We start from the raw sequence: 60,349 nt of genomic DNA on the forward strand, positions 1-60,349 counted from the left end.
GCTCCTGGCCTTTCTCCATAGCCTTCCGACATAGAGTTTTCGAACTTCCAAACTAGGGAAGCAGCCACGACGAAGCAAGCTGTCTTCCATACGCACGGCGACGAATTGGAAAAAGTGCAAGCTGCCACTGATTATATACAATTAAGGTCACCGTAGTCTTAGGGACTACGGTAACCTTAATTGTATATAATTACGTCGCCTCTTACGACACCCGCGGGAAGAGTAGGGGTTTATGACAAATTTATTCTACTCGTCGTAAGAGGCGACTTAGGGACTACATATCAAACAGAGAACGGGCAGCAGCGCTCTCTGATAAACATCAATCTTTCAAACTGCGATCTCCAACCCGCCTGCCAAGCGTGGAGATTATGGCAAAACCCTCCACTATAGTGGAGGAGGCTCATAACCTAGCAGTGGACTGTAAAGGGCTGTTGATGGAGGTCACCGTATTTGCGCTCACTACTTGGCGCCACTGGTGATTAACAGGACCTTACTCTTAGATATTTGATCTGTGCCTTAGCTTTGACAGTGATGTGGGCGTCAGGTGAAGGTATCAGAGATGCTTTTAAATATATGTGGTCCCTGGCCTGGGGCGAGCATAATGCCATCTGTGGCGCCCAGGCAAGCCGCCTCGCTGTTGGAGGGGAGGCTCTGAAAGTCATCAGGATATTCTTGTAATGATGAAACTATCTGCATGGCAGATGATACCTTGAAATGTCCATGCCCTTGAAAAGGGTTCCATTTAGTACCCAGTCGTATCCAATGTTCCACAAGATCGAACTCAAAAAAGACCCATGTGGATCTTCGGGCTCGATGCCATGGTGTCAAACCTGGCCGGCACTATTGAAAAAGAAAATTTACCGGTTCTACAGGAATTCTTCAGTCAAAAGACCCCTTAGATAAGGAAGAATCTTAAGGTATTGAAGTGCCTCCAATATGCAACTATCTGGGAAACGAGGCGGGACGCTGTTAAGCCTCGTCGAGGAGGACTATGGGCCTAGAATGAGAGTTACGGTCAGTAGTAGCTGAACTTTGTTCCCATGTACAATTACTCATGTGGCAGTTAATGATTTAAACAAATCTATTAATCCAACGTAAAAGTCAGTAAGTACCACTTACGTCATTTGTAATTAGAAACTTTCCGTTGTATAAGTGAGTAAATGACAAATAATACACTAATTGTGATTATTTTTTGATAATTCTTCATGATTTATAAAATATACCTCATATAAAACTATTATACCAAATTTCATCAATGTATGATAAATAGAACGCGAGCTACACATGTTTAAACCTTCAAACCGCTCTCCTGTAAAATTGGCCGTTTTCAGATACGTTAATATACGTAGGGACCGTATTCTCATTAAGTTCACTTTACGACACGTTCACAAGGGCGCTGTTGTAGTTTTCTTACTAAATCTTTTGATGGCGATTTGAGTACGCAAACGATTTGAACTCGAAAGTTTTTCGTGCTAGCCGTACAGTGGTTTAAGCGTGAAAGCGAGACAGACAGACGGACAGACCGAGTTACTTTCGCATTTATAATATTAGTATAGATGAATTGTTTATTAATTAAATTAAGAGCGATATAGGTACTAGATCACTAGAGTTTACATTTACATAATCATGGTCTTTTTTAACGTAAACTACTACTTTAACTAGGTTAAAACCTGTGTCTCAGGCGAGAAAAGCTCATCTAGGTATTACTAATTCATCTTACATTGAAATTGTTACCACTGGAACATAACATAAGCATTTCTTTCTAATTTCCAGGCAAATCATAACACTCAAGTGCACAGATGAAGCGAAGTTGTACAAAAACCGTCAGCGAGGCAAGCGGGGACGGGCTTCGGGCGCCGACCAGGAGAACGTGCCCCCAAACCAGAACTCCGACCAGACTACCACTGAGTCCTCCAGTACGTAGTTCACTGTGAAGGGTGTATTCCAATAATTCCATGGAAATATAAAATGTAATTGTGGGACAAGCGCTTTACCCAGTTAAAGAATCGTCGCTGTCAGTTCAAAACAATGTATCTATGTTATACCAGTAGGTTTTCAGGAGACACAAAAAACTTCATTTTTTTTTAATTTGGGATGACATATGTCCTTTTGAACTGACAGCAACGATATGTTGCAGTCAAAACCACTTTTGACCGCAAAAATTGTTTGATGCCCTTGGTCAATAACACTTTTGACTTATTTGTCCAGCCAAAAGTGGTTTTGACCAAGGGCGTTAGTCAATTATGAGTTTTGACTGTAACATATAATACTTCATTAATTAGATAATGACAAATCGCAATGGTAAGAGTATTTTCACAATACATAGATGGTTGTATGTGCTAAAGGTGGAACCAGTGGCGTAAGCATAACTATACCATCCGAGGCCTGTGGCAAATTCTGTGCATGGGGCCCTTGGCGTATCTAGGATTCTTTTTCAGGGGGGGCCCGGGACCATTGCCCTGAAGCAGCGCGTTTGCGATTAGGGTCTTGGGCCGGGGTCCCCTTGGGTCGGGGGCCCGTGGCATTTGCCAGCCCTGCCACCCTATAATTACGCCACTGGGTGGAACAAGCGTTTCTTTATCACGCTTTATAGCACACAAGAAGTGACTACCTAAAGCGCGACAGTCGCCTTGCTGAACCGCAATGGAAATACTTAGTGGGACAAACGATCCTAGTTTTCCCATCAATGGAAATAGTGGGATACACCCCTGTGTAGGTTGGGTATAGGCCCACGGTCGGCCGAACCACTTTGAAATATCCGAGCATACTGGACGTATAAATAAAAATGACTTTATAAAATACTTACTTAAAGCTATGTAACTTAATGTATGAGTATTATTATTTTACAATACTAGAGATTTTGTTTATACGTCTTTTTGGCCTGAACTCTAATATTTTCTACGCGTTCACAAGTGTGGAGGTGCTCTAAAACTTGTAATACTTGCAGTAAGAACGATTTCATATTAAGTCGCTTATCACAGCACTGCAAGCACTTAGGTGCGGCTTACACGGCCTGTAGTTTCAGCAAAACTTGCAGTTATAAGTAGCCCAATGTGAAAGCGTTTTTAAGACTTGAATTGCATGTCCTTTCCTTTTGAAACACATCGATAGGATCGGACATTGCAATTTCATATTAAAAAGACAAGTTTTGAGTTATCGGCCGGACCTGCCCTTAAGTTTTGATATCTAGCCAATTGTAGTGTAGTTTTTGGACAGTCGGTGAAAGTGTGAATGGAGGTATCGTTGTCCTAGGATATATAAATCTATACTTTTAACTTTCAAAGCTAGAAATTTGCCCCTTGTATGTTTTTGCCGACGTGGTATGCTTCGCTTCCTACGATGCTTGCCTTTTCCTTCCACAAACGATGCTTGCTTAAGTGAAGCAGCAAATCGAACGCACAGCGTTGAATAGAGCTCTGTGATTGGTTCATAATGTCACCCTCACCTTGTGCGTCCACGCGCACTGAGTCCTCATAGTAATGTTTGTGAATACGCGTAAGTGTAGCTACCGAAATTGTACATACGTTGTTAATGTTATCTTTTAAACTATAGTGTACTAGTTAAGATAGAAAAAAATTAAGAGCTTTGTAAATGTCTTTAAGTTCTTATAGTTGTAAGATATTCAATACTACTAAAAGATAGGTGATTGCCTATATTATTTTATTAATGACTACAGTTAAATTGTTGGCCGTGTTTTTACTTGAATTTGTAATACAATTTATTGTTTCTTATTATTATTAGTGTGTCAAATAAAATTTTACTATGTACTTTTTCATAGTCAAGTGTTATAATTTTATAAAATTAAATAGAATATAGAATGACGATATTAAATTATATTTGAATTTAGTACATTTATTTTATTTGTTCAGCGAAAGTAAAATACCTACTAAAAATAAAAAGATATTGCATTTTTGGTAACATATTTGGTAACATGGATACATACTTAACAGAAACCAAATATGGGCATGTCAATACATTATTACATAATAAAAATTTAAGGGCAATAATAAATAAAATACAATTTTACATAATAGACTTAACTTTATTTTCACTTATTACTTAAAAATGTCTTCACAACAAGTCACCATAACAGCATGGTAAAGATTTATGATTTTTATACATAAATTGCTATGTAACTACAACTTACAGTCCAGTTTTTAATTAAAGAGAGTAAAGCACCATTACAAATTGTAGTTTTTAGTTTTGTCACTAGCAAAAGGCCTGCTCTGCCACTAGCTTTTAAATGTTTTAAGATAGGTGTTACTACAATATTAAATTAAAATAAGATATTAACCCCCATTCCCACACACTTGTGCTTTGAAAGTCATGTATGTAATTTTGGTAAATTTTATTATGCTGTCTAAGCACAAAATTTTATATTATGGACTGTAATAAACAATAATATTATCCATGTTTCGGAAAAGATATTTGCATGTTCCAATCACTAATATTATACATACATACTTAATACTACATTATACTGTAATACTTAATCTTGTGCTAAGAATTAGTACTATTCAGTGTTAAGTTGAACCCTCTAGTTGCTTTTAAACTGAAAAACCATTGTCAGGACAGACTTGCTGTGTAAAAAATATGCTAAGAATTAAAGTCCAACTCTGACAGGTGGTGACACTAAAATTACACCGTCACCTCTCACAAACAACATGGGAATGTTTCTCTTAGTAGTCCTGTATACTTCTTCGTAGGTCTCCTCATCGATTTCCACCGTTGTTATGGTTTCTTCTGCATCACCGAGAACCATGTTCAAATGTTGATCATATGCCTGGAAAGATATACATAATCGATAAAATTTAATTTTAGATATTATCAGACATGTAGGGTTATGAAAAAGTTTTAAGGATGTATAGAAGATAAATCTTTTTCATTCTATTACATTCAAAAGTGAGTACTCATTCAATGCTGTGAAATGATAGCATAATTTTGCTGTAATTATAATAATAATGGAAAAGCTTACAGTCAAGCAAGGCAAAACTTATCATCAATCAATTTATATAATTCTGATTTGTATACTTACATGAAGCTTGCCTCTAAGTTCACGTTCATTTCTCATTTTCACATAGATCCGTTCATCTAAACTGAGTCGAATTAAATCTAGGGGCTCCTTCACTGTCATAACAGAAACCTGTAAATAAAGATAATTTTAATTTGATAAACAATATACTATTTTAAGTAATAAATACCATGCTGAATAGAAATAATATCTTTTGGCTTACAATAATACACAAAAAGTTATTTTACAAAAATCGGTATGTGGCTGGTTTATCCAACCTGGATAAAAGCAAGTAAGTAAGCCAAAAACCAAAGCATTAAATTAAAAATAAATATGCAAAACCGGTGAACTATAAACAATGGTATCATTTTATTCCATACAGAAATTTTATTTCATTCCTTTTTAATTACTTACATTTTCTCCATCATCTGCCATTGTTATAGTGTATTATTCACAGAAAATAAGTTAAGAAATTATGTTATTTTTAGTATTTATTTGTTATTTGCGCTAACAAATTTTTAGGTTATATTTACTGGCGTTCAGTTCTGACGTTTTGTTTTTTTATTCGATTCTCGATTAGAAAATAAAGCTTAGCATTGGTAGACAGTTGAATGAGCCACTTATGCAGAGCTCAATTTACTATAGCTCATTTGAATAGATATGTCAACTAGTACATCACTAGTCATCTATAATCTGTGGTGAATGACGTTTGTCAATAAAAAAAAATTCCGGCAGTCAACAAAATGTCAGCACGCGTGTCGTGTTTGATTTCATGAAATATTTACGATATTGATAGTAAAACCAGCATATTTTGATTAAATCATGGTTAGGAGTGGGTGAGTAAAATCGCTTTTGTTTGTGATGCAATTTAATTTATCAATCTTGTATTAAAAATCATTACTTTCCCGTTTGTTTAGGCGTGACCGCGACCGAGATCGCGAACGTAGTAGACGCTCTCATAGCAGATCAGCAACTCCAGAGCGAAAACGGAGACGATCCCGCTCCAGGAGTCGTGACAGGAGCTCCAAGTCTTCTAAGAGGAAGCGTAGTCGCAGCAGAGACCGTGAATCTAAGAGAGATAGAGACAGTCACAGGGATCGTAAGAGGTATTTTGTCATGTTTTATTGCTTTATTTAATGATTAGAAAGTTGGTTTGTATATTTAGAGACCTGTATACAGACATTCTCAGTCTGGTCTGTGTATTTCTATCATGTTGCTTGACTATGACAAAGTATTATGTTTTATACCATGAGGATAATGTTCTGACCTCTATGTGCCTTCTCTTACTATTTATTTTATATTTATACTCATCCAGTGACAAGCGGGATGACAAACGGAATGGAACCAGTAGTAAGTCGTCCAGGAAAAAGTCCCCAGACAAAGACAGGTCTAAGTCGAGAGAGAAGGCAGTCAAAAATGAACCTGTGGAATATGACATTGGTTCTGCTGATAAGGTTTGTACTTTTTTCATGTTTATGTAATTAGTTTAAGGAATAATTATTATTTTAAAATTCTATGGAATTATATTTAAAGCCAGTCTCATATTCAATTAAAATTAAAACAAAAAAAGAATTTCAAGCTCTGTAAAGTCTCCTCCTTCAAAGTTCAACATCATTCCTTGATCACTAAGATATTTATTAGGATTTGCACAGACAGTAAGAAGTCTTAAAATCTTTTCAGCTTTTTAAGTTAATACTGGTAAGCCTGGTTATTTATAGTTATTATATCTTTTTATTTTATTTTATTCAATAAGTACACCTGTATGGTTACAGTCATTTACATAACGAAACAAAATGAACAGTGTCTAGACTCCAACCTACAAGTAGTGTATTAACACTTAAGATAATTTTATTTACGTTGCACAATTATTAAATACATGCCAAATGCTCAAAAAACAACCCTATAAACTGTTAAAAATGAAAAGAAAGGAAAAAGTTATCAATTATTTTTTGTATTATTAATATTTTTTTAAGTTAAAAGTTTTTTTGAATTCATAACCGTTGCAATAGGGATGATGACTGCTTTCTTGATGAATGACTAAATTCTACTCAAGCGTGACGTATCGCGCCATTTCAACTCGATGTAGCACTGTTATTATTTAATTATGACAGAAAATAAAAAATATGAGTCTAATATTTTCTAGTTATCTGTCTGACAGACAAATAATTGAAATCTTGTCATCTAGCCTATTGTCAGAGCTTTGGTTCTTCTAAATCTCTGACAATGAAATATGAAGATGTTTATTTATGTTTAACCCATGGTCCTAACATTGAGCTAAGTATTTTAAGATAGTTATTTATAATGTCTGTGCAATAAATAAATTTTAGGAAGAAGAACAGAGCAGACTGGAACAGGAGATGCAAAAGCGTCGCGACCGCATCGAGAGATGGCGCGCTGAGCGCAAACGCAAAGAACTGGAGTCCGCTAAAAAGGAGGTGCAGAAAGGCAGCATCGTTTCAAACATTCAAGTGCCCGCTGTTAAGAAATGGTCTTTAGAGGATGACTCTGGGGACGAAGGTACAGAAATCCATAACCTTTTTTAAGTTATTGTTATAGTCTGGTCTACGAGCACGTAGAATTTTGTCCAATGACCCCATGTTACCCATCCTTATCGCTCGCGCGTAATTATATTGCTGTCTCGACTGTGCGACGGGCGCCCGCATTGAGTGTGCGAGCGCGACAGCAATATAATTACGCGCGAGCGATAAGGTTGGCTAGCTTGGGGTCATTGGACAAAATTCTACGTGCTCGCAGACCAGGCTTTAGAAATATAGTTGTGTGTATGTCAGTATTTTCTATTGTAATCAATTATGTTGAAATTAGAATGATAATTTATATGGTCACAAAAGCACAATAATTGATGCTATTTTAGGTGAAGATGGTGAATCCAAAGAGAAACAAGCTGCTGAAGAAAAGAAAGAGATAGAAGACGAAATTGATCCTCTAGATGCGTATATGCAAGAAGTGCAACAGGTAATGAGACTTCATTACTTACTTAATGAGGGTTTTCGCGTATGAAAGATCCGCTAGATGTCGGGACGTGGATGTGGGGTCTGACTGCTGCGTGATTGGTGGATTTTGACATATCTGTCAATGTCATGTCAAAAATAACCAATCATGCAGCATTTGGACCTCGCGTCTACGATTTTTCATACGCGAAAACCCTCATTTAACACATGATGCGCGCCATGATAAAATCATTTGTATGTTCAATGTATTATGCTTATCGCGGTGCGCATCTTAAGCCTACAGATTTTTAGGAAAATACATTATTTCTAAAAACATTTTTTTTTTTCAATAAAGGGCTCATTGTTATTGCTATTATTTTATAATTATTTATTAAATTGATTGCTTTATTCGATTTTGCTAGGAGGTGCGTAAAGTTAACCAGATGGATCAAGCGAAAGGTATAATCAGTGTACCTACAACAGGTGGCACTGGAATTGTCATTCTCACTGGAACTGCTAAGAAAAAGGTCACAGAACAGAAGAACAAAGGTATGCAACTTGTTTTATTATTTTTTTAAATGTCCTACAAAGTAACTACTACAAACTACCTAAAATATGTGGCATCTGAATCATCATCATCTTATTGCAATGAAATTCATTTGACTCACAGATTGGAATTGAATCTGAGTTAGTGTTTTCATCCATTTTAGAATAAACATTTTACAATATGACTACCAGAGACAATTAAACACCATCAAAAGTGTTCTCAAAATGGTTCCATTATCATGTACTAGCTTTTGCCCGCGGCTTCACCCGCGTGAAATTTAGTTTGTCACAGATCGTCATAAATTATAGCCTATATGTTATTATGGGTCATAAACTATAATACTGCAAAGTTTCATCAAAATCCGTTCAGTAGTTTCTGTGTGAAAGAGTAACAAACATGTTGACATCCAGACATGCATACAAACTTTCGCATTTATAATAGTAGTAGGATTTCATTAAGTCTGTCTATCCAACAATATGGTAACATATTTAATATTTCCACAGGGGAGCTGATAGAACAGAACCAAGACGGTCTGGAGTATTCCTCAGAGGAAGAAACGGAGGATATAAAGGATGCAGCAGCGAACCTCGCATCCAAACAGAGGAAGGAGCTGGCTAAGGTGGACCATGCCAGTCTGCAATACATGCCTTTTAGGAAGGCATTCTACACAGAGGTAAGTATAGGTCGTTTTTTCCACGAAGACGCGACTCACATCTAGAGAATACAATCCCGAGCATGTTTTTCAATCCCGGGATTACGGGATTTTTTATGGGTAATCCCGGGATCCCGGGACAATCCCGGGATCAGCTTTATGTGGGAATTGGGTTCTAATAAAAAAAACTTAAGTATAATTTCCTTATTTCCTCATTAAGTGTAATCCAATGTTGACTTCCTAGCCTGCTTCGTAATTTATTTCCAACAAAAGCAGCAGCTGAAAACGCTCACTCGGGTTCTACACTCGTTGGAGGTATAGATAATAATAGATACGCTAATTTATTCTAAGTGATATCCACGAACTCCTCCACACGGATGACGTATCACTGTCTTTTTTATGTTTAACAAAGTCTCCCGCCATAGCCGCCGTTTAAAATACTTAATTTCAAATAATTTGCTTTCAAATTTAAATGACGTCACGTTAGTTTACCTACGTAAATTTGTCACTGGCAGAATAATAAATGAAAAAAAATTGCCTGGCGTATTTATACTTTCGTACAGGGAATCCCCGAAGGGGTATTACCCCGCAACAATATTTTGATATGAGATGATCGGGTGATTCCCCTGCTAGCTCGTCGGGGAGTTAACTTAAGAGAAGGGGAATTACCTTATTGAAGTATTCCGAGTGGGAAAGTCCCTTCTAAGGTCTACGAAAAAGATAATATTAGGGCCGTACCTGTATAGTCCGTATCCGTATCGTACCTTAGGTTTGTTTTTTATCGTTATATCATTTTATGCTAAGGTATAATCTAGGCAAGATCATAATCAAGGCGTAACGGATCGTAGAATGCAAAATAGACCAGTTTATATCAATCCCGAAAATACCGGGATTATCCAAGAACAGTCCCGGGATTTTCGGGATCAGAAAAGGGTCGGGATCCCTTGGGGATCGGGATCTTGGATTGTATTCTCTACTCACATCCTTCCGCTAATGCAGTCTTTCCCAAAGTGGGCGATAACGCCCCCTTGTGGGCGCTGCAGGCTTAAAGGGGGGCGGTAAGAGACCCAGAAAAGAAATCGGGACGTTGTGTAGAGGCTTGGGAGGCGTCATCTACTAGGAGGACTCTTAGACATCGACTGAGCTCGACTTTTGACTACAAAAAAGGGGGGGCGCTAAAAAATAATTTATTCTCAAAGTGGGCAGTAGACTAAATAAGTTTGGGAACCACTGCGCTAATGTTTGAGTGTTATCGGTACACGCTAAATTATCCATGAATGCACTACATACTGACGCTCGGATTGCTCGGATCAAACTCCCCGCACTTCCCTCGACTAAAAATTGGTGGAACGCGTCTTCGTGGATGACACGATCTACAGGATATTTTTGATAACTTTATTTCCATGTCTATTTAACTCGTAGAACAAGCTTAGTAATCTATCGAAATAGAGGTGGTGTGTTCTTCTATCTTTCTTTTAATTATTTCTTGATTAATCATTTCTTCAAGCAATGGTGAGATGCTCTGTAAATGACTTTTTTTTTCTTAAAAAATCTATAAAATCTCACACATATTGTTTCAGTAGGTAATCAAAGGATTAGGACCAATGATATTATAGAACTATAGATATGTTACGTTCATAGAAATTACGATTTTAATCCGTGCCGAGCTATTCCAAATTGCACACATTGACAAATGTAACTGATAAGTGAAACAAAAGATACGAAATAGCACGCAAATGAAAGAGATAGCTATAGTTTTAACGATTCTGCACTAACTAATCTATGTCCGCAGCGCACGCATCCTTATCGCTCTAACGTCAAAACAAGATCGCTTTCTCTTTCTTAACTTGAACATGGCGCATGGCGTCTTGATTGTTTGCATAAATAATTGAAAATATAAATACTAAATAATTTTGCATAATCACATGTGGTAAGAGATCCCTTGTATTTTGTTTACTTTAGAGTCATAATTGGTACACTTTCGAAACACACGATGGCATTTTTTATTTATTTTGGTAAGAACACAGGAACTTACGGTGTGGTACGCACGCGATTGCGCACGACGCAGGCCACACGAAGACTAAACACAAGACGTCCCAATTGGGACGTATTTGAGTATTCACAGCGCGAGCGCTTATAACATATCTGCTTTTGTTTTTATATAATATCATTGATTAGGACTATTTGCTTAAAGAAAGTAAAATTTCCATTTAGTAGACCCTTTATGCCTATACTGTAACTCTTGAAGAGAGGGTTGCCAAAAACAAAACATCTCAAACATGTTTTAACTCAACCATATTTATCCTCTAGGTCAACGAACTATCAAGGATGACGTCAGACGAAGTGGAGGCGTATCGAACAGAACTGGAAGGCATCCGAGTGAAGGGCAAGGGCTGCCCCAAGCCCATCAGGACTTGGGCCCACTGCGGCATCAGCAAAAAGGAGCTGGATATACTGAAGAAGCTGGGCTTTGAGAAACCTACGCCTATACAGGCTCAGGCTATACCTGCGATTATGTCTGGAAGGTAAATACATCGATTATAGGTTACAAGGTGACCGACGACATCATAAAGGTACCAGGGAAGCGCTGGACGCAGGCCGCTACCAATCGATCAACATGGAAAGCATTGGGGGAGGCCTATGTTCAGCAGTGGACGTCCTATGGCTGAAATGATGATAGGTTATGAGTATACATGATTGGACCGACGATTTGGTGAAGGTCGCTGGAGGAACCTACATACGGGCAGCGCAAGACCGGTCGTTATAGAAATCCACGGAGGTGGCCTTTGTCGATTTTACAATTTTTGTATCCCACCTGAGAATGGAATCCATGAACTCCCAATCAAGAGTTACTATAACCACCAGTGGCCTAATTCAGGTATTTTGACAGTCAAGATCTCGCTGACCTTCAGAAGTCGTCCCATTGAAAAACAGTTCTAAATCCGTATTCACAAGGGTCATTTTGATAGAACGATTACTCGATAAGATCGCAACTCAGTGTTTTGTTGTCGTTGAAGTTTTGTTACGTGAATAAGGCTACTGAACACATTTCCAATGAGGGCTATCGTTTTAGCGCTCACCAGTTGGCGCCACTGTAGAGTAAGGTCCTGTCACTTGCTAGTAGCGAAGACAGTGGCGCCAGCTGGTGAGCGCGAAAGTGGTAGGAGGACTATCGCATTTGCACTCATCAAGATGGCGCCACTGTAGAGCAAGGTCCTGTCAATCGCCAGGGGTGCCAACTGTTAGGTAAAAAAACGATAGCCCTCATTGCACCTAATCTTTCCAAACACCAACCACCATTTTCCTTACAGGGACCTAATAGGCATAGCAAAAACAGGCTCAGGCAAGACCCTTGCCTTCATCCTGCCTATGTTCAGACATGTCCTGGACCAGCCTCCTTTAGAGGACACAGACGGGCCTATATCCCTCATCATGACGCCTACGAGGGAACTGTGCATGCAGATTGGGAAGGATATAAAGAAGTTTGCGAAGTCCTTGGGCCTGAGGGTCGTGTGCGTTTATGGTGGCACGGGCATATCGGAACAGGTTGGTAAATTTATTTATTTATTTATTTTATTGGGCTATCAACACGAGATACAGTATTAAACACAAACAATCAAGCCAAAAATTTTGTCTATTGTGTTGTCTCTTGGGACAATAGTCTGATCCGTAAGCACGTAGAATTTTGTCCAATGACCCCTAGCTACCCATCCTTATCGCTCGCGCGTAATTATGTTGCTATCGCGCTCGCACACTCACTGCGGGTGCCAGTCGCACAGTCGCGACAGCAATATAATTACGCGCGAGCGATAAGGATGGGTAGCTAGGGGTCATTGGACAAAATTCTACGTGCTCACGGACCGGGCTGTAAATGTTGTCTCTTGGGACTATCTATATCTAAATCACTAACAACCGATGTAAATACTTAAACCCTTACTAATAAAAAGTTACACTTTTGTTGAACACTGTTTTAAAATTTCATTTCCATACTAAACGTCACTTTAAAGTACTGATGAACGATTACTTTTTATTAGTGAATTTTAGTTCTTCGAAAGATCTCGACTAGATTTAAGTTTTACAGAAATAGGACGTCGAAAATGTGTAGTCCTCAATACTGATTAAAACTTAACAAAAGAGTAAACTTGGATGGAAACAGCATTCGGAAATTAAGCGCGATTGTACACAGTATTCAGTATTTTTAACTTATCCTTTTATGAAATACTAGCGGCCGCCCGCGACTTCGTACGCGTGTATCTCGTCCGTTAGATATCATGTTGATGGCGTATCACGGCTTCCCCCGCATAAATATTTACGAACGTCAAAAACATTAGTTTGCCCACTTGTCCAGCGCTGTAGATTTTAACTAATGACGATATCGATAGCGCTTTTTAGACACGTATTATGTATTTATTGAAAATTATTTGTCACATATCGTCATAAATTATAGCCTATATGTTAATCTGGGTTATAAACAATAATACTGTAAAGTTTCAACAAAACTCGTTCAGTAGTTTTTGCGTGAAAGAGTAACAAACATCCAGACATCATGACATTCAGACATCCAAACTTTCGCCTTTATAATATTAGTAGGTTTTTTTTTAAAATAAAACTACTTCAATATATTACAGATAGCAGAATTAAAACGCGGTGCAGAAATGATAGTATGCACTCCAGGCCGCATGATAGACATGTTGGCGGCCAACTCGGGACGAGTGACCAACCTTCGACGCGTCACATACATTGTATTGGACGAAGCCGATCGAATGTTTGACATGGGATTTGAGCCACAGGTGAGTGAGAATTTGAACTTTATGCCTTCAGAATAGGATCCATGATAGTCATGTTGGAGGACAATTCTGGACGCGTGACCAACCAACAAAATAAAATGGTGGATGTTTATAAGTAATACCTATTTCTTGAGAAAGGTGGTGACCAGTTCAGTGATTGATATTGATACAAACCACAGATATAACCCTGACCACTGACACACAGTGACATCCAGTGTCATCCAAAATCGGTTTCGTGTGACAGCTCGTGGTTGTTGCTATATTCTGAAGGAATATGAACTTTATTCACTACAAATAAATTAACGTACTTTTTAAGCGCTGTCTTATTGCATTTCGTTTCGTGATACTCCCATAGATTGTCAATATCAACACTTACACTTACTTGATTTTTTTTCTATGCAATTAAAGTATACCTTCCCAATCCCATATATTTATTTCATCTAAGTGTGCATGTCCGTGCTTTTAAGCGATTCTGTGAAAAATATCATTGGCAGGTAGCTAATAGCTCATAAGATAGGCCCCCCTTAATTGATGTTTATTGTCCGTGGAGCATATCTTTTCATAAAGGTTACTAAACCTTTGTTAGTCACCTGTCTTCCGCTTTGCAACGGAGGGAAGTCGAACCTTAACTTCGAACTCTATGCTCTTCTGATTAATTTCGTTGCGGGTCCAATGACAGTTTAACTTTCCCCCGGGACAAACTTGACCTTCACTGGTTGGGTTTTTATTGGCGATCAAGCTGTAGATCCTGGCTACACAGGAGTTACAGCGGTGGGAATAGTCCCGTAAGTGTGTATCCCACCAAAAACATTCTGTAAAAAACTAGCCAAGTCTCGATGGAGCTGCTTGTTTATCTCTAAAAAGTAATGAAATCTAGACAAAGTCGTGCCAAGTCTATGGTTCCTTACTGCGATTTCTTTATTATTATAGTTAATGTTGTGTGACTTGGCCGTTGAAGGGTGACAAAACCAGGTGCTCCATGACACCATTGCACCAATCAGTCGCCTGAACCGCTACCCACTGACGATGGAAAATTGCCACTTGGAAAACGTTGATTCAACAATAACCAGTCAATTGTAGGTTCAGTAAAGCTGCGTATTTATAATGTATGATTATCTTAATAAAGATTGTTCAACGGCCAAGTCACACAACATTAACTATAATAATAAAGAAATCGCAGTAAGGAACCATAGACTTGGCACGACTTTGTCTAGATTTCATTACTTTTTAGAGATAAACAAGCAGCTCCATCGAGACTTGGCTAGTTTTTTACAGAATGTTTTTGGTGGGATTTCACTTCTTTTTGTGGAACGTGGCAAAATTATTTAACGTCGTCGTTTATCAACATTTTTTTACGATATTAAACACAAATAAACTCAACGACCTTTAAAATGGACAACGAATCAGATTGTTTTTAATTATAACATTACCTAAGCGAACCTTACAGTATAATAAACGAAATCAACGAAATGCAAATTACACAACATTCAACTTAATCGACGACTTTCTCTAGAAAGGAAAAAAATCTGGACACCGCTTGCTAGTGCTAGCGCCATCTAGCGGTGAGCGATACAGGCGAACACCACGGGGCCGGAGTAGTATTGATTATGAATGTGGTTACTCCAGATCTTCGATTTTCCTCGTTTTTATAGTTTTCCCTTTATGTGGCCATTAAACCCTAACTCTGTACCAAATTTCAGCCCTCTGAGTTAATGGGAAGTACTAGTTCTATTTTGATGATCATCAGTGAGTGAGTGTCGTAAATGCGAAACTTTGCTTTCGCTTAACTTCGGAACTAAATGACCTACAGACTTGAAATTTTGGATTTAAAGTATGTGATTATAGCTTACTAGATGACGAAAATTTCTGCGTTCTGGTCTTATCCAGAGGTTCTCAAATAGGGGCCTGAAAATGCGGCGAAATGGTTCCAGTAAAGGATGGTACGGCAGTGTTTGCTTCGCGCTCGACTTGGCGGGGGCACTGCCGTGCCCCCAGATGTCAACAATTTACCTACCATACATTCCATACATGTTTGTCCACAGGTAATGAAGATCATAGACAACGTGCGGCCGGATCGGCAGACGGTGATGTTTAGCGCTACCTTCCCGCGGCAGATGGAGGCACTGGCGCGGCGGATACTGCAGAAACCTATTGAGATACAGGTATCTACATATACTTCTATACTAATATTATAAATGCGAAAGTAACTCTTCTGTCTGTCTCTCTTTCACGCCTTAACCACTGAACCGATTTCGATGAAATTTGGCATAGAGATAGTTTGAGTAAAGGACATACGATAGTTTTTATCCCTGTTTTTGAAACAGGGACGCGCGCGATAAAGTTTTTCTGTGACACAAAATTGCACGCGGGCGAAGCCGCGGGCAGAAAGCTAGTTTACTATAAAATGATTCTGAGTTCTTTGCTACTTCTTTTCAGCATATCAAAACACTAGCTTTCCGCCCGCGGCTTCGCGCGCGTGGACTACATTATCTACATATTTTACGGAACCCTATTTTTTTTTTCAAAATAAAATCTAGCCTATGTTACTCGTGGATAATGTAGCTTTCGAATGGTGAAAGAATTTTTAAAAGAGGTCGAGTAGTTTTTGTGCCTATTCATTACAACCAAACAAACAAAGTTTTCCTCTTTATAATATTAGTGTAGATAAGATTGAAATGAACCTGTGTGAAATAAAATAGATACCTATTGTATTAGATCAAACAATGATATTTAGTCATTTATTAGTTATATTAGTTTATGTTATTAGTTATATTATTAGTTTGTGTTACCACACTATACACTTTGTGTCTCCAATGTTTTTTTAAACTTATGATAACGAGAAAATATGTAATGATTCTTGTTTGTGATTTGGGTTCAAAAAGGCAAGTCTAAGTTCTTTTTAACATCAACCAAAAACAATAAGGCACCACCAAACTTTAACGATAACCGGTGGTTTTCGTATGGAGTTTGACAGATTTCTGACGTTTGTCAAAGTTAAAGTAAGATGGTGTAACTCAGTCTAAATTATTCACTCATTGCAGGTCGGCGGCAGAAGCGTAGTGTGCAAAGAAGTGGAGCAACACGTGGCCATTCTAGAAGAAGACGCGAAGTTCTTCAAACTTCTGGAACTTCTGGGCCTGTACAGCCAAATGGGCAGCATTATAGTCTTCGTGGATAAGCAGGAGAATGCCGACAGTCTTCTCAAGGACCTGATGAAGGCGTCTTACTCCTGCATGAGCCTGCATGGAGGTCAGTTCGATTTTTGAGATAGATTTATTTGAAAGTGATTTAGATGTAGGGACTAAAAATCTGCTAATGCCCGTTTTCACCATCAAACCCTAATTTTTAGGTGACCCCTATGAAAACAAAATTCCTGTTGTGTTACTATAGGGGTCACTTAAAAATTAGGGATTGATGATGAAAACGGGCATAAGACTCCCCACACACTACAGACTTTTCCATGAGTTCTTAGCCTAAAAGTCCCTAGTCTGCAGGGGATTCACAAACGATGCTTGCTTAAGTGAAGCAGCAAATCGAACGCACAGCGTTGAATAGAGCTCTGTGATTGGTTCATGTGTCACTCTGTGCGTCCACGCGCACTGAGACCTCATATTAATGTTTGTGAGTACGGGCGTAATTTGTAGCTAAAAGTCGGCTAAGTGATTTTAAAAGCAAGCATAATTATTTTTTGATGATGGTTGACTCGATTTGCCAATCACTTAACGGAGTTTTAGTAAAAGGCTATGGTTTTTTTTTTGCAGTTCCCTAGGCAGATTTTGCATGTCAGTTATTTTAAATATTTTCCTATCGCAGTCCCATTTTTCTTGCATTTACATAGTACATTATGTACCTATATTTTATCGGTGGCTCTGATATTACTAATTTATTACTAAACACACACATAATGAACATTTAAGAAAAACATATTTAAAAATAGTAGCTAGTATACAGATATTTTATTAAAATCAGTCCATTAAAACTAAGCTATTTTTATTTCAGCAATCTAACGAGTGTTCGAGCGGAAGATAACTCGCAAATCTATTTGATTCCAGAAGTGTTTTTATTTTCTGAGTGTATCAAGTGTACGCGGACGTGTTGCCATTTTATAATTCTAAATAAAATCATGATTTTCCTTAATTTTATTCACAAAAATACTTAATTATATTTCATTTCAGTTATTACAATTTTCCTTTCAGTTCGATAAATATTACAATTAATTCCAGTATCATTTCTAAATATGTCGATATGAACTTCATGATAAATATGTCATGAATTGAAACTGGTGAAATATGACAGTAAAACGATTATGAGCTCTGTCGTGTATGTAACAGCTATCATTACCTAAGAAACTTGATACAATATGTACGATAGAATCAAACAGTGACGAGATAAATAAAAACCTTATTATTAGAGTGAAAAATGACAAATCACTCACTGAAAGCAACACTACGACAGAAGCGCCCCTACCTTCAAAAACTAAAACCCAACGCTGTGCGCATACACTTGTACGCTTGCTTGCGTGAGTGACGTATATATTAATGCTGGCCTGTTACAGGGATTGATCAATTCGACAGGGACTCCACCATCGTTGACTTCAAATCGGGCAAGGTGAAGCTGCTTGTCGCTACCAGTGTAGCTGCGAGAGGCCTCGACGTCAAACAGCTGGTGTTGGTCGTTAACTACGACTGCCCGAACCACTACGAGGATTATGTGCATAGGTGAGTAAAACACAAAGTTAATATACCTAGTGGAATAGAGCAACAAAGAACTGAGCGAGCGAGATTTCACTAGCAGCAACACTGCGTGATAACAAGATATGCGTGATGCCATCGCCGCACGTCAAACAGAACCGTTTTTTGCATTTGACAGTTCGGAGGCACTTACTGCCACTTCAGCTTGCTGATCCGTCGGGCTATGTCAGCGACTTTAGTTCGTTTACGGATCTCCTCATTTCTGATTCGATCTCATATTACGGCACATAGTACGCAGAACTGACGGCCGATGGGGCAGCAAGGTTCTGGAATGGAGGCCACGTACCGGAAAACGCAGCGTAGGACGTCCACCCACAAGGTGGACCGATGACCTGATAAAGGTAGCGGGAAGGCGCTGGATGCAGGCCGCTACCAACCGTGCGATGTGGAAGTCATTGGGGGAGGCCTATGTTCAGCAGTGGACGTCCTGTGGCTGAAATGATGATGATGATGATGAGGCACTTACTGGCACGCTGAAAATTTGAACTCTGAGATTTCCAAATTTTACGTCAGTGAAATCGTGGATGTTTATAAGAAATAGTGCTTTGTTCAGAAACGTGGTGACTGGTTCAGTGATTGATTTATTGTACAAAACAGTGAAATAATCAAATTATATCCAGTGTCATTCAAAATCGGTTTCGTTTGACAGCTCGTGGTTGTTGCTCTATACCGAAGGAATATTAAATTTATGGTGAAACACTAAGGTAGGGATAGGAGAATATCAGTGGCTACCAGTGTAACGGTAAGAGGCCTCGATGTCAAGCAGTTGGTGTTGGTTGTTAACTCGACTGCCCAAACCATTATGAAGACTATGTGCATAGGTGAGCGAGGGAGGGTGAAAAAGTAAGGTTGGTTACTCCAACCGTGCGTTACACAATGCATTACCGTATAGTGTATTTTATTGTGTACCTTGATAACGCATTTCTATCTCTATACAGTGTTTCTGTTTGGAATTCCGATACTTTACAAAAACTATACAAAGCGGGGTTCTACTCCTTACTCCTTTGAATGGAATTTTCAATTTTTGAAATTTTCCGAGCTCATGGAAACTAGATTTTTTGATCATTTTATGTTGTCCACGTACACAAAAGTGACCTTATTTTAATTTTTTTTAAGAAGTTACAAATAATAAAAATCAAATATCTTCGATTTAAAGAAAGAAAGAAAGAAAGTATTTATTTGATGCGAGTATTAAAAGCGTTACAAATAAATAACAACTTAAACACTAAAAACAGAGTACACGCACCAAAATGGCATCTGCTCAGTATAAGCCGTGACGGCAGAGAGCACGTCACGACCACTGGTATTCTGCGGATGCCAGTTCAGCAGAAGGGCGCAGCCCGCCCAGAAACATCAATCAACATTATTTACCTACGTGAAACTTGAACATATTTTTATACAGTTTATAAACTCTATATCTAAGCTCTATAAAATAGAAGACAGATGACAACAATGATATTAATCATTGGATGACAACCAAGAACAAGCAACTCATGCACGGGTGAAATAAGTTTAGACTATATTATGACATGGAGGGATAGGTGGTGTCTATTGCATTTAAGACTGATAGGCAAGTACTACTATTGTTAATTATGTATGTTTTTGCAAGTTTAAAAGATACTTTTTATAATTTAATTTAAAAGAATTAAATGAATGACAACTTTTAAAAGGTGGTGGTATGTTATTCCAGCATTTCGTGGCAGAATAACGGAAACTACCACGAAATGCTGCAGTACTGTGGCTCGGACATCCAAGTTGTGAAGCAAGCCTCACACTCCGATGCGAAAATATAAGTTTTTCAAATAAATATAGTGGACTTTTAGTACGTACAACTCCAAACAGTAAACACGCGTAATGGAGTGCACGCCTTGATTTCATGTTAAGTAGGCTTCCTTGATTGAGGTACGGCGAGACGCGGGCTCTACGCGGGATGTTGTAACAGAATCGGGCACAGGAATTCTGAACCCGCTGTATGACTTTCTTGGTATAGCCATAGATACATTCGCCTATGACGGTATCGGCGTAGTTAAGTTTGGACAAAACTAAGGATTCACATAGTTTAACCCTCAAGTCGACATCCAAGAAATTTCGTACTTGGTATAATAATTTGAGCCTATAATAACAGTTCCTAACCGTCTCTAAAACATGGTTGTGGAACCTAAGCCTGTTGTCCATAAGGACTCCAAGGTTTCGTGCTTCAGTTACTTGTTGGAGAATCTCATTATTAACTATAATATTAGGATTGAAGTTGTTAATTCTATTTATTTGGTTGTCGGAACCAAGCACAAGAAATTTTGATTTAAGTGGATTCAAAACTAAGCAATTTTTATTAGCCCATGCATTAATTCTATCAAGGTCTACATTGATTTTCCCAACAGCGGCGAGAGTTTCATGCGGCTTGAAAGACAAATAGATTTGCAAATCGTCTGCGTAGATATGATAGTTACAATGTTTGATATTACTAGCCAAGTCAGCACTATATAAAATAAAAAGAATTGGGCCCAATATGGAACCTTGGGGTACACCTCGCCTCAATAGAGCCGATTGCGAAAAATAAGTTATTCCACTTTCATCACTGACTTCCACGCGCTGTGACCTTCCACTAAGGTAACTATAGAACCACCGCAATGCACCACCATCAAAACCGTAGTATGACATTTTAGACAAGAGAAGGTTATGGTTTATTGTATCAAATGCACGAGAGAAGTCAAGAAGGGCCAAGAAAGACCCACATCCCACATCCTGTCCCGCCAGAATATCGTCCACCACATCCAACAGAGCAGTGGCTGTGCTGCGACCACTTCTAAAACCCGATTGCTTTTGTGGTAAAATATTGTTAGCAGTGAGAAACTGAGTTAGCTGTTGGGAAATGGTTTTTTCTATGATTTTTGACAAGAAGGGCAAAATACTGATGGGTCTGAGGTCGTTAAGCTCGTTAGGATTGCCTTTTTTAGGGATTGGTTTAACAAGAGCCTCCTTCCACACATCCGGAAAGATGCCAGACTGGATTGAGCTATTCACAATTGCCGTTATTATTGTGAGTGTTCGAGGTAGAGTTAACAAGATCATGTCGCGAGAGATTCCGTCTACACCTATGGCATTGGATGAGAAATTCAAGATTATTTTAAAAATATAATCTTCATCAACAGCTTTGAGACTAAACTTTGAAGAACTGAAACGATTATACTCATAATACGTAAGGTCTGAAATATTGACACTATTGCTTCCGGGAAGGTTAAGAAAATGATTATTAATAAGATCTGGGTTATTAATATGAGGTGGAACTGGATTATGCTTACTTTTAAAATCAACTACGTTTCTCTTGATATTCTTCCACAATTCTTTAGAGTTTTTACTATTCCTATTAATATTGTGCTGAAAAAATGCTGCTTTTTCAGCATACATCGCTTTATTTACTATTGATTTTAACTCTTTGTAGTAGTTTTTATCCGAATCCTGTTTTGTGCGACGACTTTTGGCGTGAGCTTGATCTCTTAGTTTCATCATATCCCTAATTGTCGGGGTTATCCAGGGGTAACTTTGATATTTGACACAGGAGTGCATGTATGGGGCGTATATGTCATAGACATGATGTGTTATGTAAGCATTAAAAGATGACACAGCTTCATTTACATCATCACTAAACAACTTTTCCCAGGGGATTGCATCTATAAAAGTGTTAAATTCTATCGGGTTGATATCTTTAATTGGTCTGTAATATATCCACTTAGGGGATAATTTGGGTTTAGCATGTCGCAATCTGCATGAAATAAAGGCATGATTACATAGATCTGGGATGTAATCAACGGAAACGTCAACAATCTTAGAAGAACCACATATCAGGTCAATTAAAGTTTCAGAATGATCTGTAAAATGTGTAGGTTGGGTAACGAATTGTTCAAGGTTAGAATACTGAAGAAAAGCAGTCAACTTCTTTGTGTTAGAGTCGTTAGGAGCAAGTAGGTTGATATTAAAGTCCCCCATGAGAATTACGTGATCGAACATAGAAAAAGAGCTAACTGACTCAGTAAGTGCATCAATAAAGGTGTCAACGTTAAGCCACGGGGGTCGGTATGCAGTTCCGATCGCAAGCTTGAGGCCGTTTAGAGTAACACTCAGCCACATTTGTTCTACAGTATTAATATTTGGTGGTTTGATTTGTCGAGCATAGACACCTTTACGTATGTAGAAACCAACACCCCCGCCGCGCGCTCGAACGCTAGGCGGGCGCGGAATGTGCCGGAGCCTGTAGCCTGGAGGCGCAGGAGCCCGCTTTTCCTCACCGTCTCTGAGCCAGGTCTCGTTTATGGCCATGATGTCAACCGAATGTCTCTCTAGTGCAACTAAAAATTCCTCGTGTCGAGTACCAAGAGATCCAGGATTAAGAAACCCCAATGTCAAGAATTTATTTTTGATGAATTGGAAAACAAAAGAACAAGAAATCAGTATTAATTTTGAATTATTAAGATATTTTTTAACCATAGTTAGGTGACGTATATTAAGAAAGACAAATAAAATTTGAACACATTTGTGGCGAGTCATTAAACATGGGTATTGATAAAACTGTAGAGTCATCGACGTGGAAATTTATATTATATTTATCAAGGTTCATAATGGGACTAAAGAGTTGTATGTTCATGGTAGTATCCATATGAGATAGAACTAAAATTAGTACATTTAAGGTATGAAAACGTAACGTCTTACACGCAACACAAACAACACATCCAATAGAGTATGTATAACATACAGCAACAGCGTCATTAATTATGTAATAACTACACAAATACTTTTCACGAATAAAAGGAGTAACCATGCATATATTTTGAAATAATAATAATAATAGTAATCGGTTTAATACAAAGGAGGTAAACCACCTCTTATCACACCCATTATACATTCCAATACGCAAGGCAGGTATTATGTCTCTAATAGTATTCTTACATAATAATATTTAGGCGAAAACCTTGGCAAAATCCTGTTTTTTTTTCTGAAATTTATAGTAGTTACATATCTAAGTATTTGTTTAAAAATATGCTAGCGTACCTACTCTAAGACATGTCGAGTGTAGTAAATAAGTTCAACTCTGCTGTGTAAAAATCCCTTTATACATATTTGGACCAATAGCCAATTCTAACGAACATTCGCCACACAGATGCGGCAGGACCGGCCGGGCAGGCAACAAGGGCTTCGCCTGGACATTCCTAACGCCAGAACAAGGGCGTTACGCGGGCGACGTGTTAAGGGCGTTCGAACTCGCCGGGGTCACCCCGCCCGTCGAACTACGCCAGTTGTGGGAGAAGTATAAGGATGCTCAAGAAAAGGATGGGAAGAAGGTGCACACTGGTGGAGGGTTTAGTGGCAAAGGTGAGTAATGGAGTTTGTTACTTAAGATAATAATAATAAGGGATATTTTCCCCTGTTAAAGTATCGCAACTTTAAGTACTCATGTACTCATAGAAAGAGCAAAAGTTAATTTTTTCAATGAATGACTGGCTCACAAGAGCTTGCACCCAGAGCCGTAAAGCACAGTACTAAAAAAAAAGAACATAAAAAGGGAAAGATGGTTCAAACGATGATGATGATGGATGGATGTTTTAGTGGCGAGTTTAGGAGAGTAAAAAGAAACATAGTTAGAGCTGAAATTCTGAACTAAACTCGTAAGCACATGGAACATTTCCGCCTGAAGTCGCAGTCGTTTTTTCCCCAAAAAATCATAAATGGTTAGATTTTTATAGAATAGAATACAGATTATAACTATGATTACATTGCTAAATGTGCACATTTAACTGCACAGCTGCGTGCATTCCTTGTTTCTTACATGCGTATTTCACTATTAACGTCAATTCTCATCCAGGATTCAAATTCGACGAGTCCGAAGCCCAAGCGGCTACAGAGAAGAAGAAATACCAGAAGGCGGCCCTCGGGCTCCAAGACTCGGATGATGAAGACGTTGAGGGTGATCTGGACCAACAGATCGAGGTGATGCTCGCCGCCAAGAAGATCGTCAAGGAAATTAAGGTTGGTTTATTCTTCTAGCGTGTGAAATGTTGTAACATCCAGGGACTGGTTGTTACAACATTTCACACGCTAGAAGTTGGACTTGGTTGGTGTTGAACTTGGATTCAGATTAGAACCTATAATAATTAATCTTCATTATCACTATTCATTCGTTTGATCCCATGACTTTTAAGTAGCCATGTAATATAGACCTAATACAATGAACTCTCCCACCCCTGACATTGACAGGGGAGCGCCACCGTCAGTACCGGATTGCTGGTTTCGATTTTAGCCATGTTGGAAACTATACAGGGTGGAATTTTGTAATGCCAAAATTTGTAATGGAGGGAAAGTACTCTTAATACTGTAGATAGAAAATTTTACTCAAAGAAAACATTCCTTTATTTTTGAAAAGAAAGAGAACTAGAGCACCTACGTTCTAAAAGGAACCCTCATGCAAAATTTGAGACTCCTAGCACTTCTAGTTTCTGAGATTTCGTGATGAGTGAGTAAACCAGTCAGTCAGTCAGTGACCTTTCGCTTTTATAAATATAAGATTTTAAATTAACAACTTCTTTTTCTAGCCCGGCGTGGGCGCTCCCGGCTTACCAGCAGGCGCAGCAGCGCCTAGCGGAGCCGACGGGAAACTAGAACTGGCTCGAAGACTCGCGTCACGTATCAACCTGGCCAAAGGGCTAGGCGCCGAGCAGAAGGGCGCCACGCAACAAGCCGCCGAGGCTATACTGAAGGGCGCGCCGTCAGCACACACGCTTATCACTGTGAGTAGACATTTAGGCCGTGTAAGCGACTTCTAGCATCGACACAATGGGTTTCAGCACACTTTAACTTTTTTTTTATCCACAACGAGGAAGCTCTTGGCCTGTATCTCACCTGATGGTAAGTGACGATCAGGCTGAAGGTGGAAGCGAGCTTCACCCGGAATCCTCAACCACAGAGGAACTGGCTATCTTACCTCTAACTGCCGGAACACAATAATGCTGTTAACATTGTTGTTATGGCGACAGACTTAGGTAAGATGGTGGTAGCTAGCCAGGCGGACTTAGAACAAGCCCTACCACCAACCAAACCGAACAGAAAAATCTGCCCCCACTGGTTATCGAACCCGGGACCTCTGCGTCTGAAGCTGGTGGTCTTACCACTAGACCACAGAGGCGGTTGCGGTTACTGGAACATAGCAGCTCCTAGTCTTCCCAGCGAGGTCATTAGGAAACTTGAACTGGCCCGAAGACTCGCGTCACGTATTAACTTGGCCAAAGGGCTAGGTGCCACGCAGCAAGTCGCTGAGGCTATACTAAAGGGCGCGCCCTCAGCACACACGCTTATCACTGTGAGTACACTTTTACTAGAACGTAGCTGATCCTGTAGACCTAGGATGCGCGCCATGATAAACTTATATCGAGGCATTTTATCGATTTTACGCGACAAGCCCATACATTTGTCGTCTAATATCATCTCAGAATTTATCACGGCGCGCATCTTAGCCTGATATCTAGCGGGACCGGCGAGAAGCTTGAACTGGCTCGAAGACTCGCGTCACGTATCAACCTGGCCAAAGGGCTAGGTGCCGAGCAGAAGGGCGCCACGCAACAAGCCGCCGAGGCTATACTGAAGGGCGCGCCGTCAGCACACACGCTTATCACTGTGAGTACATTTTTACTAGAACGTAGCTGATTCTGTAGACCTAGGATGCGCGCCATGATAAACTTATATCGAGGCATTTTATCGATTTTGCGCGACAAGCCCATACATTTGTCGTCTAATATCATCTCAGAATTTATCATGGCGCGCATCTTAGCCTGATATCTCTAGCGGGTTCGGCGGGAAGCTTGAACTGGCTCGACGACTCGCGTCACGTATTAACTTGGCCAAAGGGCTAGGTGCCGAGCAGAAGGGCGCCACGCAACAAGCCGCCGAGGCTATACTGAAGGGCGCGCTGTCCGCACACACACTCCATCTTTTTGTTAGTTTAATTTATCAGAATGATTTTTCAGGAAAGGGATCCAAAGTTCAACGCGAGGGAAGACGTATGAAAAAGATGCAGGTCTTGCGCATTACTGAGTCGGTACCTAAGCGACACGAGAAAATGTTTTTGTGACGTTAAACGTCAGCGAGAATTCAGTCTTGTATGCTCTGTCACGTCATGCACTGCTGACTCAGTTATCAGATATTTCACACATGATGATTGCCTAAGTTTGTTTACCGGGCTTAACATTTTTACACTACATCTTCTTTCTAGATCACCCTGTATATTTGTATACCCTTACCCGTATGTTAACCCTTTGCCTTACCTGTTCCCAGGCGAAGACCGTAGCCGAGCAATTGGCTGCTAAACTCAACACGCGTCTCAACTACCAGCCGCGCGACGAGAGCGCGTCCGAACCGGCTGAAGAAGTGTTCCGCAAGTACGAGACCGAGCTCGAGATCAACGACTTCCCTCAGCAGGCCCGCTGGAGGGTCACCAGCAAGGTACGGTGTTCGAATCCCATTGGGGGCAAATTTAGCTGAGAAAAACGTATAAAAAAGAAGCGGAGCAGGGAAGCGGTGCGGAGAAGACTCGTCGCGTGCTCGCAGCCTAACTCCGCGTGTGACAGTCCGCAATCGTGCTCCGCATATTTTTCGTTCCGCTCCGCTATCTAGCTTCTAGTCCATTGTCAAACGCAGTCCGTACCTCTGCTCCGCATTACTCCTCCGCTCGCTCCGCTCCGGTAGACAGTTCGAATTTTAATAGGGGCAATTTTAGCTGAGAAAATCGTACAAAAATCGCGTGCTCGCAGCCTTAATTCGCGTGTGACAGTCAGCAATCACGCTCCACGTCACCAGCAAGGTAAGCTGTTCAAATCCCATTGGGGACAATTTTAGCCGAGCACCAGTCACGGCCAGTAACAAGACAATCGCCTGAAGGTTCGGCCAAACCAACGCGATCACATGCGATCAGCCGGCATGCAGCGATGGCGACCAATGCATTCAAGTCTGGTCGCCATCGCTGCATGCCGGCTGATCGCATGTAATGAGAGCTATCGTTTTTATACTTAACAGTTGGCACCCCTGGCGATTGACAGAACCTTACTCTACAGTGGCGCCATCTTGATGAGTGCAAATGCGATAGTCCTCCTACCACTTTCGCGCTCACCAGTTGGCGCCACTGTCTTCGCTACTAGCAAGTGACAGGACCTTACTCTACAGTGGCGCCAACTGGTGAGCGCTAAAACGATAGCCCTCATTGCGTTGGTTTGACTGAACCTTGAAGCTACTCTTCAGTTGATAGAGAGTTGCGAATTAGTTGGAAATGACTCGTCGTGTGCTCGCAAGTTTGCTCCGCTTATGGAAAACTAGCATTTCTGCTATGCATAGTGTTCGAATCCCATCGGGACAATTTTGACGTATTAGTTTAAAACTATTATCGTCATCATCATCCGGTAATTTAGTCTCTACAACCCTTTAATTTACCAGAGGCAAACGGAGGATTTGGCTTACACTCCCTATGCTTGGCGGGATAGGGAGGTTCTGACCTCCCTATCGAACATTAGTCGAACATGAGGCAAACTAGTTTAAGTAATTAGTCGCCTCTTCTATCATCTAAAAATGTGTGGTCCTATTATGCTTTGTCGAACCTACTATAATAATTTATGTTTGCATACGGCAGCTGTGTGCAAATCGCCTTATAATCATAATTCTTTACGTGCAATCAAAGCTTCCATTAGCTTATCTCCAATAATACGTGCGCGCCGGCAGGCAAACCTAAGCAATAACTATAAATAACTCATTGCACAACAAGCATGCTCGCAGTGTGACGGGGTCAACCGGCCGTCGGCGGGGATATGCCGCTGCAACGATAGTAAACAACTTGACATGCGACATTCAAAAGTTTCCATCCACCGCAGATAACTATGAATAATGTACCACACCCGGTGCATAGGCGAGATATTTTTGGATCTGATAGGTCGCTGAAATAGATCTATGATTGGGCTATCATTTTTGACGGTAACCCCTCGTCTACATACATTGTTATTGTCTTTGCTTAGCGTATGCTAACTGCTAAAATATCAAAATTAGTTCCTGTAGATTAATTGTAAGGAAGTCCTTTGCGATAATAGTTGTTTATGTGTTTAATTCCGCATTGCTCATCTATCATGGGTGATTGTATTTTTCTTTGATAATCGCGGGTTAGATTACAGTCATCAGTTATTTTAAAATAATTAGATTGTGACAGTCTTAATCTCAAACTTTCGAGATCAAAATTTTGAAAAGATAACGTTATAATTGATATTATTATTCCTTTATCTAGCGACTATAATATAAAACTTTTTACTTGACTCCCGTTATCGTCTCTCGTCTGCGTCAACAATTTTGACCCTGTTTCACTTGTTTACTTTTTAAAAGCGTTCACCTCGATAGAAGAAATGTATTTTTGCTTGGAAGGAGATCGCATTGACCCACAGATAACCTATGCAGTTATTTATATGTGCAGTTATGACTCGTAATGCGTTCTCAGTACAATTTCTATACTTGCAACAGTCAGTCAAGATGCTGCTTAAGCTGGCGTTAATTGGTGCTCTAATATTCTTCTGTGTCAAAATGTTGAAAAAGCACAGGCATTGCTACTACTGCCATTAGTCATAAGAAGGTATTTATTTACTTACTTATATCTGTGTACTCTAAGTGCAAATGATTTTCCTTTGTCCCATTTAAGAACAGTTAACTTGAAAGTAAGAAGTTTTTTAACGTTCTTCCTGTTATTTGCTTATTAAACATTATTTTTTGTCTGTGATTTATTCCGAGACGTCAGAAGGGGTACGCCCCCTCTGACGGAGAAAGTCAAAACACACTTATTAAAAGTGTAGTCACAGTTTCTTGTAACTAAATTAAGTAGTCGTCGCCTTTGCTTATGTCTAAACGTGTATTATATTGTAGTTTTTAAACTGTAGGTTATATTGCTTGAAAGTAAGGGGAGCTCGGGATGTTCGTCTATGTTTTTCGCTGACGTAATGCAAGCAAAATGGCCGCGATGAAACTGTCGTTTTTATGCGCGCCGCGGTGGAGACGCTTTATGAGCGTAGGGCGTTAAATCTCAACTACCGATATTTATAATGCCGTGTGGTGACGGCAGAATACATTTGTCACCAACCCCTACTCTTCCCGCGGGTGTCATAAGAGGCGACTTAGGGACTACACATTAAACAGAGAACGGGCAGCAGCGATCTTTTTAAACTGCGTTCTCCAATCCGTCTGCCAAGCGTGAAGATTATGACAAACCCCTCCACTAAAGTGGAGGAGGCTCATAGTCCAGCAGTGGGCTGTCAAGGGCTGTTGATGATGCTGATGATGATGATATTTATCTTTTTTTTCTGTCTATTCCAGGAGGCGTTGGCGCTTATAAGCGAGTACAGCGAAGCTGGTATAACCGTCAGGGGTACATACGTGCCCCCGGGCAAACAGCCGCCCGAAGGCGAACGCAAACTGTACCTCGCCATAGAGAGCTCCCAGGAACTAGCCGTGGCGAAAGCCAAGTCGGAGATCACGCGGCTCATAAAGGAGGAGCTCCTAAAACTGCAGACCTCCGCCCACCACATGGTCAACAAGGCTAGATATAAGGTCCTTTAATGTGATGCAATATAGGTTGGCGTGTTATTTGTTGTTTTATTTCATGTACTCATAGGTTTAGCACTTAACTCAGGTATGGGAGGGGTGTCACTGATTATAATATGACGTGACAGAGCAAAAATAAATCGAATGTCTCGCTGACTTTTGACGTTACAAAATCACCCTCCCGTGCCGCTCCCTATGAGTTAAGCCTAACCTATAGGTGCTATTGATAACAAAAAGTATGGATATATTATGGTCCACAATACACACGCATACCTACACAACTTATTAAGTCTACTACTTACGTAAGTTACTAATTTAGTCAAGGAAAAAGGTGGAAGTAAATAGGCATTTCAGTCACCTGTCTCCAATTTTACAATAAAAGGACGCCGTTAAATACTTTTCTTTATTACCGCTTTGTTATAAGATAGACAGGGGGGACCACTCGACCTTCACTGGTTGAGTTTCAATGGCGGTAGAAAATAAACGAAATATTATGTCAAAAGTCCCTTTCCGAGAGTTCTACAGGGAGAATAACGCGCTGTCTCTATTTCGTATCCCAGTCGGAAAACCGCCCATTTGCTATAATGTCAAATAGTAATCTCTTAAGATATGAACACTCTGAAAGAATAAATAGGCAAAATAAAACTTATGTTTACGTCTACTAATTACAATTTTATTTATTAGTCGATAATCCTGTTGAAGATTTTTATGGCCTCTAGTCCAATTAAATAAAGATAATATTTTATGATGTAGGATGTAGGCCAACATTGTTGCAAATGTAAATAAGTATTATTGCAATATTGTTTTGATGTATGTCTACGTAGAGTCCTTGCTTTCTACCACTTATCGTTCAGGGCGCAAAAATGGGTTAGCTGTCAGATAGCACTACACTGTAAATCACCATCAATCGTCGTAATTGCTTGAAATAATATCAATTTAAATAATGAAAACAGCATTATCAAAGAAGTTAATGGGTTTAATAATATTTTTGCTTCTGTGCCATTGATGTTTCATGACGATGTTATTAAGTGAAACCCAGAAACCTTACAAATTGAAACCGGGTATTTATTGTCTGACTATGGATATAATAAACATGATATTATGTACCGCTTCCCGCTGTTCTCAAGAACTTTTACTTGAAAAATGAAACTAACTCCCATCTACGTTAAAAGTTTTGTGTTTTTAATCTATTCACAACGATGTCGTTGGCTTCTACATCGTCAACTTGTGATCTGAAACAAACCAAAGTTACGGTCTTGGAGTGCGCAAGTTATTGTCTTGTCAATTAATACATGGTTTTTCAAATTTTTCATGTGCAAAAGTGCTTTTTAAAAGCCTACTTGCAAATATGAATAAGTTTTATGAGTTTTAATCTCTTGAAAAATCCGATAGCCTCAGGCTTAGGTTGGACTTAAACCTTTCATTTGCCACATAAGTATGTATGTATAGCCTGACCAGGAACATAAAAACCCTCGCCATGTTGCGGAAAATTAATGGTACTAATTTCTTTTAATGGCAACAGTAACTGAAAACTTCATTGACATGTCACCTTACATGTCAGTCTATTGTTGTCAAAGTGTAAACAAACTTTATAATAAATGTGCGCAATTGATTTTGTGAATTAAATTGCTAAAATATTTTTATAGTCGTGAAAGAAAAGTGGTTCACAATGTGTTAAAGTATTTGTCGAAGAGAAATACTAAGGGTTCGGACAATATTTTCATTGAATAATGTTTCCGACAAAGGTTGTCAAATTGACTGACATGTTTATCGTATAGTACAGTCAACTATGAAAATTAGCTGTGGTTTGTTTCAACTACCTATTTTAAAGTTTTTTGTCACTTTGTAAGTGTTGAATTTTATGGAATTGGGAAAGAAGTACCGAGTTTGAAGCGGTCATGAGCAGACATTGTAGTTTAATATTCAAGTTTAGAATTTGATTATTGATGAATAATAATAAAATCCTACTTGCTCGATCGATGGTTTCATTTAATTTATTTAAACCAGTTTACCTGTTTTATAATATTTTTTGTTAATTTATGAAAATATTAAATTAGCCCATAATCCTGAATCCTGATACATAAAGTTAGCCTATTAATTTAATACAGGTACGACTGTACCCAGTGTTGCACTATCAAATGCAATTGACGCGCCTCTATGCCAGGGTTTTTATGTTCCTGGTCAGGCTATATACCTAAAACTAGTGCTATTACTATTTTATCTTTGTTAAAAGATTGCAGCACTATTTACCCGACTGCGTGACTCAAAGGATTGGTAATGAGTTTATTCTCAACATCGAATCATTCTTTAAAAAAAATATGATTTTTCGACAGGTTTACCAAAGTCTTCGCAGCTTAGTCATACCGATCGCCCGGCTAAAGGTCAGGTGTCGATCACCTTAGGCCTTAGGCTTTTGATTTTTCAATTAAAAATCAAAATATGTTTACATTTCTGAACTTTTTTCTCGAGCACGTGGCGCCAGCACTGCAACACGGATCGCGGTCTCGTGCGCGTGCGATAGGCGGGTTATCGCGCGGGAAGATTCCACGGCAAACAACTGTGTGGCCGGCAGAAATGGCGTAAGCGCCTAATAAGTTAATATGCGCTAATTATCGCCATATTGACAATTATTTATGGACTTCTTGTTGCTGGGGACTTGGTGATTTATTGGCTCGCCTTTTAAAGTTGTTTCGGTGTATCTGGAGATATCGGATAATTTAATAAATTAGTAGATATTAGTGTAAGTAGTTTTACTTAGTTTAGGAAAATTGGAATCCTTTTTTTAGTTTAGGTACCTACCTATATCTGTAAAAGTAATAAAACAAAGTGTACGTACTTTTCTGGAAATAAATTACCTACTAATCGACTTGGGAATCAAATTTCGAAATCGTATTTACAATGGGGTTGTTAATAGGCCACAAAATAAAATGTTTCCTGATAAATAAACAATAAGTTTTGAGAGTAATATTTTTCTATGTTCTTTTAAAGACGTAGTAAATCGATTCAGAATTCATTTTTAGATATTCCTTAATTGTGCAATAAAGGAATTAGTCAGGAAGGGATGATGTCATTTCTTATCTTCAGAAGAAACGTCGGTCGTGAATGATGCAATCCCGTTAATAAATTACAAGTTTTATTTACGTCTAGTGTAGCTGATATCAAAAATAATTTCGTCAGAGGCGATTGACTCTTTGCACTTAACTACTTATCGACCACTACGCAGTGTTGCCAGTCGGGTCTAGTCAGAAATTACCAGAAATATAAAAAAAAGTAACCTTTTTGAATAAAAAGTAACCTTCATACGGGGGGGGGGTGCGGAGCGATGATTGTGTAAGGTTGTTCATGGATGGAAAATGAATATAGGTGTACCAGAATCTCATGGCAAATGGGGAAAATAAACTTTGTTGAGTGCAATACTGGGGAAATTGGATTAAACGATCTTGATACTTTTTATTTTTTTATTTATGACTTTAATATTAATGAACATGAAGTACGAATGGCTACCTATACATTTTATATCTTATCTGTATACTTATAACTTATCACTTCATTCAGAACTAGAAAACGATTCTAAGAACTCCACTTGCATTTCTTGTTCTTCAATAGATGATCATGTTAAAGAGGTTTATTAAACAGGGTGGAAAATGCCACCTGGAGGGAAAGTACTCTTAATACTGTAGATAGAAAATTTTACTGAAAGAAAACATTTCTTAATTTTTGAAAAAAAAAAAGAGAACTGCATTCAAAGATTTTCGATTTTTTTTCGAAAATTCACTACTATACCATACAATTTTCTGTAACATTATCAAAATAATTTAAGATTTCATGGTTTTCCTTTCATTTGATTTATCAAGTTTGTTAGAGAGATTTCATCCTTATACTTAACCTTAACGATCGATGTAATAAAAATACAGAATGTAATTCCACCCTGTATAATATAAATCGCTCTTTCAGCATTTCAATTACTCAAACTAGCTTGATGAAATCTTTTTCAATTTTCTTTACATGGTCATAACTTTTTCACTATTCCTCTGCACCAATGTATGAAAATAAAACACCTGAAAACCCCGATAAAGCAGCTATTAGGTAAGAATAATTTAAAAATAAACATAACCCACCCTCCTTCTGACGCAGTTAGGTAATAAACTAAATGTATCAAAACATTTCACTCCAACTTACTGTCAACTCAACGACGCGCTTTAAAATCAAAGATTGAGTTTGAATTATGCCCTATTTTACAATACACATTGAAAACAATATGATTTGCTTGAGCTTTTTCGACTTTTTCACAAAAATAACAAATAGGCATGAAGAGATTACAAAATTTCTGCAGCGGCTGACAGATCTCTTGATTTACTTTGACAGGTGACAGTAAAGCCATAGACAATGGCCATATGAAAAACACACTTTTCCAATATTTTTGTTTGCCATGAGATTCTGGTACACCTATACAATTGATCATCTAAATACGAAAAGTGACCAGTCGTATAAAAACGTTTCATGGATTTGCGTTTTATTATCGAAAAACATTCGCTAAAACTCATTTTTCTTAACAAATAATAAATCAAATTCAAGTTTAAATGCACTTTATGACATAATTTTTAAATTGTCACTATTAATATTTTTTACTGAATAACCTGTAAAGTTAATTCTACAATTTCTGAAAAATCACCTAAAAGTAACCTTTTCATTAGTGTAACCTAAAAGTAACCACAGCACTTCAAAAGTAACCAAAAAGGTTACAAAAGTAACCTTCTGGCAACACTGCCACTACGTGTCTCACCTCCCACCCCCGGTTGGATTGATGAAGCAGGAATGTAATGTAAACACCAGTGCATTTAAAATTTATCAATAAATATAATATTTTTCGAAATATAAGCTTTCGAACCGACGACCTCATAAAGGTGGTAGAGAATGACTTATGGCATTAAGGCTCGCCTTTTTGTACGGAACATTTTATGTGTGTGCAATAAAGTATTCAAAAAAAAGGTAGCAGGAATGTGCTGGATGCAGGCCGCCACCAACCGACCATTGTGGAAATAATTGGGGGAGGCCTATGTCCAGCAGTGGACGTCCTATGGCTGAATGATGATGATGATGAAGCTTTCGAAATTATGAGTCAAAGGAAAAATATTGCAACAGCGTTCGTCGTCACAGCGGCATTTGAAACTACGTAGGGATCCCTTAAAATATGATATACCTACCTACTTATGCCCGTGTTCACCATCAATCCCTAATTTTTAAGTGACTCCTATGGTAACAAATAACATGAATTTTGCTTTCATATGGGTCATTTAAAATTAGGGATTGATGGTGAAAACAGGCATTAACCAGACATACTTGTAAAAGCCTTATTATTAAAAAGTAGGTATACTACTACCTACTCATACACACGCAAAGAATAAATTGTATAATTATTGACAATTTTGAAATTTTAGTATGTACCTACCATAGTTGTTTTCTTGAACTTGGCTTTTAATTAATTGAAAAAGAAAACAAATATTTATGTACTTGCTGTACCTAAAATTGATTGTTATGTCTGACACATGCATTGATAACTTATTATTTATTAAATAAATATTACGAAGTTAAACTGTAGTATTGCACCATATTGTTCATAATAGGTAAATTTCTTCTAAACAATGTTGGTTAATACAAAAAATACTTATCTGCGCAATATGACGTATATTCACCCTTTACGCAGTACAAGTTATTTGACGTAACAGATAAGAAAGCATGATCTTTAAATTATTGTGTTACCATGTCACCTATTTGAACCCGTATCGTACCGATTTAAGCTAAAGAGTGTAGGTATCATATTTGACTCCTCACATGTGCTGCGTAGGTATGTTTGCGATTCGGTGATATCTTAATTTAGTGTTTTCTAGATGCTTTTGTTTATAAAATGGCTTATCCGATAGCCTGATGAGTTAGTGTAAGATTTATTGAGTAAGCTGGCTACCTACTCTCATGTAAAAAAAATTAATTATTGCGTAAGGAGTCAGCTTCTGACCCTTGGTGCTTATTACATAAATGTAGAGTTTGGCCACGTGATACACAAGAAGGCACCTTCCTTTTAAATACGTAATGAAATAATTTTAAATTCTATTCTTAATATTAAGTACCGATTACTTACTAATAAACGAGCAAATTAAATAGTTTTTAGGCGTTTTTCCCGTTTTTCTAAGTAAAGACTTGTGACTTGAGACTTGACAAATGAGTTCTAGTTATCAACAATATTGGTGTTCTTTATTACTTTACTATTATAATTAGGTATATTCGTATGTCACATCTGTAATATTGAAAGATATTTATTATTTTATTTATTTATTTAAGGATAGTACACAGCACAATATCAATATTCTACCGATGTAGATAAAATATTTTTCAAAAGCGAATAATTAGTAGGTATTTCTCGACCAAGGACCTAAAAGACCACAGGAAGGCGAATTTAAAAATCAACTCAAAACGATTCCCAGTCCAATAAACATGTCAGGGGTCAATTTAATTGTGAGATACAAACGAACGAGGGGTCTACAATTGACAACTTGACCAGCGTCTGGTATTAACTGATGTTGCTATTTAAATAAATCGAATTGAAAATATTTATTAAATGCACAGTTCTTACAGTGGACCTGGATATTTAAATAGTTACAGAGTACACCTAATAGTTACAGAGAAAACAACAATCACACCAGCCTTAAAAAAACCCTTTTAATCCAAAGCAAATAAGCGAAATAAACAAATTGTAGGTAAGTAAGTACTCTACACAATTCACTGTAAGCAGAAGTCTCGTGTAACTTGTTTTTTCATGAATATACGAAATTAAGATAATCTATCACGAGCCACAAAACGAGTGCTTTTTTTCATAATAATAGCAGATAGTGTAAAAATCACGTGTCCTACAACAGACCTCAATAAATAAATAATTATCAAGCTTGGCACGTGTACTTGCCTTAGGTAGACCGGGTACAATAGTACCACGGGTCAATAGTACCATCGGCGATATTTCTTCATACAAGCGACGTTAGATTGTGTGCATAGCGTCAGAATATGCGCTTTTTGTGTTTCCATCCGCTCACCAGTCGGCGGCGCTTGCGCTGAAAAACGAAGGTGTACAGGAAGGATTTTTGTTTTTTGCCCAGCCGCAGTAAGTTTTTATGTCAAATATATGAGCCCATAAGTTGCCTAATATGCTATTTATTACCAAAGTATTGTTGTCAATAGTTTATCCAGGCTCTAAACTTTGTATCGACAGCGAATTATTGGCATTCACTGTGAAAATGACTGAATTTTAGGTGAAGTTCTCTTGACTACCTACTTGGAACAAATGTACCAGTCTCCATGGGGTCAATTGTAGCGGTACAATCAACCCCGTGGTACAATTAACCCCCGGAACCTTATTTTATACTTATTACATAATATTTTAAATTGGTTTTAAAGTACCTATACTTATAATAAAATAAGTTATTATAAAACATTCACGTGGTTATTTTACATTTTTACAATTATATTTTTATAATTATAGGCATAACTACCTACTGAAAAAATATAATTAAGTACCTAAATGCCTACTTAAAATATTTTAATATATGTTTCTAAAACCCTTCTGAATGTGTACATTTTAGCTTAATTCAGTTAGTAACTACGTATTTGAACGTTTGGTTTTAGATGCCTCGACGTAGAGTCAAAAGTACTGATCACGGATCAACGGATCTATTCCTATATGAACAGGCTTATGAATTTTTTTTAAAAGGGCGAAGCATTAGTAGGTATAAATAAATCAGGGTCAATTGTACCAGGGGTCAATTGTACCCTCATACAAAAATAGATTTTTAAGTTTTGATTATTCTATCATTGTTATTATGCTTATTGTTGTTTCAGGAGCAATATCCGAGCCAAATAAATGACATATTATGTAGAAACAGTTAGTTTTTTCGTTTTTATGGAAGAATAGTTATTGTTTTGTTTTTAAACTTTAGTGTTGATTTTTCATACTTGTTCCTAAATATTTTCGATCTCAATTAATAAATAATGATGATTGTGGGAGATTAAGAGTACAGAATACCAATAAAGGTGATGATTAGATAAACATAACGACTTTTATAGCCTCATATATTATTGGTACAATTGACCCGTTGTAGGGGTCAATTGTAACATGAGACATCGTACAGTTCAAACTCGTTTTTCATTAAGTATTCGAAAGAATAGTTCAACTCTGCATGCTTAAATTTGTAGCTTAGGAGTCTAGTTTTTACAGCATACTAACAGAATAAGTTATATTTCATTAGATTTCTCAATATTGAACAATTTCCAAAAAATGGTACTATTGTCCCCGGTCTACCCTACAGAGTTCATTCGGTTTGACCGTAGCTTTATATGTTTTGGCGTAGCAACAATTAAGGTAACAACAGTTCGGTGCCTCGCAAAGGTAACCATTAGAACGGAAACTTTAACTTTAAATTACTTTATTGTTTTATAATTTAATATTGTTATACTCTGTGTCGCTATTCATCATGCTGTGTGTATACAATTAGGTTGTCAATCTAGCTCTTAACTACTAACCATGTGTACTTAAGTATCTACTAACAAAACTCGATTGTCAACTGTAGTACCTATACATATAAGTACCTAATAAATAAATAAATAAAATAAATAACTAAAGGCTTAACTCAGTCAGAGGTATGATGGGATCCGCATGGGAGAGTGTTTGCGATGTCAACATCAGCGAGACATCAATGCTTCAGATTTCGATGCTCTATCACAGGGGTGGCTCGATCGACTGGTCGGTCGCGTCTATTAGTCCAGTCGATCGTGGCAAGGCAAAAAATACTACATGATTGTGTACTAAACCATGCTGTTTCATTTAAGATTTCAAGAAGTATGTTTTAGATCGCCCAGGGTTTCTTTAGTAAACAGTTGATCTTATGTCTAATCAAATTGGCCACCCCTGCTCTATCACGTCATAATATGTCAAGGGGTGACACCTTGTCGCTCCCATACCACAGGCACTGTCTGAAATAAAAGTTATGGCCAATAGAATCTGCAAGTTCATTGAAAAATACAATATTCTTGATAACAACCAATATGGATTCCGTCAAAATCGCTCCACCACTCTAGCGGTATACACCTACACCCAAGAAATACTCAAATACATAAATGACAAGAGTTACGCAGTAGGGTTGTTCCTGGATATGACCAAAGCCTACGATAAAGTCTCCCATGAAATACTACTTTCAAAACTTTATGGAGTTGGTATTCGTGGTGATGCACATGAGTGGCTTCGGTCATACCTTAACAATAGACAACAATGTGTACAGATACAACACTACAACGAATCTTCTAGCGAAACGCAAACCATACGATCTAGACTAGTTACGACAAACTGGTCTATCCCACAGGGAAGCGTCCTAGGGTGCATCCTTTTTTTAATTTATATCAACGACTTGCCTAAAATATGCGATAATACTCTTAGTGTACTCTATGCTGATGATGTCTCCCTACTATTCGAAATACCAAATAGCTGCCCAATAAATACTTACAATAACATTATAACGGAAAAATATAATTTAATAAAACTCTGGCTCCAAAACCACAACTTAGAGATAAATAATAAAAAACCAAAATAATTCAATTTAAACCACATCAAAAGAAAAAAGTAAATCTTAGCTCAGTAGCAGAAGCAATAAATATTGAAGAAATCAATGAATTCAGTCTCCTTGGCATAACTTTAGATACCCACCTAAATTGGAAAAACCATGTCGAAATAGTTAAATCCAAAATATCCCAATTTATTTATGCTCTAGGTGTCCTAAAAACAAACTCATCAAAAGAATCCGCCCTCACTGCATACTATGCCTACGCGTACGCGTGTCTGCGCTATGGCATCATCTTGTGGGGTCACAGTTGTGATGCTAAAGACCTGTTTATAAGTCAAAAAAAATGTTTACGAATAATTGTTAATATAAAGCAGAGAGTCAGCTGTAAACCTCATTTCATTAGTGAGAAAGTACTTACTTTACCATCCATATACATTTTAGAAGCGGCAATGTTTATCAGAAAGCACACTTACCTATTTCAACAAGATCAAAATCCCCGACGAAAACACAAACTTCTCCTTCCAACTCCTAATTCAGAAATGTTCAGAAATAGTCCTGCCTACCGTTGTATACAAATTTATAACAAGCTGCCTGATAATGTAAAAAATATACCTAAAGATCACATATTCAAAGATAAATTAAAGACATTTCTAATAAGTAAAAGTTTTTATAATGTTAAGGAATTCATGGAAGAAAAACATAGTATTTCATGTTAAGTTGATAAATAAATATTGTTTTAACTGTAATGTCTAACATTATAATATTTTAAGTTAATTGCAATTGTATTATATATTATAAAAGTTATAAGTAGGTAGACTTTAAGATTTATAAATTTAATTATTGTTAATAATATTTAATAACTGTTATTTTGTATTGCTGTGCCCAACCGGGTGTGCATTTGTATGTTAGTACCTAGTACCTAACAATATACAGTGTATCCATTATGTGCAATAAATAAATAAATAAATAAGCGCTAGTAATTCTAGCTTAATTTACTAGGGCAGCTGAAGTTTTGAAATACCATCAGGTAGACTCTTATGTACCTACTAATTACATTTTTAAGGTAGGTATTAGGATCACGCCTATATCCGCCTGCAATCCTGCACCGTTCCGATATTAACTATACCTACTACTCGTAAAGATATCAAAACATGTTCAATCACTATCACATCCATTTCTGTTCTTTGCACATAGTAGGTAGGTACCTACTTTAATCGGTAACGTGATATCACCTGATAAACATACCTAATACTGAAACTTATATGAAACGGAAGTAGCCTAAGTAGTTACCTACGTTTATTGCGAAAATAATTAAATAATTAATGTTTGTAGAAACATCTAGTCAACACATTTTTATCGCGCGAAGGAAGTTTGTGAGGATATGGGGATTTCTGAAAATCCAACGTAACATTTCCTGCCTTAGTACCTACCTATCAAGTTGTTTTCCAATTTTATGGCTGAGATGATGATGATGATGGATGAGGTATATTATTCCATGAAGCGTCCTCTTACACTACTTAATAAGATTCCTAATGAGTCTAACCTATCACATACAAAGTTACATTAATTAATGGAAAATTACTAAGTCACTGTCGGTAAGTGGCGTCGGGGAAAATTAAAATCTAACGTTGTCTAGAATGTGGTAATTAATCTAAGTATAACAGATGATTATTTATCTTACATGAAATACTTACAGTTCGTTTGTTTATCCTGATTTATGGTGCTGAAAGGCATTGTTATAAATAAAATAAAAAAATAAGCAGTGTAGTTAGTATTTATAATTTCATTGTTAACAGGTAAAAATTAATATTAGTCGTGATATATGTAAGACAGCCGGTTATGCTAAGGTTTATTTTTATTTATCAATTTTAATTGCAAATGTTTTAACTAGCTTGCTCAGTCTATGATTGAGATCTTACGTAGATTGATTGAATCAGCATTTCATAGATTGCTCCATAGCACGGTAATATTATGTCCTAAGCTTGTATTTATAATCAGGATATTATATGAAAGACGTAAATAGACAAAAAACCAAATGCTGCTGTAGGTACAGGTTATTATTAACTATTGGAAATTTATTCTTGGTTTCATGGAAAAACAATATAGGTACCTACTCATATTGTTGTGTAACATTGTGTAATATTCTAGATCAAACCATGAGCTGTCAAGGACGTCCTATCAACAGCTTAAATCACGTAATCGGCATGAGGTGATATATTCCGATAGCGATAGATAATTTTGTAACTACCCAACATTTCTATCGACACGAATCCACCGGTCATTTCTCAGGCGGTTACCACACACTGGTGTTAGTATCGCCTTTGATATTGCTATCTAATATTAAGGCTTACTGGAAAATTTTATACAGGGTGTTGGCAAAAAAAAATATAATGGCATCAAAATTAAATTATACTCCCGAGAAAATGGAATTTTGCCCATTTTCTCCCAAACTTGTAGCATTTTTTAAAATAATTACTTACTCCTAAATACTTCACGACGAAGCTTAAGTAGAGTCACAGTGATCCAAGTCATATCTATTTAGCAATAAATAAATAAAAACAAAGAGTTTATTTGGTTCATCAAATTTTGTAACCATAAAGGGTCAGATCATAATATGTATGTCATGTTCTAGGGGAGAATCCCCAGAACACAACGGATACTCTATGTGGAAGCTAAAGTTGAAAAGAGGAAAGATTGCTTTGGGAGTTTGGGAGTCATAAGCTAGCGTTTCAGATATAAATAGACGCATTTTGGTGGCTGAAAATCTTGCTGGAATAGACTAGACTGTGAAATGAGTGTGGTTATAAATCTAAAATCACTAGTGTAGATATTTCTACCCTGTTCGTTCGTTTCAGCCGAAAGCGTCCACTGCTGGACAAAGGCCTCCCCCAAGGATTTCCACAAAGACCGATCCTGCGCCGCCAGCATCCAGGCACCTCCCGAGACCTTCACCAGATCGTCGGTCCACCTAGTAGGAGCCCCACCCACTGCCACTTGATTTTAGCGATTCTGCGGGCTATGTCAGTCACTTTGGTTCTCGGATCTCCTCATTTCTAATTCGATCACGCCACCCTGTATAAACTCGTGGATATCACACAAAACATTGTCTGGGCGTGACTATGATAAAATTAGTTATGTAAGTACTGATTGCCGGATCATGTGTAGACCATGAGGATATTATTAGGCTTGGTCAGGTATTTCTAAATAACGGGCTTCGTTTACAGCGATAGACGATAAGCTGAATGATAAGGGCACACCTTTATTTGCAACTAGCTGACCCGGCGAACTTTGTTCCGCCTTAATGGCAATAAATAAGCAGACTTTTTTTTAAATTTCGAACGGGATAAAAAGTATCCTATGTCCTTCTCCTGGCTCTAAACTACCTCCCTGACAATTTTCAGCTAAATCGGTTCAGCCGTTCTTGAGTTATAAGTGGAGTAACTAACACGACTTTCTTTTATATATATAGATTTTACTAAAGATTTTTTTAGGTTTATTGTTTATATTTATAACGATATCGTAAAGGTAGCAGGAAGGCGCTGGACGCAGGCCGCTACATGGAAAGCATTGGGCCTCCCCCATGCCTATGATCAGCAGTAGACGTCCTATGGCTGAGATAATTATGATGTTGATGATTGTTCATAGAAGTGAGAAGTTGAAAGCACATAAAAACAGTGTACCTATTTAATTTTATCAATGTGGAGTGGAGAGTATTTGAATAGAATAGAATAGAATAGAAAACTTTTTATTTGCAAGAAAGGTATACAAGCAGGTAAGACATAGATTATAACAGAGAGAAATAAACAAGTGGACAATTAACTGCTTGTGCCCCTCTGACAAAAAGGCACCCGCTCAGCGTACATCAAGACCGCCAGGGCTTGTCTTGAAACTGATTTTCAGCGGGGGCCCTCTGTTGTCACGGCGTACCCCTGCTGACGGAGATGCAAGAGGAGAAAGGAGTCCACAAGTCCGGCAGCAGGGAGAACGCAGCAGGGGGGCGCAATAGAAAAAAGAGAAAACAAACAAACAAAAAGAAAGAAACAAAAAAGCACCATAAAAATTAAATAATAAAAATAAATTCATTTTACATTAATAAATTATGAATTAAAATAATAATAAATTACAATTATAATAAATTACAATAAATTTAGATTTCAATTATTAATTACATAATTAAAACACATTTAAATAAAATAAATTAGATTTAAAATACAAATAAATTATTAAAAAACACCATTCCTTACTTATCTAATTGTTGCCATTGATAGGTGGCCATAACCATAAGGCCTCAAATTATTTAAAATCAATGGTAGAAAAGTGATTGAGGAGAGAAAAAAAAAAAATATATATATTAAAAAAAAAAAAAAAAAAAAAGAACTGTCATTTACTGTCAAGTGTCAACGACCGACATGTGCACGAGATGTGAGAATAATTGCCACGTAAATTGATTAAAATAAATGTGGATGAAGGATATTTCAAGACATTTAAAGGATATTTCAAGAAAGCAGTGCCAAATAAAAAAACCAAATTAAGAGCAATCCGCAGTACTACAATCACACGAAAGGGAAGGTGAGTAACATCCAGCATTGTAACCAATTTTATGCAACAACTACGGATTAATAACATACAATCATAATGCAATGCAATACCATTATACAAATAAATTAAAGAAAATTGGTAAGAAATTACTATCAATATCATTAACATTTAACAATGAGCAACGATAAAAATTTGCTATGGCTATTTCAAATGGTGCTCAAACAACGAAAAAACAAGCCATCAATCAAGATTTTATCTTTTGCGCGCGGCTTCACCCGCGTGAAAACGTTTGTATGGGAAAAAGAAAAGGGCTGTTTTTAGGATTTTCCCGGTAATTATTCGAACTTTTCTCGCCGTAAAAACCATCCTTGGACTTTAACGATCATTTGAAAATAAAAGTATTGGTAAAATTGGTCCAGGCGTTGTTGAGTTATGCGCTTACTAACACATTTTGCGATTCATTTTTATGTTATAGATGATAATTATCAATGCTCCATTGCTTTATAGTAGTACTTACTTACATTATTCTCATCAGTTGCGATTGCATTGCGTAACATGCAGATTTTTGGCAATTTAATTCAATTAAAGATTTCTTTAGATTTTTAAGTATATTAGGTACACTTATGTGGCTACAAAGTATTTTTATAAGTATGTTTAAAATATAGAGCAGTCAGTGTACAGTGTACAGTGTCATTAAGTTCCATCGGCCCATAAAAATAAGGTAAAAACAATACAATAATTAACTGATTAATAAGTGATTAATGCTGTATTGACCCGCGTATGCGCGTGCTTATTATCAGGGAAAACTTTCCATTGACGTTAGATGTGTATTTTTCTCTTATGACGTCTAATTGTCTATATTTAGTCTTATCAATGAAATAATTTCTCCGAGTCTGATAAGACGAGATTAGAAATAAAGAGCTTGTGATGACACGTGAATTATGTCGTAGGATGTTGTGAAATAACTAAAATACGTGCTGAAATTAGTTATATTTGCGATGGTTTTAAAAATACCCACTTTAGTAAAGTGCTTAGTCAACGCATTATAAGACAGGTAAGTAATGAAACTTAAGAACTTAACAAAAGATTATATTTTTATTGTTACATCACTAAAAACTGCTGCTGCTTCGCCTTTACCACTCGTCACACAAATTATCTGGTTAATTTATCATTTCAGAGGCAACTTTAAAACAGTTTGACATAGTCTTGATATGAACTCACAAAAAAACCACCAGTTCAATAACATAACCGCTTTTTTACTTCGTCTGCCGGTTCCGAGCCAGATATTCTTGTTTTTTACATAAAATCGGGTATCACGTTACATTGACCAGTGAGCAGTCAATTGTTTTTATCACTGTTATCAGCATGATGCAACTGAACCCAACCCTGACTAACGTGGCTTATCACTAGATGTGACAGTGGTAGGAAGAGATCATGGCGATTATGTCTAGGCGCGTGTTTAAAGCATAGATAAAGAGACAAGGAAAAATGACATTTTAAGAATAGGTTCCAAAATAGTAACTATAACCTTTCGAACTAAGCGTCACAGACACAGCGTCTTTAGCTTTGGTCTTGTGCCACCAACACCGCGTCACTAACTCACTTCGAAAGGCTACCTTTAAGACCAAAGCTAAAGACGCTGCGTCTGTGACGCTTAGTTCGAAAGGCTACCTTTATTAGTAAAAAGTTACACACTAGTTATACCCTGTTTAAAGTGACGTTCAGTATGGAAATATCAGTATCTACAGCTGGTCTCAGAAACTTTTAGGCTGGGTTGCACCATCTTACTTTAACTTTGACAAATCCAACTCCATACAAAAATCTGTCCAACTCCATACAAAAAACACCGGTTATCGATAGGTGGTGCAACTCAACCTTATTTTCTAATAAATTATGAAAATATTACTCTTATCACCCTCACAATTAAAATAAATCTAATGATATCTCTATTTTAAAAGATGTTTTTTTAAATATTTTGCTATAGCTCAAGTCAAAATATAGACATAAAACATACTAGGTCCCTAGAAAAACCTTGAAAATGCCAACCAGTCGAGTAAAAGCATTCTTATCTAACTACCAAAATGAACTGCGAACCAACCCTACAATGCTTTCAGAGACTCTATCAAGCAACAGCGCTTTCAGAATACAGCGGAGGATAGAGCTTTTCGGTAGATGTCGCTGCTAAGCCTTATACAGCCTGCAGCTTGAAAGTTTCGTGAAAGACATCACAGATGGCGCTATGGGTATCGTGTCAAGCAAAGTGCAATCAAACTCTAACAACATTTTTTATAATGTACTCGTAATTTTATAAACTCTACAGTGCTCAAAAGTAAGAAACTTTTTGAAAGTCCCTATAAGATTAGAATTTGTACTGCACGTAAATGCTCTACATTTCGAAGGCATTTGAGTTCACGCTGAAAATTTTTCAGTTTTCAGTTGTTGAAGGTACTTAATTTCATTAATCAAAAGTAAAACACTAAAAAACTTAGCGATGTTCATTCAGTTTTGCAGTAAGGTTTCTTTGTAGAGTATGTTAGGGTTAGATTCTAAGTTAGTATCTCTCAATATAATTAAATTTATAAATATCTTTTTCAGGTACATATTTTAGGATAGGGACTAGATATAATTCTGAATTATACTTAAGTAATCTTTATTTCCTCCGAACTTTATTGCATTATTATATGTTTAGTAGGATTATTTATCGTTTTTATTTATGTGTGATTCTATAATTTTAATGTAATTTTGTCCTCCACTTTACCTACTTGCTAGATAAATGTATGTGCCTATTAACGATTTTCCTGAAAATATTTGGTTTTGGATAAAAAAAATCTCTTTTAGTTTGGCGCCAATTTTGCGTTTACTTCAATGACTAATTCGCGATTCCCTTCTTCAAACATCTAATAGAACGTTGGCACATTAGCCCTATCATTAGTCTCCGTTTGCACAATTAACTAGACCGCTTACTTACCGTCATCGTTTACATACAATGCGCTGTGCAATGTATCATTCATGACAGCGTGCGTAGTATCGCGCGGACATGCGAGTACGTAAACAGGAAAGTTCCCATCCGAGCGCGCGCGGCGTGTCATAGGTGCATGCCCTTAACCTCCTTAGCTATTTGTTGACATTTCAACAGTCTTCATTTCATGTGTTTTCGTCTTCAGTTTATTTCGGGCACATGATAACTCTCTTATCAGTGACCTTAGCTCTTCGCGTGCCACCGATTTTTCATAATAATTCTTTATCTTATTGTTTACTTATTTTAGGCACTTGTTTTTGGTACTGTGTTACATGTGTGTGTGTATTTGAGTTTTTGTATACCCATTGTGTTATCAAACTTAGTGTAAAAAGGTGATAATTGAAATGCAGAAATAGAGTTAGAAATAATATATTTTTCATTAACTTATTCTCTTCTTGTTCACAATTCGTGAAATCTTTTCAACGATAAAAATATAACAATGCGACCTCAGTAAGGCTCGATACAACATTTCTTATACAATAATAATTATTACTCTTTAATATCACAAATAGTCTTATAGGCTACTTTTATTAAAGCTTCTTGTTCAACTTACGAACTATTTTCCCTACACTAATTTATCGTGAGATCTGGTCATCTTCAACTTCACATGAGCAACACTGAACTTGGATCAGGGTGGACACATTGAGGAGCGGCGGCTCCGAACGGCGCTAAACAGATGTGACCGCGGAGCCGGCCCCCTGACCCGGGGCTGCGGCTTACCACGGCCTCCACACTGCTGGGGCCTTGGTGAAGGTCGCGCTGGTCGTGCAGTCCAGGGGCGTGTGCATGTGCACGGGCGACGCCGGCGGAGACGGGCTCACGTATCCAGAGGATGATGAGGAGGTCGACAGAGCGGGGCTGGGTGGGCTCGCTGGCGGCGTGTCAGATCCCGCGGCAGCGCGCTGCATATCGTTCAGCTTGTGTCCAAGATGTGTCATCAGCTGAGTTCCCAACCTCACGTCCACTCCAGGAATGGAAGCCAGGCAGCGGGACACTTCGTTTGCGGCGTGAGTAAATCCAGCACGGAAGCGGTCGGCGTCCACAGTCGGGTTGAGTGACAGGCGACGCTGGCGGCGAAGTTTGTGCAGATGACGAACGGTCAATTCCAGAATATCAGCTTTCTCCAGTTTAGCGACGTTTTCGCCTTCCGACTGAAGGGCGCTGACCATCAGCTCCTTGAGTTCATCGAGGCAGCGGTTGATGCGAGCGCGGCGTTTGCGCTCGAGCATCGGCTTCATCACTTTGCGATATTGGTAAGTGCGCGAGACGGGCTGCGGGCCGTCGTCTGCGAGCGAGTAAGCGATCTCGTAAGACATGGTTGAGTGTTGTGAGTGCGTGTGTTTGCGTTGAGCGTTGAACGCGGAATGCGGTTGGCGCGCCGGGCGGGGGTTTATATAGGGAGCGGATCGTGGGAACGCACGGAGTTGCCGAGTTCCCACACGCGCCACCTGTGCTGGCCGAGCAGCTGCCGGCGGGGCGCGGGGACCACGAGCGCCCGCGCGTGCGCGCCGTAAACAATCGCCGGCGCGGGCGCACGCCGCGACGCCTGCCGCGCACAATTCACTCAATCTATGTCGCTACCGATCGCCTAGGTTAGGAGCGCGGATTAGAAAATCTAGCGCTGTGTTTTAGTGCGTGGGTTTAGAATTTAGAGGTAGAGTGTTGACTCTACCGTGTCTTGTTCACTACTAATGTTGAATATTCAATCGTGAAGATCTGATGCCTTACGATTAGTCACTTCTATCAATTTTCCTTAAGAAATATTTATGTAGGTAAACATTTAAGTACCTCTTATTTTTAATAGGTGACAAGGTTTTGTAAAACTGAGCGAAATAGATTTTTGGCTCTACGAATTTCGTAGCAGATTCGTAGGCCTGCCGTAGCAGACTTAATACTTTCTAAGCGGCTTATTTCTTCATTCTTCTAATTGATGCGGGTCTAATTATTACTGTGTCGCAAGCGAGTCGGATGATAAATCAAGCCGCGGTAGCACAATGGTCGCCTCAATTTGTGTCCAACTGGCTACTGTTCAATCAATCACGGATTATGCGTTGTAATAATTATTGACAGATGAAATTGCTGACCGATCCCGCCCTAGATAGGAACTCACTTAATGATTGGCCTGAAATAAAGAGCTGTTATGAGTACGTGCGTAAAGGATTATAATGATAGGATTATTTTGATTGACTTTGGATTAGAATTATGAATAATTTGTATTAACATAATAATGTATTACAGTGCTAGTAAACACACTTCTTGTGGGTTACTGACTTTAAAAGAGCACATTAATTATTTTTCTGAAAACATTAGATCACATTTGGGTATGTTTAGCGCCAAAATGATTCGGGTCAAACTTAGCTCTAACCAATTAACATTAGGATTTTTCCATGGACTTAGAACTTAATGAAAGTCAACATGTCACGTCGATACCATAACAGCTGTGTGCGTGTTTAATTGGGCGTACTTATGTGTGCGTAACGCGAGCGCCGGCGCCGGTAGCGGATGGAACCGAGAGTACACGCTTCAGACAATACTGTTATTGTTAATGCTATATTAACACTCGTGGGATTTATAACAAGTCATGTAAGAGGTGAATGTTATGGCTGGAGATTTTTATGTTTGATATAGAGACTGATAAAATATAAACCTCATACTTTTTACTTGATCAATCAAATTCGCTATAGCTTGAAAAGTACCTATTTTTATATTCTTGACGTCAATGCTATAAACGGTCAACGCCGGTTCTAGTAGGCCATAATAGGTAGAGCCCCACGAATAGAGCTCAACAGTCAATTTTAATTTTATCAAGTATTTATGCTAAATCGTATTGACGTAGATCGTCTAATATCGGATCTGTTTTTACATTTCTAAAAACTATCCACGTTCAAAGTCCATGTTCTTTTATTTACAACTATGTTTCCTTATTCATGTCATTGCATATGATTTTCGTCAACATGACTGGCTTTATAGAAGGTGACGTAGATTATACTTAGGTATTATCTATTTTTAATCTGATATAGATATTTCACAGTCCTAATTTAAAAAAAGAGAGTTTTACATCAATCATTTAAGGGGTAACCTTAATTGTACGCAGGATTTTATAAGGCGCGTGGGTTGCGCCTACGCACCTCGGGCGACACCCGATAACTGTTTTTTCTCCGTAAACACCCACATTAACACTCTGGAGTTATCTCAATTTATTATTATGGGACATGGGATTAGTGATGTACTGAACCAACTAATCGATGATAGCTCTACAAATAAGATGGAAGACAACGAACTCTGAAAACAAAAAAGAAATGTTATCATTTAAACTACGACGTTATATTACGATAGTTGGACAATGTAGGTTGTAAACATATTATATTTTTAAATGTTAGGTACACTTTGTTATCTCGAAAATGCAAATACGTAATTTGTATAAAACTTGATTGTAAACAATTAGTATTTCTCCCAAAACATCTTTGATTTGGTTTCATTGGGGTCAAGCAGTCATCTTAGCTATAAATTGCAGTGGTGGGACTAGGAGTGTAGGGTAGACTTTAAAAACTCCTTACAGAGAATACAACGGTCTTTACATTACTGTTTAGATCAATAAGTTTTATTTAAGGGTTAGTATACCATCTATCTCATAGTATTACAATTTTCTAAACAAATTCCAGCACGTGGATATTCATAGTTCGTTAGCAGTTGTGTCAATTCTAGGAACACGTAATCAAACAAACATGAACTTGGCGACGACCTATTCGTCCGTTTGACTTGCAAAGTTGACTCTACATCTTCATTAGAGCCTGATATTGTGTGTACTGTCTGTCAATTTACAATATGATGTCATGCTATTAAAAATACATAAAAAAACTACATAAAAATCCTGAATAAAATCTTATTTTTTAGTTTTTTAAAGTAGTATAAATAGAAGGAACAATTTTATTCGTATAAATCGAAAACAAGCCTTATAAACAATTCCGCTCATTAAAAATTCATTGAAAAAACATCTTTAAATATCATTTTCAGCGACGATTTCACACGCTTAATGCATGTTCATGTTCAATTAGAATAAAAATCTCATTCTCGTTTTTGCGATAGGTTTTTCTCGCGCATACGAGGGGCTTCGGTAAATCCTGCGTTGGCGCAGTTTTTGCGACTTCCTCGCGGTGGGAAACTCATTGGATCAGATCCGGTTATTAACAGGGTATTTTTTTCTTTCCGAAACATGAATTAAGTATAAGTTAGTGGCGTCTTCATTTAATGAAAATAATGACGGGGTTGTGCTTCAGAGAGCATGCTATTTCTTCATGAATTTTTTAGACTTTCAGACTGAATTTGTGTGTAAAAATGTGGGAATTGAGCACTAAATTGAACATGAATCTCTATTGTTTTACCCTTATTAGGTTATTATGATTTCTGATACTAAATATTACCTATCTAGACAATTTTTGTAAATCTTTCCATTATGTAGGTAACAGAGACATCACCACGATAAGATATAAAATCATTCGTCTTTAAGCCATGTTTTTTAATTAAATAGTAGGTAAATAATAAAAACATGTGACATTAACTGTCTCGTGCAATTTAGTGTTTTACGTTGAATTAATAGTAATGCAACTGTAAACTAACTTAATATTATAAAATTCTTAAGTCAACTGTTTGTTCGTTTTTGGAGTATTTATTTTAGTTTAAATCAGACTGACTCTGATTATCAGAGCCTTAACGTTTGTTTAAGGTCACGCCTAAGTTGACAGAGCGTGGAATCTTTTGTATAACCAGTGGCGTGGCATAAAATTCCACTGGTTAATGTTTGTCAGAACGGAAAAATGACAATTAGTGAGTAATCAGTAATCAGTGGAAACTATACTACCGCGGCACGCGTTCGGAGCCGGTTGCACCGACGAACCATTTGTTAACCGGTTGTTAAGCAGTAGGCAAATGATAGGTGAAAACGATGCTTGGTAATCGCTAGTGTATTATATTAAGGAATAGTGGAAAATAGTTTTAGCAAAATAATTATGTCCACCCATTCTATTTGAGCAATAGTTTTTAGTTTCCACGAGTAAAAATCTGAAGAATTGTATAGGAAATTCAGTAACATTTTATAGCACCCAAAAAATGATTTTTAAGTTTCTTTACTAATTTGTAAGAACGAAAACGATTATTTTGTTCTGAGAGCAAAATACCCAAATGCCCAAGGATTTCAGAGAGCCTTTTTAAGATCAATTAATGAACTTTTAAATATTATTGGAATTGAAATTCCATTACTAAACCAAGCGTGATGCAACCGGCCGACTAATAATTGCATATTAATGACGTTCGGAAAGTTTAGCCAATACTTGAGGTGATATTAATTTCGGCTGATCACTTCTCAGTAATTATAATAATACTTGTGATTAAATTAAATACCAGTAAGTACTCTGTTACCCGATCAACTTGAATTGTATTGTGGCGCCGCCGACCAGTGTGGTCGAAATTGCAATGTCGTTGTAGGTATTTACTTTTTATTACGAGTTTGTTTGTGGTATATGAAGATAATACTAAGCCAAAATAAGTAGTTTTAGGTTATTTAGAGCAGATTCCAAACATTTATATAATGATTTTAATTACTAATAGTTAAGTAACATTTTGTGTATTAAAATATGCGATTTCTCAAAACCAACATACCTACACGTGGCTAATATTGCAATCTCTTTAAATACAGTTGCACATGTTTGATGTTCTCATAATCGATTTGGGAATATTCTATCGATTTCAAAAGATTCGCTAAATTTTCCTTCGGCACATTAGTATAATGAAATAACCGATTTAAACTCTATTTATTTATGTGCACTGATAAGCATACGGGTCATGTCCGATTGAGAATTGTCTACAGTGTTGATAATAATAGGAATTTTCCTATAAATTATATATATAATTAGACTTGTTTTGTTATATAAACGTGCGCGTGCGCGGTTAGTCATTGATGCTTATTTAAATATCGCTATCTGATAAATAAGTGCGCGATACCGTAGCTATTTCAGTATGTTTAATGATGGTTTATTTTTGTCCTTCTAATGAGACACGTTGTTATCGTCGCATAATGAAATTGCAAATATTATTTAAATAATACGCATTTGTAACATTTCCTTTTGTTAAAATTGTGTGCCTTGTTGATTTCTGCATTACGGAGCTTTGCGTAGGTAATATTTTAATGTTCTTTATGTAACAGTAATGAATAAAATGTAACAGTGATACGTATACGAGTGTTGTTTGCCTGCGAGATAACATGTCTATTTGCATTTAATCCAATACAGATAAAACTTATTTTGACTAAGATTTTATCTGCGTATGAAGATATTACGAATTTTAAACGACAATTGGAAATTTTTAATTTCAGGCCTCAACAAAGGGACGCACTTTTTTATTAACTTAATTTGGATACAATGTAATATAACCATACATACTCGTACTATAAAGTGCTGAGTGTTTCAACTTTTTATTTTACTACCTATTTTTTCGCGACTTTTTATTTTACTTACTTTGATCTGTAGCAACTTTAAATGCAATCATACAACTGTATAAATGAATAATGAATAGTAATAAGTTGTTTTTTTGCGTATCTATCTCGAAAACTATGCATCGAATCGAAAAATCGGTTTTACCTATAGATAGAGCTCCAAAAGCTGAGTAGCTTGGTGTAAAATAACTCATTTTTGAAAAAAAGTGCAGTTAATCTGTTTTGCCAATAAAGAAACGACATCAGCATTCAGCAATACTGACTAACCATGTGATCTACGATCAATAGGAAATAGAAAAGTGGATCGGAGGTAAACAGCTTAGATAGCGATGATCTTAAACTCCTGCGCATGTCAACACGTGTGGCGCACTGTGGTCGCGCACGCGTGATCGACTGATCAATCACGTTCCTATCGGCTTTAGTGTATCAGTATCACTTGGTAGTGAAGCACCTGAGATCACTGGATTGATAATCATGACTGTGTATGATAGAGTTAAAGCGTGATATCTGTCTATAAAAATGTGAGGTTGCGGATGTTTTTAGCGCCTGTCTAGAACACTATTATGATAATGAATATGAAAGTTACATATTGTTTTTATTTCATACTTCAATTTTCCTATCAGTTGACGTAGGTACTCGTATGTAGAGATAGCTAACTATACTCGTACATAGATAAATATTTTCAGGTGATACTTATCTAAGTGTTTAATCTAGAAATTAAATGGACAGTTTGTTAAAGAATCAGCAAATTAAAGCAGTCAAGTTCTTTATGAAATGGTGGCTAATTAAAATCAAGCTTAGCATAGCCAGCGAATCGGCTAAGTATGTACAACTATGTTCGGTGTTTCCTGTGGTTGGCTGCTGTTTATCATAATTATGTCACCGCAAAAGTTGCAGTTTATTTTCCGCATAAGTAAGTCACGTTCGTCCTCAAACGACGCGCGTGTGTCAGCGACGCTTATACGTGACTGCGGTAGCGTTGGCCTATTGACGAATCAATTTATGTACCTAAACAAAGTAAACAAAGTAAACCGCAGAATTATCAGGATTGGTATTTTACGCTCTTTGTATTCCAACTTAGCTTGTCGTGAGTAGGTAATCATTCTTACTAAATACGTAGGTAGACAGATGGTCGTCAAACTAAAGAGATGAGTGGAAATTGTTACTCTACCGTGAAAAGTTTCCTAAATTGCTTCTGAAGATCGCCGCAGACTCTATCAACAAGTGTGGCTGTTGATAGCAACAGCCACACTTGTTGATAGAGTCTGCGGCGATCTTCAAGCACTTGGGCTCTCTCTAACGGAGGTACTTCTCTTTTCCATTTATAAATGAAATTACACAGTTTAGTAGTTCTAGTTAGTGCAATAAAGTCTTCAGTAACCTGAATGTTCGATGAACATGGAACCTTCAGTCAGATTGAGCCTGTTTGTAAGAAAAAAGGCATTATTATTATAAGAATATCCTTAAAATGTTGACATTCAAAAGTTACCAAATTCTTACCTACTGATAAATATTTACAAATGCGCGAAAATCACAGCAAAACAACACTATTCTTCGAAATCATTCAATAGTTCTAATGAACACGCGTCACACCAAAAATTCTGTCATCTCATAATTCATTGGTTGCCACGCGCGACCTCGCGCTTGAGTCAGCGGTGTGGTGACATGACCCCGCGCGTGCGCACACTTTATACCTATACAACCTAAATAAGAACCTTGTCCCCTCACACTAAGGTTGAAAGTTCTACGCGCATTAATCAGACCAAAGATCATTCTGTTGACGCTAGCGCTAACCGCACAATATCATTAAAATACATTATCGTCATTCCGGCCATATCCTTCCTCGTCGGCTTGTTATATCTTGCGTACGAGTATTTATTTTCGCCATTTGATGATCATGCATTTAAATTACATACCTAGACCTAAGAGTTAATTAAATAAGCAATTTTTAATTTCAGTTTTCTTTTTGTTTTAAAATAATTTTGGCTAGGTCTTGACTAAACTTTAGACTTTTTGACTTATTGCAAATAGGTGTCTTTATTATTTTTATTTTATTTCAATTAATGATAAGTTAATTAAGTTATAAGAGGTACCACTTAAAATTATACCACATATAATTACTTTTAACAGAGTTTAGAAAGGTGTTTAGTTACACCTTTCTAAACTCTGTTAAAAGTAACTAATTTTTTAAAATGGCTTGTGAAAGATTGTAGGAAAAGAATATTTAAAAATATGGTAGTTTTGTAAAAAAATGTTAAAATAAAACTCTACCCATTACTCACGCATGCAATGACAATTGAAAAACTGTATCATTGGTTTTCCTAATTCATAAAATCATATTGTCATGATGATGGCTGAACTTTCTGAGAAGGAGACCCTAAGTAATTCTGATAAAATATGTTATGTGATTCAAATAACTTGCGGGTTATAAAAGTAGATGATTCCGCTGAGTCACACACCATCTAACCACAGGTTACGAGTATTCCTCGCTTCTCAGTAAAACAATTGACACGAGATGTTTCTCGGCTCAGGACAGCGGGCATATCTACCTGATAACATCTGACGTTGCCGGATCTCAGAAGTGACGGTGTCTCTTTTTATCGGAATCACAAACCAGTTTCCGAATGACGAACTCATCGCGTGGATGCTAATTGCGTGACGCGACCGAGAAATTGACCCGAGAAAAAGATGATCGCAAACTATGACGCCATATCGATAAAAAATAAGCCCCTTTAATACCTTGTTTGGATCATCCGTTGCGTGTCTTCATTGAAGTTTGAATAATGACGTAATCATTTATACCTACGGAATGAACGTGTATAGTGCCTATCTGATTGACCTTGAGGAAGTTTTTATCTTAACGCTTTATACGACGGCATCCTTCTTAGTATCCTGCATCTTATTTGCATTTGTTTGAAACTTGATATTTGCAAAGTCAGTCGTTTTCTATATGCATTTAGAGATTAGTTGGCGGATGTTTTCATTTGTCCCGCATGTGTTGGCCTAAACCGATTTTGGCACTACAAAGGTCTCGGTACCTAATCCTACGGTCATTTGTGTTCATTCGGCATTTCGCAAATATTATCTTAGCTGCCGGTGGCTTCTAAAGTAGTCGCCTCGTTTGTCGGCGCTGGCGCCAGCTCCAACCCTCGCCAAATATTTGAGACCAAACGCCACTTCTGACTAATGACTTACATGTGCATGCCATTTTTTCGATCGCTTCTTTCAGCGCCAAAGATAAACCGAAGTAGTCGTGAGCACCATGAAAAAATAACGCCAAAAATCTGTACAATGTAAACTGTGCAGCTCCAAAGTAACTGTTGGCAGTTAGAGATAATAAACAGGTTTGTTTTACTGCTCGCGCTATCGGCGGCATCTCTCTAGCTCGGGCACTCGTGCGCAGCAAACAATGCGTCAAGACAAAACGTCACTTGGACACGTGGTCGTAACTAATTTTTCCTAGTAAGATAGACAATGGCTGTCATGCGACAGGTACAGAGACAAGTGCTGGGAACAAAAGGCAGACTGCGGTTCCCTCGGGTTGGCGAAGGCGCCAATTTTTTTGGCTCTTGTCTTAGAGATTACCGAGGTGTCGGGACAAACGACACGATAAGTCTGGCTTTTGTAAGCTCAAGTGTAAGACACTCGACAGCTAATGACGTGTCTCCAAACACAAAATGCATTCGCAACACTGCCGGCGGTATTAACGAGCGGATACATTACGAAAACATGTTCCAAACACCTATTGATACACCTCACCATAATTCACTTTATGGAACCATGTTATGCAGATGCTGTTTTTGGAATCAAGCTTCTCGTGAAATCTTATTACTTAGCCTTTCACCGATTATGTTGAATATCGGTTTGGTTTGTTCCTTACAATGGATAACAACCCTGTACAAGTTAAGTCATTATTGTTGTGTACCTTGTATTGAACTACCGGATTTATTTGGAATCTCTAATAACCGAAGCATTATGAGGCGCAGGAGCGAGTAATTTTGGTCTTTTGCAAGTTTCTGCATAAACCGAATTACGGGATTTCCATTCTGTATAGTTCCTGCACAAAGATAGTCGGCTACGCTCTTACAAAGACCGTGAAATTACCAGGGTATCCGGGTTCTCCAAAGGTTTTCATTATTTTGTGTAACTGTTCAAAAGTTCCAAGAACATTGTAAAACCCTTTTTGTGAAGTGCAAAACCATCCACGTGCTGGTGCCGACAAACGACTTTGGGGTCTATTTCTCATTAAGTCAAGGGCACGTTAGAAATAAAACTTCGAAAGGCCTTTTCGAGGGCCGCTATCTTTGAATAGGCAATGATTTTACGATTTCAAAACTCATATTTTATTAGTACCGGACCTACATTTTATGGCTGATTTTAGTTTTATTTGGACTTTGAAGGTTTACGGCCGATTCTGTGGTGTCACCGCAATTTTATGGTCGTTGTAATTATCACGGATAGATACTTGACGGTGTTAATGCGCTTTATATGGAGCCTTTTAGCATATTATTAACAAAAGGCCTTAAGATCCTCTTTCATGTACAATAATGTTTTTGTGATATTAATAGTCTCTTGAAATTGCTTTGTGTCGGCACTTGTATAATATGTGAGTACCTACATAAATGGGTTTTGTACTTATTATTATAGCACAGTCATAAAGCTTATAAGCGTAATTTCAGCTTTTTAATACCTTTCTATAACGAGTAAAGTATTGAAATTTAATAGCCAAATGAGTAAAGAGAAAAATCTTTAAATATGTATAACTCAAAGGTGTCTGACACAGTGATCTATCAACGCACAGCCCAAACCACTGGACGGATCGGGCTGAAATTTGGCATGCAGATACGAGTAGATGTTATGACGTAGGCATCCGCTAAGAAAGGATCTTACGAAACTCCACCCCTAAGGGGGTAAAACGGGATCCACGCGTACGAAGTCGCGGGCGGCTGCCAGTGTACCTATAATATCCAGTTGTCACTATTAAATAATTTGTACTACCTATACTACTCAACATTCCACAAAGTGCTACGGCTGATTTATAAGGGCGTCATCAAATTAGTTATTTATGTTTGGGCCCTATCATTTGCATGAGACCTCGTCCAGTAGCGTAGTTCAATTATGGTGATTAATTTTGTGTTTTTGCTGATGCTATCGCGCCATAATCACTAGCTGCGGCGCTATGTCCGATACATTCGAGAAGATCGTGAGAGATACAATATAATGTGTCTTTTCGTAGATCATTAACATTTTTATAGACCTCTGTTTCGGAATACTGCGTTTATGATCGCATAAATCACATCAATATGTATGATTGTCTTGTCTTGTCTCGTCTCTATATTCGAGAGGAAAGTAAGTTTTAAACTAGGCTTCATATGAAACATTATAGTAATATATGTATCTTTAATCTTCACACATAATGAGAACTTAAAAGTTCTTTAGCAAGACTGTTTAACATTGGTAATTTGCAAGCCGTGTCCAATACTGTAAGCGCATTAATGAAATTAATCCTTACATTTTCTTCATCCTTGTAGTAAAATAATTACAATGCGATACTTATAATTCAATTTTGTAATGAAATTAAAATTTATAAGTAGGGTTTGCCCGCGGCTTCGATTTCGGTTTATCAATGAGGTTGCTTCGGGAACAATATTAATATTACTGGGATAAAATATTGCTTATCATTTAAAAACTAAAGTTTAAAGCAACTTAGTATGTTTGAGCCATTTGGGGTCGAGACGCTAGGTCCGTGGGGATCAAGTGCTCATCTGTACAGGGAATTAGCCAAGCGGCTGATTGACTGTACCTACAGGTGAATTGGGAGAGCTGGCGCATTTCTTAGCCAACGAATCAGTTTGGCTATTCAGCGCGGAAATGCAACCAGCATTCTGAGCACCATGTCGCGTTGTTTGCATGCATGCCATTAGTTTTTTTTAAAGAATAAAACTTATTTTGTTTTACTCAGTATAATAATAATATTATCTTAAAGTTCTTATTCCAAAGACATAACTGTTACAAAGCATACTCATCGGCGTTCTCAGAAGCGGTTGCGGCGCGGTAGTCATTACGGAGATTATGAGATTAGTGTTTGTTGAGGCCGCGGGCCGATGGTAGCGGTCGTGTTGGTAATTACGAGATTTAATATCCGACTCGTAAATACGAGTCGATAACCGGTGCGAGATGCTAATCAGAAGATACGGAGACGCACGCGCGACTACTCTTAGGCTGAGTTGCACCACCTAACTTTTACGGTAACTATGACGATAACCGGTGCTTTTTGTATGGATTTTGACAGATTTTTGACGTTTGTCAAAGTTAAAGTAAGATGGTGCAATCCAGCCTAAGAAGCGAAATGTGGGTGAGTTCTGTGAGGTTCTAGAGTGATTTAATTTTATTGCTCGATCGATG

General features: G+C 37.7%; 3 protein-coding genes across 4 annotated transcripts; 1 reads left to right on the forward strand and 2 right to left on the reverse strand.

The window, feature by feature from the left end:
- Nucleotides 1-4,021: 4,021 nt before the first annotated feature.
- Nucleotides 4,022-5,568, reverse strand: LOC135078503 (U6 snRNA-associated Sm-like protein LSm3). The gene is made up of 3 exons (XM_063973044.1): nt 5,426-5,568; nt 5,036-5,143; nt 4,022-4,783 (listed from the first exon to the last, which is right to left on the reverse strand). Exons 1-3 carry the CDS (start codon nt 5,444-5,446, stop codon nt 4,604-4,606), a joined length of 309 nt encoding a protein of 102 aa, XP_063829114.1. The 5' UTR covers nt 5,447-5,568; the 3' UTR covers nt 4,022-4,603.
- Nucleotides 5,569-5,735: 167 nt separating this feature from the next.
- Nucleotides 5,736-30,342, forward strand: LOC135078936 (probable ATP-dependent RNA helicase DDX46). Of its 2 annotated transcripts, XM_063973535.1 has the most exons (18): nt 5,737-5,847; nt 5,929-6,117; nt 6,327-6,465; nt 7,339-7,528; nt 7,884-7,984; nt 8,382-8,508; nt 9,010-9,179; nt 11,469-11,683; nt 12,470-12,704; nt 13,787-13,948; nt 15,988-16,107; nt 16,987-17,194; nt 18,501-18,663; nt 23,849-24,060; nt 24,551-24,714; nt 25,278-25,472; nt 27,013-27,180; nt 30,073-30,342. In XM_063973535.1, the coding sequence occupies exons 1-18, from the start codon at nt 5,834-5,836 to the stop codon at nt 30,313-30,315; spliced, it is 3,015 nt and encodes a 1,004-aa protein (XP_063829605.1). In that variant the 5' UTR covers nt 5,737-5,833; the 3' UTR covers nt 30,316-30,342. The 2 variants fall into 2 exon arrangements, with proteins under 2 accessions (XP_063829604.1, XP_063829605.1); XM_063973534.1 differs by lacking the exons at nt 27,013-27,180; nt 30,073-30,342 and having other exon boundaries at nt 5,736-5,847; nt 7,890-7,984; nt 25,278-25,511.
- A 17,468-nt stretch (nt 30,343-47,810) lies between these two features.
- Nucleotides 47,811-48,834, reverse strand: LOC135078504 (enhancer of split mbeta protein-like). The gene has a single exon (XM_063973045.1). It carries the CDS (start codon nt 48,771-48,773, stop codon nt 48,174-48,176), a length of 600 nt encoding a protein of 199 aa, XP_063829115.1. The 5' UTR covers nt 48,774-48,834; the 3' UTR covers nt 47,811-48,173.
- Between the last annotated feature and the right edge of the window lie 11,515 nt (nt 48,835-60,349).

Source organism: Ostrinia nubilalis, chromosome 15 (assembly GCF_963855985.1).
Source record: "Ostrinia nubilalis chromosome 15, ilOstNubi1.1, whole genome shotgun sequence".
Taxonomy (NCBI): Eukaryota; Metazoa; Arthropoda; class Insecta; order Lepidoptera; family Crambidae; genus Ostrinia; species Ostrinia nubilalis.

Bases quoted from the DNA above. Each gene is read 5' to 3' on its own strand.
- LOC135078503 (XM_063973044.1), bottom strand. From the start codon at position 5,446: ATGGCAGATGATGGAGAAAAT. The intron at 5,144-5,425 runs GTAAGTAATTAA...CTTTATTTACAG, and splicing joins TGGCAGATGATGGAGAAAAT to GTTTCTGTTATGACAGTGAA. The intron at 4,784-5,035 runs GTAAGTATACAA...ATATCTTTCCAG, and splicing joins AACTTAGAGGCAAGCTTCAT to GCATATGATCAACATTTGAA.
- LOC135078936 (XM_063973535.1), top strand. The intron at 11,684-12,469 runs GTAAATACATCG...TTTTCCTTACAG, and splicing joins CCTGCGATTATGTCTGGAAG to GGACCTAATAGGCATAGCAA. The intron at 24,061-24,550 runs GTGAGTAATGGA...ATTCTCATCCAG, and splicing joins TGGAGGGTTTAGTGGCAAAG to GATTCAAATTCGACGAGTCC.
- LOC135078504 (XM_063973045.1), bottom strand. From the start codon at position 48,773: ATGTCTTACGAGATCGCTTACTCGCTCGCAGACGACGGCCCGCAGCCC.